At 39.1% G+C, this 72089-nt stretch overlaps 3 protein-coding genes, 1 non-coding gene and 1 pseudogene across 10 annotated transcripts in view; 3 read left to right on the top strand and 2 right to left on the bottom strand.

Moving 5' to 3' along the window:
• The window catches only part of QSER1 (glutamine and serine rich 1), a 75830-nt gene extending 52153 nt beyond the window's left edge, over positions 1-23677 (bottom strand). For 2 of the 4 annotated variants that reach the window (XM_061201550.1, XM_061201551.1), the window contains exon 1: positions 23131-23677. In XM_061201550.1, coding sequence (XP_061057533.1) covers positions 23131-23318 — 188 coding nt within the window. In that variant the 5' untranslated portion in view covers positions 23319-23677. Of the gene's footprint in view, positions 1-21264; positions 21296-23130 lie in introns of those variants that run through there. The other 2 variants (XM_061201554.1, XM_061201552.1) reach the window with 2 other exon arrangements.
• LOC133099066 (large ribosomal subunit protein eL20-like) lies at positions 1150-1668 on the top strand (annotated as a pseudogene).
• A 3829-nt stretch (positions 23678-27506) lies between the features above and the next one.
• Positions 27507-27713, top strand: LOC133099510 (copper transport protein ATOX1-like). The gene has a single exon (XM_061203217.1). The coding sequence runs from the start codon at positions 27507-27509 to the stop codon at positions 27711-27713; it is 207 nt and encodes a 68-aa protein (XP_061059200.1).
• A 13945-nt stretch (positions 27714-41658) lies between these two features.
• Positions 41659-56195, bottom strand: PRRG4 (proline rich and Gla domain 4). Of its 4 annotated transcripts, none has more exons than XM_061203214.1 (6): positions 56043-56195; positions 55269-55381; positions 49800-49963; positions 48357-48405; positions 47220-47352; positions 41659-43094 (listed from the first exon to the last, which is right to left on the bottom strand). In XM_061203214.1, the coding sequence occupies exons 2-6, from the start codon at positions 55369-55371 to the stop codon at positions 42860-42862; spliced, it is 684 nt and encodes a 227-aa protein (XP_061059197.1). In that variant the 5' UTR covers positions 55372-55381; positions 56043-56195; the 3' UTR covers positions 41659-42859. The 4 variants fall into 4 exon arrangements, with proteins under 4 accessions (XP_061059197.1, XP_061059196.1, XP_061059198.1 ...); XM_061203213.1 differs by having other exon boundaries at positions 56077-56195; XM_061203215.1 differs by lacking the exon at positions 56043-56195 and adding an exon at positions 55775-56027.
• A 2344-nt stretch (positions 56196-58539) lies between these two features.
• TRNAW-CCA (transfer RNA tryptophan (anticodon CCA)) lies at positions 58540-58612 on the top strand. Its single transcript has one exon. It is a non-coding gene; the product is annotated as a tRNA-Trp (tRNA).
• Positions 58613-72089: the final 13477 nt, after the last annotated feature.

Here is a 72089-nt window from a genome sequence, read left to right as displayed (position 1 = left end):
AGAGAATCGCATGTGGAAATACGGTCAACAAGGTTTTTTTCGCTTAACTTGTGTGGAACCCAAACATCAAAGCGATTAACGTAACCAAGCTGGTGCAAATGATTTTCAACGCTTGATTTGGATATTTTGAGTATGTCGGCTACCTCCCGTGCGGTATAACGTTGATTGTTCTCAGTTAATGTCCCGATTTGATGGCTATCAACTTCAACTGGTCTACCCGACCGTGAAGCATTGTCCAGCGAGAAATCTCCAGCATGAAACATCACAAACCACTTCTGACACATTCAATCAGTCACAGCACCTTCTCCATACACCGCACAAATCTTTTTTTGCATTTCAGTTGCGTTTTTACCTTTCTTGAAATAATAAAGCATAATATGCCGAAAATGTTGCCTTTTTTCTTCCATCTTCAATATTAAAATGGCTACACAAAAATTCACCAATTTTGATTTTTTTTTTTAAATGCATGCTGATATGACAGCTGTCACAATACAATCGAACAAAATTGTTTCAAATGAAGTTGAAGACAACTAAGCGCTACTAGAGCCGTCTTACGGAAAACACCAAACGAACTTTTTGGGCAACCCAATAGTATCTGGCACGTTGTAGATACTCATAAATAATTACAATCTATGTTCAGTTTCAGAAGAGAAATCACCTTTAAGTTACAGCTCAATCACCTCTCAAGCAAATATGTACTGAGTACCTAACCTGATTGCCAGACATCCTGATAAGAATTGGAAAATAAAAAAATGAAGGATCAAGCTAGTAGGTCAGCCCTTTCTAGAAAACTGAATACGTGTAGACTGCTATCAATTTTAGGCATTGCACGAGAGTTTTCAATATAAAGTAGAGATCTAACTGGGCCACTATTCAATGGATTTAATTATTGAAGCCCAAATTAAGAACGTTCTACACCATACGTCATAGAGGGAGCAATACAGATAAATACCGTCTCAATAATTATATAAAAATAAATTGGCTTTTCTTAAAAAAACAACTTATATATAAAGCACAATGGGATAAAGATTATACGTGATATAAAAATTGGCTTTGAGTGAAACAGTAGTTCAATGAATTTTTAAAAACCAGTTAAAATTCCATGCTTCCCGCCTTTTCGAGGGTGGCGGCGAGTGCAAATGGAGCGCCATGAAGGCCTCGGGCACGCTTCGAGAGTACAAGGTGGTGGGGTGCTGCCTGCCAAACGGCCCACACCGCCCCTCTGTCCCATGCAAATCTTTGCACCTAATCATGCTGCCAAGTCCCACTTCTGGTACTTTGTGTCTCAGCTGAAGAAGATGAAGAAGTCTTCAGGGGAAACTGTCTACTGTGGACAGGTGTTCAAGAAATCTCCCAAGGCTGAAGAACTTCCGCGTCTGGCTGCACTATGACTCCTGCAGAGGCCCCCACAACATGTACCGGCAGTACCGGGACCTGACCACAGCCGGCACCACCACCCAGTGCTACCGAGACATGGGCACCCGGCGCCTTGCCCAGGCCCACTGGATCCAGATCATGGAGGTAGAGGAGATCGCAGCCAACAAGTGCCGCCGAGCAGCAGCCGAGCAGTTCCACGACTCCAAGATCAAGTTCCCGCTGCCCCACCGGGTCCTCTGTCACCAGCACAAGCCACACTTCACCACCAAGAGGCACTACACCTTCATTTAAATGCAGGCCCTCCCCATCCCCAGGTCTGCCCAAATAAAGCTCATTGGGAAAACCAGAAGAAAAAAAAAAAATTCCATGCTTCCCTCAAAAAATTAAACATAGTCACCATATGGCCCAGGAGTCCCATTTCTAGGTATATATACTCAAGAGAACTGGAAGTACATATATGTTCACACAAAAACTCGTACATAAGTGTTCACAGCAGCATTAATCATGACAGTCAAAAGGCAAAAACAATCCAAATGTCCAACAATAAATGGGTAAGTGTGATACAGCCATACAATGGAATATTACTCAGCCATAAAAAGAAATGACACACAAATACATGCTACAACATGGATGAACCTTGAAAATACTATGCTAAGTGAAAGAAGCCAAATACAAAAGTCCACATATAGTATGATTCCATTTCTATGAAATGTACTAAATGAGCAAATCCCTGGAGACACAAAGTAGATACTGTGGTTGCCAGGGTTTAGGGAGAGGGGAGAATAGGAAGAGACTGCTTATGAGCATGTGTTTCCTTATGGGGTGATGGAAAATGTTCTAGAACTAGATAGTGGTGATGGTTACACAGTCTCATGTAACTACTACTGAACTGTACATTTTAAAATAGTGAATTATGGGAATTCCCTGGTGGTCCAGTGGTTAGGACTCCGTGTTCTCACTGCCGAGGGCCCAGGTTCGATCCCTGGTCGGGGAACTAAAATCCCATAAGCCATGCGGCACGGCCAAAAACAAAAGTCTTTATTCGCAAACAACATAATTTTAAAAAATAAAAATAAAATAAAATAGTGAATTATATGATTTGTGAACTATAGCTCAATAAAAGTTACAATCATCCAAACTTAGTGATTATGGGTAATTTTTCATGAAGTGTGCAACATCATCAAACAAGAAGGTGGTTATAGATAGGCTTGCTGTCATGCATGTATTTAATCTCCCTCCTGTCGTTGGCCCATCTCCATATACCATATAATAAGGATTTTTTTTGTTGTTAATCTGTATATAATATTTTTAAGGCTTTAAAACAAGTTTCAAAAATATATTTTTTTTATGGTTTTAAAATAAGTTTCAAAATAATCTGATGGTCACTGGCTTGCTGAAGTTGTTTATTTTTTTCAAACAAAAGCCAGATTAAGAAAATAAAAATTTATCCTGGAAAAAAAAAAAGGCCTCAAAACATGGTCTTTGTTTCTAATTCCTATACCTAAATATGAGCTCCTTTGAATAAATGTACATTTATTTAATATAATAGTACCTACCATAGTATAGCCCTTTCTAGCCCCCAAGGCCTGGATGGGTGGTAGGGTGAGAGAGAGGACTTTTACTACCCCTACACACTCCAAGCACTACAGGAGCTAAGGTCTAGGGAAGAGGAAGGAGCCAAGGGTTAACAGTCACAGTTGTGTCGATCTTCAGATTCCCAACCAAGCACAAAACTTCCATCTTCCATCCCCTCCCTATACTTTCAAAGTGGGGTACAGACTCAATCTTGAGGATAAGAAGGGTCAGAATTTTGCAGGGGGATGTAGCATTTTCCCTCAGTTGCTGTTACTTAAATTCCAGATTTAAAAACTGACGTTTTCCTCAAAATTACAACAAACCAAAAGAGATTATTCAGTTACCATTCTCTACCTTGTTTACTGTAAGTATGACATTCTTTCCGTAAGCTTCTTTCCTAATTTTAATCTAATTTGTTTAACAAAGAAAATTAAGTTTTAAGGCAGATGAGAAAGCTGTGACAAAAATCTCATCTAAAATGGCAAATTTGTGCAGTGAAGATGGCATATGATCATAAGAAAAAATGCTTTGAGTGTATTACTGAGAATAAGCTGTCTTATGGTTTATATCCAGATATTAATAACATGTACAGATCTTCTCCTTGGGTAGCATACTCTTATTTCCATAATACTTAAGAAATAAAACACATTCCAAGTTTTAAAATCAATCAGCAAAAATTCCATGAAATATGTTAAATCCCAGGTAAACAAGCCAGTACTTGCACACAAGTAATAAGTTACCCAAGACTGAATGAATGATTTTGCCTTAAGTAGTCATATTATTTTCTTCTCTGTTAAAGAACTTGGTCACTGAAAAAATATATATTCTATAATAAAAACAGAATTTTCTTTAAATTTCGAAAATATTGTTTTAGTCTTAGGGTATTATCAACTTTTCAGAGTTGAGAAAGATAACCCTGGATTGGAAGTTAGGAGGCCCAGATTCCAGTCCTGATTCTGCAAATTACGTACTTCAAGACTTTCAGCAAAGCACGGGGAGTCCTAGTTTTCCTCTTTATGAAGTCTAATGTTCTGCATATTTCTACTATTCTGAGTTAAGCTAAATATTTTTACTTCATCTATCACACAGTATTCTTCAGTATAAAATCTGTCTTCAAAATGAGTACAGTGATACACCAAGTTCACTGAATTAACTTTGCATGTAGAACTCTGTCTAGCATGTCTGTCCTACGCATACCTAAATGTCAAGTAATATAAATCTTTATTTTATTTTAGCTAATTGTAGTCTGAGGATTAAAAACAAAAAATACCCCTGAAGCATAAGAAGAATCAGCCCTTATTAAGGAATTATTTATTGTGAGTTTGAAAAAATAAACTAATGAATCATGAAACAACTATGTAACAGCTGTAAAAAAAAAAAAAAAAAAAAAACACAAGCTTTGCAAATAAGCCACAGGATTCAAATCCAGCTCTGTACTTTACAAATTCTGCAACTTGAAGCTAACCACATAGTCTCTCTATGTCTCAGTTTCCTCAACTGTAAAATATGGTGAATAGTAACATGCACATTCATAAAGTGAGAGTAAACAATAAGGCATATATATATATATAGCATTTAGCGCAGTACTATGTTTGGCACATAATGTTCAATCAGTGCTACTATTACTGCACCTAAAGGTGAGGTCTGAATTTATACAGCTGACATTTACTGACTGCCAAGCATTATGCTAGGCACTAGAAGGCACAGAAATAAAAAGGCATAAGTAAATAAACAAACATTACATAGTATAAGAGGCTTACCTCTAGGAAATGCAGCTGAGTACTGAAAGAAAGAGGAGAAAGTATTCAAGGAAAGAAAAAGAAATTATTTCAGGAAGAGATAATACCATATGTGAAGACCTAGAAATGTAAATAAGATGGTACATTAGTAGACCTTTCAGTAATTCTGGTACATTAGTAGACCTTTCAGTAATTCTGTATGGGTGTACTAGGGATAGGGCTATGAGTCAGACAGGACCCAGATTATAGAAAATTATATGCCAAAATCACATTTATATTCAAGGGAATCAAGAGCCTCTAAAGAGTTTTAATCAGTGTTAAATGATTAAATTTGTATTTTAAAAGCATGGTTTTTAACCAGAGGTGCTCATCAGCGTCATCTGGTGGGTTTTTTCAAACTATACACTCCCAGTTCTCACTTTCAGAAGTTCTTTGCTAGTAATTCTAAGATGGGACCCTGTAAGTCACTTTGAAAAAGCTCTTAAAGCAATTCTGCCATATACCAAGAGGCGAGAATCACTCTTAGAAGGATAATCTGATAAGCACTGTGAAGAAGAGCAAGCCTAAAAGTTGGAAGGCCAAGATCCTACTGCAGAAATCCAGGTAAAAAATTATAAGGACCGAACAGTGGCAATAGTTAGATATTTGAGACCTCTTAAAAGGTGTTCATAAGAGATAAAGTGGGAAATACTCAAAAGAGGGCTAGTGAACATTCCCACTTAGAGCTGGAAATTAAAAGTTGGGTATCATTACCAGTTGGGTTATTTGTGAAGTCATGAAATGGATGGAATTGCCAGAAGAGTGTCCTCCCTGAGAAATGGGGCTGAGGGCAGAAGCGATTGAGACATTACTTTTGGAAGACACAGCAATCAGCGAAAATCTCCATGGAAAGGGGATATTAAGCTAACCCTGTGCCAAACCACAAGAAGAGGAGAGGAAAGAGTTATGCATGGCCTGAGGTTGGAAAGCCTGCTACATAGAGCAGCTGAAAGAAGACTAATATGCTTCAAGTGTACCGAGGGAAGGGGAGAATGGCAGGAGACCCATTCACCTGTAAAGTAGTAGGCAAGGGGTAAACATGAAAAACCTATGGGAGTACAGTAAGGAATCTGGATTCTATTCCATGCGCAATGGAAAACAACTGAAGGATTTTTAAGCAAGGGAGTGACTAAATACATTTTTAAAAGGTGACTCTAGTTGCTATGTGCTACAAAACTTACCCTCAGTTCCCAAACTAAAATTGAAAGCAAAGGGAATCTTAAACTCAAATAGGCCTTTCACTGTCATAACAGCCCTTTCATACAAGCATTACTATGTAAGTAGCTCCAAGTTTCACTAAAAATTGCTTTAAAAGCAAGTGTTAAGGGATGTAGAGCTTAATGAACTTGGCTACCAACTGCTGAGTAATTCCACTGTGATGTCCTGTAGTCTAAAAAACAGTGAAAATAATAAAGTTGTCGATGGTAAAAGATACCTCCCTTCTCTTGAACCTGACTGCAGAATATCATGTGAGAAGAGACAACTCTGTGTTAAAAACAGTGAACCTTTCAGGAGATTAACGGCTATAGTAAAAAAAAAAAAAAAAAAAAAAAAAAGGCTATAATCACAAGTGTTGACAAGGATGTGGAGAAACTAGAATCCTCATACACTGCTGGTGGGAATGTAAAATAAAATGATACAGTCACTTTAGAAAAGTCTGGCAGTTCCTCAAAATGTTAAACACCATTATCATATGACCCAACAATTCTACTCCTAGGTAACGTGCACAAGAAAAGTGAAACATGTTTTCATTTAAATACTTTTATGAAAATGTTCACAGCAGCATTATTCACAAGAGCCAAACGGTGAAAACAACCCAAATGTCCATCAACTAGTGAACAGATAAACAAATGAGCTATATCTAAACAATGGAATATTATTCCATTATAAGTATTTATAAGTACTGATACATGCTACAACATGGATAAATCTCAAAAACGTTATGCTTAGGCAAGGAAGCCAAACACATTTTTTGATTCCATTTATATTAAATGTCCAGGAAAGGCAAATCTATAGAGACAGAAAATGGATTAATGGTTGCCTAGGGAGAATGGGGAGTGAGGTTTCTTTTGGGAGTAATGAAAATGTTTGAAGATTAGACTGTGGTGACACTGTGGTGACATAAACATACTAAAAATTATTGATTTGTACACTTAATACGGGAGAATTTTATGGTATGTAAATTAAATCTCAATAAAGCTGTTAATTAAAGAAAAGTGCTGGAGGAGTCAAATGGCCTGGAATCACTATCTCTAATGGGACCTCAGCAACTTACAGCTTCTTTGGGCCTTCATTTTTTTTTTTTAAAGACTACCTCACAGCACAGGTAACTTCTATATACTGCATCACCTTGGCGCTTCAGGGGCCATTAGGGGTAGGTTCTGCAGGAGATCAGAAGGCAGAAGAGAGGAGCCTGAGTATTATTTGTCCATTCCCTCCCTGTATCACAGCCATGGTTCCAGCCATGCTGCATCTCTACACAACTACAGTTCCTTCTGGGCTCCAATAACTGGTGCCCAGAAGTGGCCCTTCACAGGCCCAAAAGTGGCTTCACACTGCTGCTACTCACTCAGTGTCTCAATATCCCTTTTTGGTTCCCTTAACTCTGCTCCCAACCATAATACTGAGCCCTTCACCAAAGTAACCGCAAATGGATCATCTAAGAGAAATTATGTTTCATGCAGGCCCCCAACTGACAATCGGTATAAAGGAGGTACAATTGGTATTTTGTACCAACAAGTTACTGTTAAATCAAGTATGATTTCTTGAGATAAGTAAATGTATTTTAATTTTATATACATCATTAATGATCTTTATAAAAAAAATCCTACTTCATTTTGTGTAAACGACACATTTAAGTTTATTAAACAGAAGGTGTTTTTGTTTTCACTAACAAGGTGAAATGAGTAGTATGGTATTTCCTGCCTAGTGGAGCAGTAGAACATATTAAAAAACCAATCTACCAGTTCCAAACATTATCCACAACAAAGAGAGAGAGATTTTGGCATTTGTAACAGATGCCCAAGAAAGACAATGCCAAAGTCAAGGCTACTCAGAGTTTCCGTCTGTTGTTCTGTCGGAAAATAAATGAAATGTGTTGGTGATGTGGCATATGCTTGGCTATATGCATGATAACAAGAGTCTCCAAGACCTGGATTGGACACAATTCCAAAGTTCCATCTCATCTTCCTTTTGTATTTCTGTCATCACCTGTATTACTGACCTTTCCATTGAACAAAGAAAACATTTCAGGTCCAATTTTTCCCAACCCCACTATTTTTCTAAAACACTTTTCTTTTAAAAGAAATATGTCTGTCAAAGCAAATTATTTTGTGATTTGAACTGCTGCAGTAATGTATTAACTATCTGTAATGTCCAGACATTAACATTCATTTAACAGGTAGACAAAAATAGTCACGTGGGCCCTGGATGATTCTCTCTCATTTCAGGCTATGAAGGGATTATTGAAAATGAATTAATACATAGCTGGTTACTTCTTACAATACACAATAGAGTCCATATGTCCATGATTCAAATGTATAGGTGCTATGAAATATTTTAGTTTAGTTTCTTCAATGCATCTTATTGTTTGTGGCTTAGTCTTTCCCTTACCAAATTAAATTTCTTCCTTGTTTGAGAAACTAGTAGAGCTGAATTTTTAGTCATCACAATTTTGTTCACTAATATTAACATGGTCTAGGATTTCTGGCATTAAGGAAGTCTTTCTAAAGATATACACTTATCACAATAATTCACACTTGTCAATAGTTTTGTAGACAAACATTTATACATCTTTGGTTTAATATAAGAACTTAATAAATAACATTTTAGAGGAAGGAAAAAGATTTTCAGGAGAATCAAAATCCAAAGCTTAATATTCATTTTGATACTCACTGTACTATTTCTTCTTTCCCTATACATTTTTTAAAATTAATTTTTATTGGAGTATGGTTGCTTTACAATGTTGTGTTAGCCTCCACTGCACAACAAAATGAATCAGCCATACACATATAGATATCCCCTCCCTTTTGGACTTCCCTCCCATTTACGTTACCACAGTGCACTAGGTGAGTTCCCTGTGCTATACAGCATGTTCCCATCAGTTGTCCATTTTATACATAGTATCAATAATGTGTATGTGTCAATCCCAGTCTCCCAATTCCTCCCACCCCACCCTTTTCCCCCTTGGTATCCATACATTTGTTCTCTACATCTGTGTCTCTATTTCTGCTTTGCAACTAAGATCATCTATACCATTTTTCTAGATTCCAAATAATATGCGTTATTATATGATATTTGCTTTTCTCTTTCTAACTTTACTCTGTATGACACTCTCTAGGTCCATCCACGTCTCTACAAATGACCCAATTTCATTCCTCTTTATGGCTGAGTAATATTCCATTATATATCCCCTATAAACTTTAAAAAAAATTTTTTTGTTGGAGTATAGTTGATTTACAATGTTGTGTTAGTTTCAGGTGTTCCCTATAAATTTTAATAAAAATTAATCAGAAATTTTCCAGATGCTCAAAAGGCTTTCCTAAGGAAATTTCCAGAAATCTATAAGCCCATTAACCAAAGACTTATAATAAAACCACTAGTATTTTATACAATTGTAATTGTATTATATTATTCATACTATTTTAAGATTGACTTCAGGGACTTCCCTGGTGGCGCAGTGGTTAAGAATCTGCCTGCCAACGCAGGGAACACGGGTTTGAACCCTGGTCCAGGAAGATCCCACATGCCGCAGAGCAACTAAGCCCGTGCACCACAACTATTGAGCCTGCACTCTAGAGCCGGCGAGCCACAACTACTGAGCCCGTGTGCCACAACTACTGAAGCCCACGTGCGTAGAGCCCATGCTCTGCAACAAGAGAAGCCACTGCAATGAGAAGCCCACGCACCGCAAAGAAGAGTAGCCCCCGCTCGCCGCAACTAGAGAAATCCTGCGCCCAGCAACAAAAACCCAACACAGGCAAAAAATAAAGAAATTTATTTTAAAAAAATTAATTATATATATTTTTTAAAAAAAGACTGACTTCAGATACCAAAGCAGGTAGAATATTTATAGATTGCCTTAAAATATCCTACATGTTGTGGTTATGTTAAAGAAATTTTTAAAGCCTTTATCTTTCGGAGACATACTATGGTTGAAAGAGGCACATACATGGCATGAAATTTGCTTTGAAATAAAACAAAGCAAATACAAAGTAGGGAGACAAAGCTGGTAGGGACATATATGAAACAAGACTGACCATGTGCTGAAACTGTCGAAGCTGGCTAATGGATACATAGGGATTCATTATACCAGTCTCTCTAAATGTGTTTGTTTTGAAATTTCCCATAATAAAAATGTTGCTGTTGTTTGTAGTAGAGAAAATCAACTTCTAAGTGGCTAATTCGTGTTCTAGATTTGTTGTTGGTCCACAACAAAGGTTAATGCAGAGGAAGAAATTATAATGAACATTAGAGAAAAGGTATGTATTTTGAAACAACAGTTAAAGAAGATTTCATAAAATGTTATTCAAGTGCCATAATTTACAAGCTGAAGTACCTTAAAATTTCTTAATAAACATGTCCGTTAAGCGTGAATAACAGAGATACTCATTCCAAAGTATATTTTAGGAGGAGGATGCTAAAATGTCCATAAAAAGGTGCACAATACATAAATGTTAATTAGCTGGTATACTATGTTAGCTGTTAATAGCAAGTTTGGAACCATCATCTTCTATGCCATATTAAAATACGGGAAGTTAAAGAGGATCATATTCAGCCCAAACTTGCTCTTGTTAAAAATGAAAAAATACAAAGATATTAACTAACAGCAAAAGACCATCTCTAGTTTTTGTTTTTTGAATAGCCACAGTTCTACTTAAATCCCATCCTTCCAAATGGTTCACTTTTATTTTGGCACTATACCACTAGACCTTTTGTGGCTCTGGCCAAATCAAACTCTGACTTCAATAGTTTACTGTTTAAGTGGGGATAGTATCAGCTGTTTTTCATTTTTGCAGTTTGCTCAATATGAGATATGTTTTAAAATGTTAAGCCATCTAATTTAAGCAGATCCAAGCAAAAGTACTTTAGCTTATCCACATTTTTGTGTTTGCCAAGCTTCATTGGGTCAGACAAATCTGGTCTCAAGTTATTTAAATAAGATCAGTGATCACACAGTAATGAGAATGATGGCATTAAATCATATGAAAATTTCCTTATTTTATGTTTAGTTATATCCCATAAATGCCTACAGGCTTACCAACATAGGTTAGGCTACATGGTCAGGATCCCTAAAGAACCTTAAACTTATGGAGGGCAAATTTAAACTCTGAAATATTAGATAATAAGTCAAAGCAGAATATACTCTAGTATTAAATATATTCTTTATTAAAATCAATATCTATTGAAGACTATTATGTGACATATATTGGGGAGGGGGAAGGTGGGAGGGGAGGACTAAGCAGCTCAAGTTAGATTGTTAAGAAACATCCAAGGGTTAATGGACAGGGACCGACAATAAACAAGAATAAAGAAATATTTACTATCAAGGACTGATAAGTGCTATGAAGAAACTTAAAGCATAGTACTAGGCAACACAATGATAAAGCAGGGTATTGATGGGGGCAGGGGTACTAAGGAGAGGCCTCTCTAACAATGTGACATTTTGAACTGAACGCAGTGAGGTAGAAAGCCATGTAGATAATCAGAGGGAAGAGTGGTCCTAGTAGAGGAAATAGCTCAAAGACCCCGAGATAAGAGCATTCCCGCTGCTGTTCAAGAAACAATGGAAAAATGGCATGTTTCACTCAGAGATAAAAGAGACAGAGGGCAAGGGAGAATCTGTGGTCATGATTCTAGAAAAAAATGAAAGAAAAATGAGTGGATATGCTAAAACCAGGTCCATGTCCTCCCATTTACCTCTTCACATTATATAATATCTTCACACATTTTCTAACACAGCTGGCACAATGATTAACAAATACTTACTACTGATCAAAAAGAAAAACTGATTGCAAAAAGGCCCAGGCTGGAAAAGGCCTAGCTAGATTGGCCCAAGTGAAAATTCAGAAACTGTGTGTTGGCAGCAGCCCGGTAACAAGTTATCTAGCAGGTTCCTAAAATTTAAAACCGCAGTAGCAGCAACAAAGCATAAACAGTTAACAAAGAAATAAGATTTTTTGTAAGCAAGTTTAGCAAAAGAGCAGGCAATATGTTTTTAAACAAAACCTGCAGTCTCATTTGAATCACTGGGAAAAAAAAATACTCTTATTGAAGATTACCACCATCAAATCTTTGTTCAAATATCACTATTTCAATTAGCCTGCTATTTAAATCTACAATGCCTCCCCCATCCACCTTCCATTCTTCGTAACCCTGAGTTTTCTCATATCACCTACCAACATACTAGATAATTCACAAAGTTATGTTTATTATTTATCATCTGTCTCACTCCACATACCCAGTTTAAATTCCACCAGGGCAGGGATTTTGGTTTTGTTCGCTGATGTATTCCAAGCTCCCAAAGCAGTGTTTAATATATGAGAGGTGCTCAGTAAACATCTCTAAAACTCCCATACCTTATGGCAACCATTCAAACTGGTGTAAGCCCATGTTCCCAAGTTTTCTCCAAAAACTTTTGGTCAAAGTATGCTCTGGGAAAACAATTCTAATTTTTAAAGTAACTGAGAAAGTACAACCTTCCAGCACAAACATTAACACCCAAGAGACCCAACATCTTTTTTCCCCCCAACACCCTTCTGAAAAGTCTCCCATCACGAATGCCTTTGACTTTTTTCATCTGCCAATTCTACTTCATTCTAAATCCCCACAGCCAAAAGTTTTCCCCGAGAGCCAGGACACCTTGACTAACAGTCTCTGAAGTCACACTTCATGGGTTCAAATCCTGCCTCTGCCACTGACTAGCAGTGACCTTGAACACGTAACAGCTCTCTGTTTCAGTTTCCTTGTCTGTGAACTGGCTAACAACACTACCCATCTCACAGAGTTGTGAGAATTAAGTGAGATAACGCATATAATATTAGACCAGTGCCTGGCACACGGCAGGCATTCAGGATCTGCTAGTTATCACTAACAGCTAAGGCTCCGGTCTCAGTCCTCTACCCTTCCTTCCCAGAAACCTTAACCTCTGAGATTCCACTGTTGTCTCTATACAAATGTCTATTCAGACTCCCTAAATTCGCCTTTCTGGTTTTGTCGGCTGAGGACAAATATTTCAAAGAATATACAAGTGTTATAAAAGAAAACTTGGTGGGGCTACTTAGATTTGGCAGTAAGGAAAGACCTTTATGAAGAGATGATTTTTAAGCAGAGATAATAATGGCAAAAAGAGGGTGATAAGATGACAAACAGCATCAGCATCACCTAAGAACTAGTTAGAAATGCAAATTATTGGGCTCTGCCTCAGACCTACTAATTCAGAAACTCTGGAGTCAGACCCAGCAACCTGTGTTTCAACAAGCCTGCTGGGTGATTCTGAAGGACTCTTAAATTTGACAACCACTGATCTAGGGTTAGATTGGGTCAGAGAAGGGAATTACCAGACTTGCTTTAGCCTTAGGACATCTGCACGTGCTCTTTCCTCACATTTCAGGGAAATGCTACTTCTTCAAGCAGGAAATTTTCTTGTTTGTGTACTTTCTGACTCCCACTCCCCGCAAGAAAGTAAACTCCACAACAACAGATGTTGTCTATCTTAATTACCATCGAATCCCCAATGCCTAGAAGAGGTACATGGAATATCTGTTGACCAAAATGAATGAACATGTTAGGTATTTTTCTTCACTGCATCATTCTCCAGTCACCAGAAAAAGGTCAACACTATTTCCCTTTTTCTTACTTTTTAACATGTACCCTTGTCAACAATCTCAGGCAATTTGATCTTTAATGTCTCTCACATCCATTCCTTCCTTTCTATATACCACCAGTCTCCTATCCCCTCTGTGATGATTAATTTTACGTGTCACCTTGATTGGCCATGGGAAGCCCAGATTAACCACTGTTTCCGGGTGTGTCTGTGAGAGTGTTTCTGGATGAGTTAGCATTTGAATCAGTGAAGTCAGTAAAATAGACTGCCCTCCCCAGTGTGGGCCAGCATCATCCAATCCATGGAGGGGCTGGAGGAATCTGTCCTCTTTTGCCTGTCTCTCAGTTTGAGCTGGGACACCTCATCTCATTTTCTCCCGCCCCTGGACTAGGATTTACATCATGAGCTCCCCTGGTTCTCAAGTCTTAGAACTCAGACTGAATTACACCACAGGCTTCCCTGGTTTCAAGGCTGCAGAGAGCAGACATATTTATATTATATATCCCCTATTGGTTGTGCTTCTCTGGAGAACCCTGATACCACCTCCCTCCTGTCTGGTCTGATGAATTGCCTCTCATTTGGTGTCCTGTTTTCTACCTCTGCCAATTTTAATCCATTCTGTACTTGACTGCCAAATTAATCTTATTAAAACACTTTTCTTGCTAATATCATCATCGTTGTCATCATCATCATCATCATTCTTCTCAAAAACCTGAATTTCAAAGCTCCCTACTGGGGCTTCCCTGGTGGCGCAGTGGTTGAGAGTCCGCCTGCCGGTGCAGGGGACACGGGTTCGAGCCCTGGTCCGGGAGGATCCCACATGCCGCGGAGCAATTAAGCCCGTGCACCACAACTGCTGAGCCTGCGCTCTGGAGCCCGCGAGCCACAACTACTGAGCCCGGGCGCCTAGAGGCCATGCTCCGCAACAAGAGAAGGCACCGCAATGAGAAGCCCATGCACAGCAAAGAAGACCCAATGCAGCCAAAAATACAATAAATAAATTTAAAAAAAAAAAAAAGCTCCCTACTGGGCTGTAGAGACTGAACTCCATGGCCTGTCATCAAAAGCCCTCCAGGGGCTTCCCTGGTGGTGCAGTGGTTAAGAATCCGCCTGCCAATGCAGGGGACATGGGTTCAAGCCCTGGTCCGGGAAGATCCCACATGCTGTGGAGCAACTAAGCCCATGCACCACAGCTACTGACCCTGCGCTCTAGAGCCTGCGAGCCACAACTACTGAAGCCGGCGAGCCTAGAGCCCGTGCTCTGCAACAAGAGAAGCTACCCAATGAGAAGCTTACACACCGCAACGAAGAGTAGCCCCTGCTCGCCGCAACTAGAGAAAGCCTGCGCTCAGCAACAAAGATTCAATGCAGCCAAAAATAAATAAATTAAATAAATTTTTTAAAAAAGCCCTCCAAAATCTAGTACTGGTACACTGTGCAAGAGTATTACTCTGGTGACCTCCCCAATGAAAAACACCTTTGTGTAGTCTCCCTCCCATAACTCTTCACCAGGCCCAGGACTGCTTTGACCAGCAGACTGCGACAGAAGTGATGCTGTGCCAGTTCAAGCACCAGCCCTAACTAGTCCAGCAGATTCCACTTCCTCCCTCTTTGGAACACCTGCTGTTGGAAGCTCCCTCTTTCTGCGAATACTTTATTCCATTTACTCAACGTTAACAGTAATTCAGATCAGTTTGTATGCAATACACCTGAAAAATGCTTCCTTGATCCCCTTGAACTCGATTATAATTTTTCCTTCGAAGCCCCCATTTTCATACTTCTTAAAAAGAAACAAATAGGGTTTCCCTGGTGGCACGGTGGTTGAGAATCTGCCTGCTAATGCAGGGGACACGGGTTCGAGCCCTGGTCTGGGAAGATCCCACATGCCGCGGAGCAACTAGGCCCGTGAGCCACAACTACTGAGCCTGCGCGTCTGGAGCCTGTGCTCCGCAACAAGAGAGGCCACGATAGTAAGAGGCCCGCGCACCGCGATGAAGAGTGGCCCCCGCTTGCCGCAACTAGAGAAAGCCCTCGCACAGAAACGAAGACCCAACACAGCCAAAAATAAAAATAAATAAATAAATTAAAAACAAACAAACAAATATTCTGCCTAGTACTATAGTTATTTCATTCATTCACTGAATGTTTAACGGGCACTTACAACGTGCCAGACATTGTTCTAAGTGCTGACAATATCACTAATATTCTATTTTTTAAAATTAATTAATTATTTATTTAAATTTTTGGCTGTGTTGGGTCTTCATTGCTGCGCGCCGGCTTTCTCTAGTTGCAACGAGCGGGGGCTACTCTTAATTGCGGTGCGCGGGCTTCTCATTGCAGTGGCTTCTCTTGTTGCGGAGCATGGGCTCTAGGTGCGCAGGCTTCAGTAGTTGTGGCACACGGGCTCAGTAGTTGTGGCTTGTGGGCTCTAGAGCGCAGGCTCAGTAGTTGTGGCGCGAGGGCTCAGCTGCTCCGCGGCATGTGGGATCTTCTGGGACCAGGGCTCGAAACCGTGTCCCCTGCATTGGCAGGTGGATTCTTAACCACTGCACCACCAGGGAAGTCCCAATACTGCTAATATTCTATACGCTATTCTATATGCTAGACACCATTCTAAACACTTTTCTGTGTTCTCATTTAATCTTCAAAAAAGCTTCCTCCTTTCACACAGGGAACTTCAGGCACAAGGAAATTAAGAAACTTGTTTAAGATCATACTGCAAGTGTTGGAGTCAAAATATAAACCCCCCCAAATTCTGACTTCAGAGCTTATGCTATCAACCATTTCTCTAAACTGCCTTCTACAGATATGAACAAGACAGCTTCCTGTTCTCATGGAACATGCATTCTACTAGTGGTGGTTAGTGGTATGGGGAAAGGGTAGTGATAAATGATACATATAAATCTATAAAATTACTTCAGAGAGTGATAATGCTATGAAGAAAATAAAACTCTGTGCTGTAATACAGTGACGAGAAGTTACTCTAGATAGGGCAGGCAGAGAAGGCCTTGCTGAGGAGGTAACATGTGGGAGAAGATCTAAATGTCCAGAAGAAGCAGCAAAGACCTGTAAAGGAAGTTCAGATAAAAAGAACAACTAGTGCAAAATTCCTAAGACACAAATAATCTTAACATGTTTCAGGAACAGAAATAAGGCTCATGTGGCTAAAGGATGGTGGTGGGAGTGGAATGATGAGGTTGGAGAATTAGCCAAGGCCTTGTAGGCCACGATAAGGACTTTGTATTTTCCTCTGAGTAACGCTAGGAGGTTTTAAGGAGGGTAATGACATTACCTGATTTATATTTTGAAATGTTAACTCTGGCTGTTGCATGTTTAATAAACTCTAGAAAGGCTAAAGTAGAAACAAGGAAAGCAAGAAACAAGGAGGCAACTGCAATTGTCCATGTGGGAAATTATATATATGGAGATCAAACCAACAGGATTTACTGAGGGAGTGGATATGAGAGGAAAGAAATGAATCATAGATGGCTCCAAACTCTTAGGCATGAGCTACAAAGTAAACGGTAGTATTATTTACTGAGGTAGGGAAGATTAAAGGAGGACTTGGTTGGGGGGTTAGGGTGGTAATCATGTTTTGGACATATTATGTTTGAAATACTTATTCAATATCCAAATGGAGATGACAGGAAGATACCTAGATATGAATCTAGAGATATAAATTTGAAAATCTTTTAATATATATGGCAACTCACCGAGGGTGAGTTGAAAGAGAAGAAAAAGGATGGAGCTCCAAGTGTCACTTGTTGAAGGGCACTCCAACATTTAGAAGCCAAGTAGAGAGGCAGCAAGTATATCATCCTGTCACCCTTCTGGATTACAAGTTTTGTTGTTGTTGTTTTTTTAATTGAAGTATAGTTGATGTACAATATTGTATTACACCTATATGTTACAGGTGTATAATATAGTGATTCACAATTTTTAAAGGTTACACTCCATCTATTGGATCACAAGTTCTTTCAGAGGCAGGACAGTGTCTCCTTCATCTTTATGGTACCCTGGAGAACTTAGCTTAGTAACAGAAACTCAGAGATGCTCAGTACATTCTAATGAGTGAATGAATGTTTGCCATTTGATTTCTCAAGCTTTCACTGAAGAAATATAATACTTGATAAAGGCAACAGTGCCTTGCATATAGTGGACACTCAAATATTTATTTAATGAATGAAAGAAAAATCCTGTACTGTGTTTTGCTATACACATTTTAGTACTCAAATTGTCCCAGAGAGCATGGCAAGGAAAGGTAGCAAGCAAGCAGCAGCCTACATCTCCATACTTCCAACCAATGACAGTCACAAATGCCCTAAACCCTTCATCCTGGTCCCTACTACAGGGTAGCGGGGGAAGATGGGGAATGGTACTAGAGACTGCAGCAAGGAAAAGAAGGGCTTTCAATTTCCACACTAAAGCAGAGTTCTGGCTTTCATGTCATAAGTATGTATTAAGCACCTATTATGTGCCAGACACTAGAGTAAGTACCAGGTATACAGCAGCAGGCAAAACAGATAGTGTCCTTCAAAGAACTTCCATTCTAAAGAGGAAGGTATCTATTACATAAATAGCATACAGGTATGTAGTTATATTTCTAAGAATTTTGTGGAAGCACAGTAAACATATACCATTACTCAAAATAACAAGGGGCCGAGGGTGGAAGGCAGGAGGTTTCTAACATGAAATACCTTAAGAAGTCAGGTTGGGAGGTAGGGAAGGGGTGAGAATTAGTTAGGTGGAGGTAACAGCATGTATCAGGGTTTTAAGGTAGAAAGGAATTTAGGATGATTCAAGGAATTTTAGACTGGCCAGTAAATGCAGGGCCATACACAGCACATTCCAGATTTTTTAAAACTTGACCTTAAGGTGTAGGAGTAGCAATGGAAAGGTTTCAAGCAAAGAAGCAACACTATCAAACTGGTAGATTTGTGTTTTTAAAAATCACTCTGAATGCTACGAAGAGAATGAATTGAAGGGGGGGGGAGGAAGAGGGAGGGACTGGGAATTTGGGGTTGGTAGATGCAAAATATTACATTTAGAATGGATAAACAATAAGGTCCTAGTGTAAAGCACAGGGAACTATATCCAATCCATATTTTAAAAAAGAATATATATATATATATGTGTAGAACTGAGTGACTTTGCTGTACAGCAGAGATTGCCACAACTTTGTAAATCAACTCGACTTCAATCAAAAAATAAAGAATAAAAAAATAAAACAATGAATTGAAGGAAGGAAAGAAAAGGTTTAAGATTACTTAGTTATCCAAGTGAAAAATAATGGCTTGGATCTGGGTGGAGCAGTAGAAACAGACAGTAGACAATTTCAAGATATATTTAAGAGATAAAAAAAAAAAATAGCAAGGCTTGGTGACTGAGCACACACAACTCTCAGGTTCTGGCCTGAGCAGCTAGGTGGACAGAGGTGTGACTTACTGAGAAAGGATTCACTAGACAAGCAGAGGTGGGGTGGATGCGGAAAGCATGAGTTCATCACTAATGATTCTCGCTATACACCCAAGTAAAAGCTCAAAGAGGTAGATGGATATGCGATTAGGTGCTCAGAAGAGGTCTGGGCTTTAGACACATATATGGGCATCTCCAGAGATGGTATTTAAAGTAACGGGCATGGATGTGATATCCTCAGGAGAAAGCACAGAATGGACAAGAAATCCTATCAATCCCAAGCCCCAAGGAAACAACATGTGAAGATTAGAAGAGTAAGAACTAGTGAAGAACAGGAAAAAGCAGTGGGCCAGAAAGGAGGAAAACCAGAATATACAGTGCTATGGAAGTGAAAGGAAGCATGTTTCAATTAGGAAAACAAACGGACAATGGTGATAAAGAACACTGAAATAAGGATATTAATGACGGTTAGGTTTCCAGGCCAGTTACAAAAGGTCATTAACACATTACATAGGTAGATTACAGCATCAGACTATCTTACCATGATGTAGTGCAGTACAGTAATGAAACATGCAGGCTTTAGATCCACAATGCCCAGGTTTAAATCCCAGCTCCACTACTTACTTGCTATGTGGGTCTAAGTTTATTAATGTCACTATGCCTCAGTTTCCAATTCTTAAAAGAGAAGGTAAAAATAATACCTACCTCAAAAGACTATTGTGAGGATTAAATAAACTAGTGTGGGTGTTTATCACTTAAAACAGTAGCTAGCACAAATAAGTTGTCAGTAAATGATAGCTACTATTACTTACAACATTGTTTTTATGGGAAAATACTTTCTGAACAACAGAAGTTTATAACCTTTCACTAATTTGGGATTGTCTCTACTCCTTATAAATTGTGATCTTACAGGTCTCATTACAAAAGCCTTGAGGGAAACGTTAGATTTAAAACTTACTCAAAAAGTCCTCAATATAGTAGCTGACCATTTTTAGAGAAGCTAATCATTGTTTTCTTTTACGGAAGGGTACCTCTCACACTCACTGCACATTCATACTATAATCAGAAGGAACTTATATATTAGGAAATTCTAAAAATTGGTGGCCAAAAAAAAAAGGCTGTTTCAAGTCAAAAAGGCAAAAAACAAATATAATTCTATTTTAAAACAAAATATTTCCATTTAGTCACTTTCTGGTGTGATTAAACACAACATCTATCATCACCATGATGAAACAGTCTGTCTCTTCCTGTTCTGTACAAGATATAAATGTCAGGGAGAGAAAAGGCGCAGGTCTGTAGCTTCCTGATGATAATCTTATTTCCAAAAGCATGGAAAGGTATTTATAGTATCCAAACTAGCGCCACAAAGAGTATTTCCAACCACATGGTGATAGGCAAAGGTATGCTCATTTGGTCCCTGAAACTGAGAAGATCCCAAATAAATGGAGATTTATCAATATATGACCAGGTCCTATCTCTGAACTTCCCATATACGTACCAAGCACTATTTTAGAAACACACAGAAATCTCTCTATACACTCTATTTAAGGTATCAATAAAATGCTTGAGTTTTCCCATTAGCACTTTATTTTTCAATTGTTAAAACAATGGAAATACCTAATATCTTATGGAGCTGTTATACCAAAAAATTGTTTACTATGCTGTTTCCTATCAACTGATGAAAATGTTTCATTTCAGGACCAAGTAAAGACATAAGGTAGGATGTAAGATCCCATGTCAGTAACAACTGAATGTCATTACCATCTGTTAGCTTCTGAATATGTTACTGGAAACAAGGTGACAGGCTAACTCCTTACGGATAAGTTTCCATACTACATCATCACAACTAGTATTCATTTCCACCTTCAAGAAAAACTGCCAAAAGGGGGAACAAAAATATTCAACTGATACACGAATTATGAAACAGCTTTTTAAAATGTTACAAAAATATGAATAGGCTCCTGAAAGCACAGAATACTTAAAGGGCATATTTCAGATTCAGTATTTTTTATAGAACTGAAATGAGAGAGCACATCACAGTTTGAGGAATAAAATGAGGTACAATTAAGAAGTGTGTGTAGCCCTGTACAGATGGCCTGATCCTAACACAAGATGTTAACAAAGCAAGTTGATGGGGGAGGGGGAAAGCCTGCATTTTCTATGCTATAATTTAGCTAACTCCACCCCCAAAATATATTTTAAGAGGGGAGGGGCTTAGCATTTAAGAATCAGTAATTTCCAATAAACAGAAAATAAATCCCTTTTAGATTATGTGTTCCAAATAAATCTACTTACTGTTTTCAAATGTGTTTGGGAAGTCATTCTTTGTTACTTTGATAAATAACATTTGGAAAATATGACAAGTAGATTTTAGTTTCTTGACTCAGAAGTATTCTGCTAAAAGAAATAACAGAAATAACTAGATAGCATTTGTTTCATGTACCTAATAAAACAGTTGTCATTTAAAACATAAAATATGCTGCACAAATACCTATCACTGCTGTTCCCTGAAGAGAAAGTAATTTTAATTTGTAAATTATGGTATTTGATGAAAGATATTTGAAAAATGATAGTCAAATTACCACCAAAAAAAACCCACAAAAAAACAAAAAAAGGGAAAAGTGCCATACATTTTTCATAAAACTCCTTAAAATGTCTTAACTGTATATAATACAAAGTTATGACTATTTCTGAAAAGTCTCAGCATTTAATTATTTAGCTCCAAATTGGCACATCACATTATTATTTTTTTAACCCCATCTCTTTTAAACAAAGGACCTAAAATTTTCTAAGAAAGCGTACTTCCCTTTTCTTGAACAAATTTTTTCTCATTCTCTCACAATCACCCCAAGGTACTATCTAAGACAAAGACCAGCTACTCTTCGCACATATTTTCCAAATCATGAACGTGGAACTTTTATGAAAACAAAGAAGATAACCTAGAATACTGTAATATATAAAGTAAAAAAAAAAAAAAGTTCACTTCTGTTGTGACAATAATAAAGAAATCTGATGAGATCATAAAACCACGAAGCTTCCTGTTGGTAGCTGAGGATGAAGTCATTAGCAACCCAGGATTCCCTGGTCCTTGTAATCAGAAGCTGCACCTACCAGATTCTTCATTGTTCGGCAGAGGTGTCTTTAAAACACCCCGCTCCCGAATGGTCCAAACCAAACCACGCCTTCCAGTTATCATTCAAATGGACCGTTTCACGTTTCACAGTGTGGCACTACTACACATTTCCCGCGAGCTTAAATATCTAGTAAGAGTCAACATTTTAGATTCCCTTGGTCATGCTGGAGCAAAGATGAACTCTTGAACCCCACGCTACATAATGAACCGGGGCTTCAGAAACCGAGATGGAGAAGCATGCTTCTGTTCTTCAACCTTTATGGCCTTCACCGACCGCCCCTCACCTCCAATTTCTTCCCAACTTTAGTCACCCCAAGGCAAAGAGAGATTCCATACTTCCTGCTGTTGTTAAAAGAGGAGGACACCCAAGAGTAACTTTGAACGCGTATACGAGAAATAGCTTCATCTTGGCCACCACTGAAAACATATGTCACCCAACCACGGCGCAGCGTTCGCGCCCCAACGGGCCCCCTGCTAGGGCCCACGCCCCCCGGGTTCTCCCGCAGCACAGCCCTCCCGGGTCCCCCAATGTCAGGGACGCGGCCCCGCGCCTCTTCCTCTCCCGCCTCCCCCACCCTCACACTCAACGCCGGGGCCCCCAAGACCACATTGTCGGTTCCAATACAATGGAATGTCACTGCCCCGAACCCCTCGGCGCCCCCCTCGTACCCCCGGAACCAGTCCCGAGTCTCCCTGATCGCCGAGTTCAGCCACGAACCCAAACTTCACCATGTGAGAGCCCGGACCCGGGAGGTGAGGGGGACCCACGACTCCCGCCCAACCCTCCCGTTTACCCACGGTCCCCGACCAGCCCTGGCTGCGAGTCCCGCACTGGGCGCCCGCACCCACCCCGAGACCACCCCACAGGAGTCATCAGCCGTCTCTCCCGGCCAGGGCTAGGGCGAGGAGACGAGCGGAGGGCTCCCAGCCGGCCCGGACCCCTGGGCGGGGCTGCACAGGGGCGAAGGCCCCAAACGCATCCCTGGCCTTTCCTGGCTCACCACGACCCCGCCGCCCACCCTCCCTACCTGGCCTTGAGGCTGGGGCTGCTGCCGCTGCTGCAGCTGCTGCTGGAGGCGGCGGCGGCGGCCGCGGCTCGGGGTTCGTAGGCCCAGGCGGGGGCGGGGGGTTGTGCGGTGGCGTTGGCGGGGGCGGCGGGGGGTGCGGGCGGCGGCGGCGGGTCGGCGAAGCCGGAGGTCGCGTAGTTCCTGTCCATCGTGGGGGTTGCGTAGGGAGGGCGGGCAGCAGCGGGGGCTCCTCTAGGGCCCAGCGAGAGGGGGGCGGGAGGGGCGGGAGGGGGCGGGGGGAGGAAGAGGAGGAGGAGGAGGAGGCGGCGGCGGCGGAGGGAGCTGGCCCCTTCACATGGCCCCGGCGGGCGGACGGGCGAAGGGCGCACTGGCCGGTCTGTGTCGGGGGAACCCGGGCCGCGGTGCGCGGCGAGGCCCCAGCTGGGCGTCAGGGAAGCCGCGGCATCTGCGGCCGGGACTCACGGCAGCGGCGGCGGCGACGGTCGCTGCGCCCCATGTTGGTGGATTTCCCAGGATGCACCTCCCGCCCCCCTCCGCCCCGCGGCCTCGCCCCGCCTCCCCTCGGCGCCCCGCGCCCGCGGCTCGCGGGCCAGGCGGGCAGCCCGTGAGGCCTCCGCCGCCACCGCCGCCTCTGGAAGGCCAGCCGGGGCGGAGAAGGCTTGAGGCCTGTCCGGCCCAGCCGGCTCCGGGAACGCGGAGGGGCGCCTGCCAGCCCTAGCCCAACGGGCGGCGGACTTCCCGCCCTCGTCTGCTCCAAGGGGAGCTGTCCGCGCTCGCCGCGCCCCGCGTGGGAAGGGGCCGCGCCTGCCGTTAGTCCTCGCGAGGGAGGGGAAGTTGAACGGAAACCCAGCGCAGGGTGCTGCAGAGGGGGAGGCTTGTCAGCGCTTTGCCTGCAGTTCGTTATTTGACCCTTCTAGTTATTTTGAGCGACTCAAATACTCAGTTCCCACATCGCGATTCCTTTCTCTGCGCCTCGTCCCAAACCAGAAACAGCTGAGCGGGCTGTTTTACAGTTCCGTTTACTCCCTTCCTGCCCAAAGCTTGGTGGGCTAGAGGACCCTTTTCCTGCTGTTAGGGGAGATTTACATTCAAAGAGATTCCAATTCAAACGTATTATTTGCCAATCCTCGTTGAAGGACTTTTCCCAGGGGCTCTTATTAACTGTCCCCACCCCCTCCTTGGGGATTTTTCTCATTCTGGGTTTCAGAATCGTCTGTCCCAAGATAAATACTGCCTCTTCATTGATTAATGCAGCTACCATCTGGATGACTTTAATTACCATAAATTTAAACTCACTGTGCACACGTTGTGTTGGACTTTTTGTTTGAGACTTGGAACTTCAGCAGGACTCTACCCAGACATTTCCGGTCAGACCTCCAAGCTGTTTGGTGGGGAGTAAATTAAAGATTATTTGCGGTTCTTCTAGTGTGTGTCAGAGCTGTGTTTCTTTAGTAACTCACGAGTAGTAAAACTTAGGGATCATAGAAATCATCATTTGGTCCTTAAGGCATAAAGTAAAAGTTCAAAAAAACCGTAAAGTTTATTGACCACCACCCTTAAAAAATCAATACAGGTTTAACACCTATTTATGTGCTTAGCAGAGAAATCTATCCCTCAAGATAAGCCTGACATAAAGGTTAAGCAAATCAGACAGGCATAGTAGAAGTAATAAATTTGATACATTATCTCACCATTTAAAAAGCAGTTTAAACTTCGGTAATACCTGGTATTGGATCTGCTATTCCTTCTGAGATTAATTTTGTTCTGGGAGATTCTGTTTTTCTCCTGGCGCCTACATCCTTTTGTTCCTATTCATTCCTTTTTGTAAGTCTTTCGGCACCTGTGATGCTTGGAGTCTGGTCCGGGGTGGGGAAGCAAGGAAGTGAGTAGTCGTTATTTACAAATGAATTCAAATGTGTGGACACAAGTGACTTTGCCAATTTTATGTTAATCCCAGTATGCATTTACTGAGGGTATCTTTGAAAAGTGGTTTTCTTTGGGGAAGGAATTTGCCAAATAATATGAGATCCTGCAGAGAAGTAACATAAATCTTCCTTACAACATTTACTTTTCTTATTGCAGACTGGAGATCTGTAATCTAAATAAAACAAAAAAATTTTTTTCACTACTAACTATTCATTTATAAGTATTTTTGTGAGCACTAAAGTTTTGTCTGTATGGAAGGTGTAGGAAGTGGAGTGGCATGCTATAAATGTTTTATGGCACTTAGTTTGATACCCACAACTGGTACTCAGAATGAGTTATGCAGGCAATACCGAACAAGTGGCAATAAAACCTTTATAGTCCCTCACACCATTATGTAGTTTATGTCACATAAATCAGAGAAAAGATATTAAGGGGAAATTTTAGTATTTTATTTATTTATTTATTTAACAGTAAATTTTATTTTTATTTTTTTATTGGGGTATAGTTTTACAATGTTGCGTTAGTTTCTACTGTACAGCGAAGTAGTGAGTATTTTATAAATAATATTACTCTGTCACCATATATGATGTTCCTTTGCCCATTAAGTGAAATTTCCCTAGTTTACCCTAAGTCAATGCAAGTATATTTCCAATGTTACAACATGTCTACAAAATAACATCATAAAATCTTTTTGGTAAAATTGATGGCATTATCTGAAGAATGTTTCTTCCCTACTGAAAATATACTCCCAACACTGCAAACTTTTCATGTTCTCTTTCAAATAATCCCCAACCACGCTGTTTAAGTCTGATCTAGACCGCCTCAAAAGTCTACAGTGAGCTTTGTTGTTCTTGTTTTAAGTAAAAATGTTCATTCCAGTCTTTGCCTGTGGAACTTAAGATCCAGGTCAACTGTTATGTCTTCCATGACATTTCCCCAACTTTCCAAGGCAAAACCAATTGCTTCCTTTTCAATTGCTCTATGGTGCTTATTATATTTATTATATTTAACACCATCTTGTTGCATTGCAATTCATTGTGTATTTGCCCCTTTCCCTCACAGATCATGAGTTCCTTAAAGGCAGGAGTTGTGTTTAATTCATCCTTGTATCCTCAGTACTTACCACTACTCCTGACATTATATTAGGCTCTAAATACATATTTATTGAATGAATAAATACAAATACTATTTTTTAAATACCCATTCAGAAATTCCATTTAATCATTTACATACTCCTTTCTAGAAACAAACAAACAAAGATAATTTGGTTGCAAGATGAATTGGGACCCTCCACTTAAAAGAGTCTTTCCTCCTCCCCCACTCTCATCTTCACTTCCTTCTGAGTTTATTGACTAGAAGTTAGTGATGCCTTAGAAAATGTCCATGAACACTCTCCCCGCATTTCCCAACCTTCCTTCCATCCCATTAGAAAATCACTGAGTATTTCAACTGGTAGGAAGCTTGGAGTAGTTCATCACCCTCATTCTGTTGTTGATGAAACTGAAGCCCAGGGTTCAGCTTGTTTTAAGGTGATAGAGGCAATCAGTTGGGGGAGGGAGTAATGGAGCTCTATCTATCTCCACTGAGGCAGCCTTGTTTATTAGCTTGTGGGGAAATGCAGAGTTTAGGGTTAACTGATGAGAAATGTAGTCAGTAACTCTATATATTCCAATGTTACAAATAGACCAACCATTAATTAGAAAGATACAAGAAGGTCAAGTTTTGTGGGAAGTGGGTTGATTAAGGGAGGGGGCCTTAATTTTCCATTTTTCCTTTCTCTTCTGGCATTGGGAGGGGGAACTATAAGCCCTGTCTTTGCCAGGGGAGAACTCATTTCAGTCTCTTAGGTCAACATCAGAAATTAAATTAAAACATCAGAAATTAAATTAAAACATCAGAAATGAAGTAAGTCCCACTATCATTTTCTCTGAGGCTTGACCATACCAATCATATTTGGCTGCTCTCTCTGTTGCCTATCATACCCTCCAGGGTGACAGCAATGGAGTCAGAAGAGCTGCATTTAAGCCTGCTTCTTTGGAAGCCACAGGTGTCACTGAAAGACAGTGATGAGTCACATTCCTCCCAGTGAGGAGAACTTCAAGAAACATACTTGATCATCAATTTTGTATGTAGAGGAAGGGTCTAACTACAGATATGGATGATCTCTTGAACTCTGGTGACTGGCTTAGCTGATAGGGGTCTGGAAGAAGCCAGGTTGAATGACCAGAGACCAAGAGGTCTGGGGATAAAGCACAGTTTAAGTATGAGCTGGAAAGACAGGGGTGTGGCCTGATCATGAAGTCTATCATTGAGTGATATCTTGTATCTCCCTGAATAGATTACAGGAAATTTACACTTGTTTCTGTGGATGATAGCTCTTCTCATCAGAATAACCAATATGCAGAGCGGGGGGAGGCGTCACCAACGCCACTGCCATCACTTCCTCAGTCATGCCAAAGCACGAGTTCTCTGTGGACATGACCTGTGAAGGCTGCTCTAATGCAGTCACTCAGGTTCTCAATGAGCTGGGAGGAGTTCAGTTTGACATTGACCTGCCCAACAAGAAGGTCTGCATCAACTCTGAGCACAGCGTGGACACTCTGCTGGAGACCCTGGGGAAAACAGGAAAGGCTGTTTCCTACCGTGGCTACAAGTAGTGAGGGCCTGGGCCTCCAGGCTGCACGATGGACCAACGTAGACACAACTCTGATCCTCTCCTGCCTTCCAGACAGATCTAAGACCTGGCAATCCTGCTCAGTGATGGGAGTTCCTGCAGAGACCTTCACTTGCCCTGCTCCTCTGTAGCTTCCCTGCAATAAAGTCCAGCTGCTTTTGCTGGGGGAGGTGGGTGGGCAAGAATAACCAATATGTATCGAATACATATGTGCTAGGTCCTGTGCTATGGGCTTTGCATGGTTTATCTCATTTAATCTTCAAAATATCCTTACAATGTGGGTGTTGGTCACTATTATTTCCATTTTATAGGAAATTGAGGCTTAATGACATTAACTGCCCAAATCATATAAACTAATATAAATTGTTAAGAGTGCAAGTGGAGCTTCAAACCAGCTATGTTTGACTCCAGAACCCAATAGGCTTGTTTAAAGTGCTACTGCCAGGTATCTCCACTAAAGAGTTGCTATGTTTTCTTTTATAATTAATGAATGTTTTGTGGGTACTTTAAGACTGTAAACTCCTGAAGCATCATTCCTTCACCACTGGTTTTAGTACCTGTATTAGTTTCCTGTGGCTGCAGCAACAAATTATCACAAACTGGGTGGCTTAAAACCATAGAAATTTATTGTCTCAAAATTCTGGAGGACAGAAGCCCAAAATCAAGATGTCTGCAGGGCTCTGTGTGCTCCCTCTGGAGGCTCTAGGGGAGAATTCTTCCTTGCCTCTTCCAGCTTTTGGCGGCATTCCTTGGATCGGCTACCTCACTCCAGTTTCTGCCTCTGTCTTCACATTGCCTTCTCCTCCAGGTATCTTTCTCATCTGTCCTTTATAAGAACACTTGTCACTGGATTTAGAGTCCCCCCGGGTAATCCAGGATGATCTCATCTCAAGATCCTTAACTTAATGACATCTGCAAAGACCCTTTTTCCAAATAAGGTCTTATTCACATGTTCTATGGATTAGGAGATGGACACGGCTTTTGGGGAACCACAAATCAGCTCACTACAGCATATCCACTGATGATTCTTGATGAAATCAATTATTATTATGGTTGCCAAATTGTAATTTTTGTAACTCCATCCTTTCTTCTATAATAATTAGTTATCATTCTTCTACAAGAAGGAACTTTTCTTTATCTCCTATTTATCTACCTATCTATCTATTTATTTCAGTATAGATTCATGAATTTTTTTATTCAATGGATTTGTGCAGTATAGAAATAACTTAGCAGGTTCAGGTTGTCCAAACCCTGTGTATTCCAGAGAAAGGTTTGGCCCTTGCCAGGCTCCAGGGCCATAACTTCTAAGCACTTGGAATATCCTGCCTATTAAGAGTGGTTTTGTTTACCTGAGGCCTTGGACCACACTAGATAGCTATGCTAACAATGTGATTTATGGTGGGGGCTTTGGACCACACAGCATCAGCTTGACCGCTGGAGGGGTTAGAGAATTAAGGTCAGCCACCAGGGAGTCAGCCATGCCTATGTGATCAACCTCCCAAAAAAAAAAAAAAACCCTGGACACCAAGGCTCAGGTGAGCTTCCCTGGTTGGCAACACATCATGTGATGAATGTCCACAGGACTCCACTGGGAGAACACAACTTCAAGCTGCACCTGGTCTCCCTTAGACTCTACACTCTGTGCCTTTTTCCATTATTGATTTTAATCTGTATCCTTTCATTGCAACAAACTGTAACCATCAGTATAACAACTTGACTGCCTTGTGAGTTCTTACAGCAAATCATTGAATACAGGGTGGTCTTGGGAGTCCTTGAACACAGGATTATAGTCTGTTACCACATTTATTTATTTTGATGTTCAAATAGTGCCATATTTGGCCCAATACCCAAACAATTACTTTAGTATACTTCCTCACAATAAGGAGCCATGTGAATCTCTTAAACAGGGAGTAAATGATCAAAGCTATGGACAACATTCCCTTGCCCTTCCTAAAGTCCCACCCCATTCCACATCTTCAGCCTGGATGGAACATCAGTGTATCAACATGAGAAGTACAGTGCCTTCATAGGTTTACACACGTACATACCACCACCACCACCAACAACAACAACAAAAAGAAAATAAAACAATATTCCACTACTTTGGACAGTCCTATTATACTCCTGTTCTGGTTGTTTGCAAACACAACTTGGGCAAATATCTTCCAGAGGTTTTGCTGCTGGAGGATTGAACCTCAAACCAAGGGTGGTAGAGCATGTGTTCTCAAGCCTCCAGTTTCTCATCTATGGCCTAAGAGTAGGGCACTAAAGCATGCTCTGCCTGAGCAGAAATCCCCCTGCATAGCTGGTTTATATCCTCTCCCTTCTCTTGTTGCTTCTCTGTTCCCTTTATCACAAAGCCCCAGATATGGTGGTGGTAAAGGAAGCTTGTTGGGAGAGATCTAGACTTCACCTAATTGTCGTGCATGTTAATGTTAGTATATGTATATTAACTACTAAGCGTATCATTACCTGGTATCAGATTCAATTTTGTCAAATGGGATTTCTCCGTTACTCAAGATCCAGATATAGTAGGCTCAAACATCATGTGGAAGTCCAAAACCCTCTAACAATTTTCTGCAAAGTCTAGGGAAACTTATAGTCTCTTGCTCAACATGTCTTCAAGTTTCTTCTGCTTCCATGAGTTGTTTCTCTGTTCAAGGGAGAAATTGAAATTCAGTTTCTTTATAGAGTTACGCACACACACACTCTACTCATAGAGAACATTTTTGAAAGTAACAAAGTAAGCACAGACTATTCATTATACTAGTTTTATTATTTTTATGCATACTCATTTTTTTTGCTACTCATGTAACGTGGCTGCTTGCTCACAACGTTAAAAACTCAGAGGAAGCATTGGTCATGACATGTTGTAGCAGACTCCTCTGGCGCCCACATCACATCCCTTGGCTCACCTCTGAGACAGTGCTGACTTACCTTGTGTGCATAGCAGCCTACCCCAAGACCCTGCCATGCATCTTTCTGCATTCTGCTTTCTTGGGCATCACTGGAGCTCCCCAGAATGCAGGGGAGTTTGTATTTCCCCATCAGGAGAAATCCTCAATCAATGGAGAATGGATGTCCAGCCTCCCAGCTTCCAGGTGGGCTGTTATGGGAGGCATTTTTCATCCTTCTCAGAGAGTGGTCCTTATAGAAGTGAGCCCCTGCTGCCGACAACAGCAACTTTGATAATATACCCTTTGGTTTGTTCTCCTGTCCTGCCTTTCTCCCTTCACTGTCATTCTTGCTCCCTCCCAATTAAACTACCTGCGCCCAAATTGTTCTGCTTTTGGGAGAACATGTCTTATACTATTGTTTGATATAACTACTTAATTTTAGTGTTGTGATTTAAATTTGTATGTATGAGCTGTCCCAAGTCTTAGTTATTGAATCTTCTCCTATCAGCTATGGATTGGCTAAGGGGACAAGGCAGAGTGAAGGAAAGAATGTTGCTAAAAGTGCTAGAAGCTACATCTTGAAAACATGTTCAAGAGGTCAGAACTGGGACAATTCCAAAGAAGCTATGGATACAAGGGTGAAACAAGTGGGCTGCGGTCTTTAAAAAAACAAAACAAAACAAAACTGTAGTCCTTCCGAACAAAAGCTTATATGCCCTCCCCCACCCCCCAAATAAAAACTAAAGATATACTCTTTGGAGAGACAGAATAGCATAATGCTTAAGAGCATAGACTCTGGAGCCAGGCTACATTCACTCAAATACTGCTTCTGCTGCTTACTGTGTGAACTTGGGTAGACTACTTACCTTCTCTGTGCCTCAGTCTCCTTTTCTGTAAAATACCTGCCTGTAAAATTATTACTTAGTAATAATACTTGCCTCATAGAGGTATTAAGAGAATTAAATAACAGTATGTGCTTGGAACAGTGCTTGGCACATAGTTTTCAATTTTTTTTTAAACTTTTTATTTTGACATGGAGTAGAATAAAGAACAATACAAAGCATATCCTATATCATTCATTAACATTTCATAAATGCTAACATTTACTACATTTGCTTTCAAACTCTCAGGCACACCATTCTTCTCAACATCATACTGGAGGTTTGGCCAGAGCAATAAGGTGAGGAAAACAGAAAGAAAAAAATAAAACTCTCTTTATTTGTGAATGTCATGTTTATGTCATAGGAAATCCTAAGGAATCTATTTTAAAAAGTAGAACTAATAATTGAATTTAGCAAGATCACAGGGTACAAGGTCAATAAGTAAAAAACAATTGTATTTCTACATAGTAACAATAAACAATTGGAAAATACAATTTCTAAAAATTGAGATATTCACAAATTCTTAATTTCAAAGTATTCAATCCAGTGGCTTTTAGTATATTCATAAGGTTGTACAACCATCGCCACTATCTAATTCTAGAACATTTATAACACCTCAGAAAGAAACCTCATGTCTAATAGCAAACACTTCTCATTCCCTCCTTCCCCTAGCCTTTGACAACCATCAATCTACTTTCTTTATGGATTTGCCTATTCTGGACTTTTCATATAAATGGAATCATACAGTATGTGTGGACTTTTGTGTCTGACTTCTTTCACTTAGCATAATGTTTCCAAGGTTCATCCATGTTGTAGCATCTATCAGTACTTCATTCCTTTTTATAGCTGAATAATATTCCATTATATGGATATACCACATTTTGTGTATTCATTCATAGGTTGGTAGACATTTGGGTTTTCCACTTTTTGGCTATTATGAATAATGCTACTATGAATATTTGTACACAAGTTTGTATGTGAATATGTGTTTTTAATTCTGTTGGGTATACCTAAGAGTTGGAAAATTAAATTTTAAAAATAGCGTTTTGAATAGCATAAAAAGACATGAACTGCTTAAGGATGAATTTAACAAAATATATGCAATCCTTGTATACAGAAATCTATGAACATTGCTGAGAGATATTTTCAATATCTTGAAAAATATATTATGGATTGGAGTACTCATAATTGTTGAGGGTGATTCTCTTCAAATTTTTCTATAAATTTAATGCAACTCTAAATTCCCAAAAGTATTTTGATTTAGAAGTTGACAAGCTAATTCTAAAATATAGATGGAAATGCAAAGTGCTTTGAATAGCCAAAATAATTTGGGGAAAGAATAAAGTTGTAGGACTTACACTACTTCTTTTCAAGACTTACTACAAAGCTTCAGTGAGCAAAACAGTACAGTACTGGCATAAGGATAGACAGAGATGAATGAAACATAAAAGAGGGCCCCAGGTATATCATCAATTGATTTTCAACAAAGATTCCAAGATAATTCAGATAATTAGGTGGGGAAAGGATAGCTTTTTAAACAAATCTTGCTAAAACAATTGCATAGTTGAATGGAGGAAAATGAATCTCAATCCTAACTTCATATATACACAAAAATTAGACTTACATGTTAAAGCTGAAGCTGTCAAATGTCTAGAAGAAAACAGAGGGAAATCTTCACAATCTTGGGGCAATGATTTCTTGACAGGACACACAAAATAATGAACATAAAAGAAAAGCAGATAAATTGGACTCCATCAAAATTTAAAACTTCTGCATTTTGAAAGACACTGCTAAGAAAATGAAAAGGCAAGCTATGACCAGGAGAAAATATTTGCCAAACACATATCTGACAACGGACTTGTATCAAGACTATACAAAGAACACTTGTAACTCAAAAGTAAGAAGAGAAACTAACCAATTAAAAAATGGCCACAGATTTGAATGAACACTTGATAAAAAGAAGATATGCAAATGGATAATAAGCATGTAAAAAGATACAAAAATAAAATTTTTTAGAAAAAGATACTCAATATCATCAGTCATCAGGGAAATGCAAATTAAAACCACAATGAGATACCACTACATTCCACCAGAGTGGATAAAATTAAAAGACTGTAACAGCCAGTGTTGGCAAGGATGTGGGAGCCACTGGAACCTTCATACGTTCCTGTTGGGAATGTGAAATGGTTCAACCACTTTGAAAAATAATTTGGTAGTTTCTTATAAAGTTAAACATACACCCATCTATTACCAGCAGTACTACTCTGAGGCACTTACCCAAAAGAACTGAAATTATATGTCCACACAAAGACTTGTAGATGAATGTTCATAGTAGCTTTATTCACAAATACTTACCAACAGGTGAATAAACAAATTGTGATATACCAATACGATGAAATACTATTCAGCAATAAATAGGAATAAACTACTGGTATATGCAACAACATTCTGCTGAGTAAAAGAAACCAGACACTAAAGAATATATGTCATATTATTTGATTTAGTATATAAAATTCTAGTATAGGCAAAATTAATCTATAGTGACAGAAAATAGGTTGGTGGTAGCCTGAGGCTGCAGAGTCAGGGAATTGATAGTAAAGGGGCAGATGGGAACTTTCTTCAGTTGGGATGATTGCTACTTGGGTGTCTACATTTGTTAAAACTCGTGGAACTGCTCGGCGAAGATGGCTCCATTTTATGGCATGTAAGTTATACACGAATGAAGTTGTTATATGTGTAAAACTAAAATCAGAGAATACAAAAGTGCTCTTGGAAATTAAAAACATGACAATCTAAAAATTTTTAATTTAATAGAGTTAGAAGTTAAAGTATAAGAACTTATGCAGAAAGAAGAATGGCTGGAGAAAGAAATTGGAAATAGTGGATCAATCCAGAAAGTCCAATATTCAACCATTAGGAATCATACAAAAAGTAGAGAAAACTGAGGAGAAGAAAGTGGCAAAAAATTATACAAGAAAGTTTTCTAGAATTACGGGGCACAGATCTTCACATTAAAAGGAGGCACTGGTTGCCATGAACAATAAATGAAAACCAAGGCCCAGAATTGTGAATTTGAGATCACCAGGGATAAGAAAATTTGCAAGTTACCAGAGGATGGAAACTAGACCTCAGGAGACAAGAACAAAAACAGGGAGACCAGTGTTATGAGTGAATTGTGTCCTCCTAAAATTTTAGATGTCGAAATCCTAACCCTTAGTATCTCAGAAGTGACTGAATTTGGAAATAGGGTCTTTAAAGAGGTAATTAAGTTAAAATGAAGTCTTTAGGATGGGCCCTAATCCAATATGACTGGTATCCTTACAAGAAGAGGAGATTAAGACAGACGCAGGGAGAGAAGACAGTGCAAAAACAGAGAGAAGATGGTTAATCCACAAGCCAGCTAGAGAGGCCTCAGAAGAAATCAACCCTGCCGACACTTTAATCTCAGACTTCTAGCCTCCAGAATTGTAAGAAAATAAATTTCCATCATTTAAGAAAAAAAAAAACAAACTTTCAGAGGGAAATAAATATGTCAAGGAATGGAATCAGAACACTGTTAGAGTTCTTAATGGTGATTAGATGCTAGAAGATGTTAGAGCAATATCCACATTATGCCAAGTAAAATGATTTTTTAACCTAGAACACTACACTTAGCTAAATTATAAATCAAATGTGAGAGTAAAGAAAACATTCAAGGGCATGCAAGGATGAGGGATTTGATCCACTCTTTTCAACTACTTTTCCTTTGGGCGTGCCTTAGCCGGCTAAGGAATAGGACCAATTTCTCAAATTGTTCTCCATATTATAATCTCTGATATAACTACTTTAATCTGTTTAATGCTGTTTAATGCTAGGAACTGCTGGAAAATGAACAAGAATGAAATGAAATGAAAATGGTAAATAATGAGACATTACAAAGTTTTCAAAAGCTGTAATAATACTACTATTAGGTGTTAACTCACGTTTACATAAAACTTTACAATTGAAAGACTTTTAACATGGTCAGAAGAAATGAAAGATCCTGTAGAGCAGCGGTCCCCAACCTTTTTGGCACCAGGGACCGGTGGTTTCGTGGAAGACAATTCTTCCTCGGATGGTGGTGGTTGGGGGGGGGATGGTTCAGGCAGTAAAGCAAGCGATGGGGAGCGACGGGGAGCAGTAGATGAAACTTCAATCACTCGCCCGCCGCTCACCTTCTGCTGAGCGGCCCGTTCCTAACAGGTTCGTGTTCTGGTCCGCTGCCCAGGGGTTGGGGACCCCTGCTGTAAAGTAAGCGTTTGGCCTAGGGACTGGCACATGATAGATCCTTATGGTGGACACACCCTAAGGTGATCCCCAATGATCTCTCACCTCTTGTATTCAAAGCTTTGTAGAATCTCCTTCCTTAAGTGCAGGTGGAAACTGCGACTTTGTTCTAACCAACAGAGTATAGCAAAGATAATGGGATGTCTCCCTTGTGATTATGTTACATTATATAAGGCTTTATTTTGCTAGCAGACACACTCTAGCAATCTATCTCTTGGCTTGATGAAATAAGCAGCAGTATAGAGGAATCCCATGTGGCCGGGAACTGCGGGTGGCTTCTAGGAACTGCAAGTGGCTTCTGGAGCTAAGGTTGGCCTCTAGCCTCCAGCCCATAAAGGCCTTCAATTCTACAGATGCAAGGAGATGAATTTTGCCAACAACCTGACTGAGCCTTAAAGTGGATTTTTCCACGATACAGCCTGCAGATGAGAACACAGCCTGGCCAATACCTTGAGTGCAGCCTTGTCAGATCCTGAGAAGAGGACTTGCTAAGTGGTGCCTGGACTCTTGACTCATAGAAACTGTGGGAAAATAAATGTGTGTTTGTTTGAAGCCGTTAGATTTGTGGTAATTTTTTATGCAGCGAAAGAAAACTACTACAGTGCTCAACAAATGTTAATTGATTTGAAATGTAAATGAGGTTAGGTCTACTGTCTAATCACCTTCTTTCTGACCATCCTCTTGGTTCTGCATTGTTTAACCCCTGCCCCACATCATCTGGTTTGTGACAAGAGATTCTGATTGATCTTGCTGCCCGCCTTGGGATGATTCTTGATGTCTGAAGTAGAGAGCTGCTAGTTTTTCTGCCCAATATCCACTTGCCCCTGATTTAGTAATAGCATCATCTTCTTTTAGGGAACTGTCTCTCTCCAACTTCCAATCATGGTATGCTATCCTCTGGATACAGGGTGGGCACATGAACCACGCCTGCCCACTCATTGGCCCAGCTAAGGTCATGTGACCCAAGCATGGCCAGTTAGAATCTTGGTGGTAACCTGTGGGCTTTGGATGGGAGAAAATTGCTTCTCTGCAGTCACTAAGCAGGTATAATGTAAGCCTGTGGCTGTGCCTTCCCCTGAAAATGGAGAAAGCCCGTGGGCAGCAGGACAGTGTTAACACAAAGAAGCAAATTTTAGAACTTGAGATATTAAGTCCCTGAGGACTGTTCCAACTGTAGACTTCCCAGTTTTGTAGACCAGTTTGAATTGTTTTTGTGACTTTCAACTAGAGTTCCGACTTATATAGCGTCTTTTAGACTCTGCCTCCTAATCTATTTACCAGTGCCCCTGACATCATTTCTTCTGGTCCCCGAGTGAGAAAAATACGCTGAGTCAGCAATGGACTTGACACTCCTGCATTAACTTTGTAAGGACATTTCTAATCACCCTCACCTTCCAAATCTCTGTGGTTTTAGCCCTCAAAATTCTCCTTCTTAAGCATATTTAATAAGCTGTTGTTAGGACAGGTTCTATCTTTAGATGAAATGTGGCTATTCCACCTAGCTTTTTAGAGTTTGTGTCTGTGTTTCATTATCTTGTCACAGCAATCAAAATCTAGGAGATATATACATGTATTTTATAACATTTTATTTAGAGATTCATATATTGGTTTTTTTTTTTTGGCTGCACTGGGTCTTCATTGCTGCGTGCAGGCTTTCTCTAGTTGCGGCGAGCGGGGTCTACTCTTTGTTGTGGTGCGCGGGCTCTTCACTGTGGTGGCTTCTCTTTGCTGTGGAACACGGGCTCTAAGCACGTGGGCTTCAGTAGTTGTGGCACACAGGCGCCGTAGTTGTGGCTCGTGGGCTCTAGAGCACAGGCTCAGTAGTTGTGGCACATGGGTTTAGTTGCTCCACGGCATGTGGGATCTTCCCAGACCATGGCTCGAACCCATGTCCCCTGCATTGGCAGGCAGATTCTTAACCACTGTGCCACCAGGGAAGTCCGAATATATATTTTTGAATTTCTTGAAATTTTACTTATAGACTTCACCTAGTTAAATATTACATAAAAATAATAACTAAAACAATACACTCTTTTTTCCTACTCTTCAACAGAATATAAGCAAGTATTTAAAAAAAAAACTTTCAGTTGGTCCTAAGAAAACTTTTCGTCTTAAAAGTAATTTTTTTTATTAATAAACTTTACTTTTTAGAGCAGTTCAGAGCAAAATTGAGTGGGAAGTATAGAGAGTTCACATATACCCCATCCCCACACATGAACAACCTCTCCCACTATCAGTATCCCACATCATAGTGGTACATTCATTATAATTGATAAACCTACATTGACACATCATTATCACCTAAAGTCCATTATGGTTCCCTCTTCATGTTGTACATTCTACGGGTTTGGACAAATGTATAATGACATGCATCCACCATTACAGTATCATACAGAGTAGTTTCACTGTCCTAAAAATCCTCTGTTCTCTACCTATTCATCCTCCACACCCACCCCCTCACCCAATCCCTGACAACCACTGATCTTTTTATATCTCTATAGTTTTGCCAATTCTAGAATGTCATATAGTTGGAATCATACAGTTTGTCGCCTTTTGAGATTGGCTTTTTTCTCTTAATAACATTCATCTAAGTTTCCACTATGGTCTTTTCATGTCTTGATAGCTCATTTCTTTTTAGCAATGAATAATATTCCATTATCTGAATGTACCACAGTTTATTCACCTACTGAAGGACAACTTGGTTGCTTTCAAGTTCTGACAATTATAAGTAAGGCTGTTATAAACATCCATATGCAGGTTTCTGTGTGGACATAAGTTTTCAACCCATTTGGGTCAGTACCAGGGAGCATCATTGCTGGATCAAATGGTAAAAGTATGTTTAGTTTTATAAGAAACTGCCAAACTGTCTTCCAAAGTGGCTGTACCATTTTGCATTCCAACCAGCAGTGAATGAGAGTTCATTTTGCTCCACATCCTCACCAACATTTAATGTTGTCAGTTCTGGATTTTGGCCATTTTAATAGGTGTGTATCTCTTTGTTGTTTTGATTTGCAATTCTCTAATGACACTCTGTTGGACATGTTTTCATATGCTTACTTGTCACCTAAATATCTTTTTTGGTGAGGTATTTGTTCAAGTCTTCTGCCCATTTTTTAAATCGGGTTGTTGGTTTTCTTATTGTTGAATTTTGAGACTTCTTTGTATAATTTGGATAACAGTCCTTTTATCAGATATGTCTTTTGCAAATGTTTTCTCCTAGTCACTACCTTGTCTTCTCATTTCCTTGATTAAAGTAATTTTAAGGAGTATAAGTATTAACATTTATGGGTTATTCAATTGGATAAAAAAATTTAAGGTGGTCTAAATGTTGAACATGAAGTTATGTTTAATAATAATCAGAGTTTATTTATGTGTATGATACATAGTATTACTTAATGTGTTTCTCTTAAGTTGGAGGTACTATTACTCCTATAATTTAGTATAACATTACTATATTTTTTTGATTTTTAATTTATGTATAGATATAGGTCACAGAAGTAAATTCAGTTTTAAGGAGTAATATATTATAAATTTGCCTCAAACAATATATTAAATATTAAAACTGTGTTAAGGAATATTGCACTTTCACAACTGCAACTAAACTGTTTAAATAGAAAGCTAGCACCACTGGGTGAAAGATACATACAGCAATACCATGCTGTAAACATTGTTTTGAAAACATGCAACATGTTGTTCACATTTAACTCATATAATTGTATGCCACTATATGAAGAAGAATGTTTAATTGAAACAAGCAACAAAAATTTACTTAGCGTAAAGTTTATTCACATGTATAAAAAGTGTCTGTGATAACAAATCCGTTAAAACCAAAATATAATCAAACCTGTAGGAAAAATATGCATTCAAAAATGGGTTGCTTTTTCCAGATAATGAAAATGCTGATAAATTTGTACTGAATTGCCTTAAACTCTTGAACTGTTAGGGAAACATTTGTAAACAACAAAAAAATGTTGAAGGAAACACACAATACAGAAGATTGAAGGCATCATTATATGTCATATGTGTTCCAAAATGCTACACAGGCAGGATCTACAAAAGAATCTAGTTTTTTAAAAAATTACAGAAATTCTAGACACTCTTCTAGTAGTATAAATGTCACATACAACATTTCAAATCAAACTGGTAACTAATTTATTTCACATTCAGTTAGAACAAAAGCAAAATGAATAATATGAAATTAAGCTTTTAAACAGCACTAACAAACTTTTTCTCACTAAAACATTCTCTTGCACATATAGGAAAAGTACACACATACATAACTTCTCGGAGAAATAGGAAAAAATGATTAGAATTTTACAGGCAAACGGGAAACCAGACACAGAGGACGCTGTTGCTCTAGTTTTTAATTGTTCTGAGAATTTTCACCCAGCTCTGTATAATCACTCAGAGGGCACAATATTAACAGATGCAAAACTTTGACACAGTCATAATTTGTGCTCTCTTTGATTTTTTTCATCTTGAAAAAAGAATATTCTGTGTAGAATTATCTAGCCTACTGAAGGCATAACCCTATTAATGTGTATTTGTCTTTTTCTAGGCTTATTCCCTTTTCATACCCATATTACATTCATTTCCTGATTGTGAGAGAGGGGAAAACTGATCTACCTAACTAGAAAGCTTTGTGTCAAAAACAGATTTAATGGTTAACACTAATCAGTTACCCAGGGAGGAAGCACAAACAAAACAAATTAATCAAACCAGAAAACCCACCACCAAAAGTATACAAGGAATAGAAAAGCGTGAATGGGACAGAAATATGTGTCAATAATTTTATATTGATATTTTCCTTTTAATTATTATAAGTATTTGTTGATTATGGTTCTATCACATTTTCTTTTTTATATTTAAAGTATTATGAGCTCAACATTGGATGCTCTACAAATACCAGTTATTTCATAATCTTAATGATAAATTCTAGATTTGTTCAAGTCAGAGCAACAGTTTCACACTTAACGATGGCACATGACAAATCTAGGCTACTGCTGGGGTGACGGGGTTGTCACAGGCTCTGAAGCTAGATTTGCAGTTAGATTCTTGTGAGTCAATGGGAGTAAACAAGTTCATGGAATATTTCAAATTGTGATTCAATAAAAGATACATCGTATCTTGTATTTTTATTCATCCTAAGAAACACATGTGTGAGAATACATATACAGATATGTAATATATGCACCTATATACATTTATGTATATATGACAAATGTTTATACATTTCTCATACAGACTTAGAATTGTCTCTATTTTATAATTTCATAATTTGAGACAGTGTAATTCTATAGGTATGAGATGGGCCTAGAAAAGTGTGCTTGCTCATTCTAAACCTAGCTCTCACCAACATGTTAGATTTTGGTCAAGCTATCCTTCTATGCCTTAGTGTGATTGCTAAAGTGAGTAGAGTTTGCCTCCGACCTTTAAAGAGGATTAAAATAAGGGCAAAGTGCAAAGTTACATGAGGAAAAGTGCTTATGTAAGCCAAGGTATGACAAATAGTAAAATTTTTATAGGTAATGTAGGTGGCTTTAAAAAGACTTCTTCCTAATTATATCTAAATGTTGCCAGATGATTTCTTTGTAACACGCAACAAAAGAGACTCTGAAAATATAAAAGGTAAAGTCTTCAGCAGTCTATAATGATTAAGATCTTTCTTTTATCTGCATTAAGATCATGCTGTCTTAAAAGAGAGACATACACTCAAATACACAGTATAATATGATTTATATTTTCTAAACATTTAATTTGGAAGGAATTATCAAATGCATGTGAGTTTTAATCTCACCTCTGTAAAAATTACAAAACAAAATACAATTTTATAAATGGTCTTAAATAGGAAAAAAGCAATGCCTAGCAAAAAACATAAAGAACAGAATTTTCTATTTCTCAAGGAGTATGTTTTTTTTTGAGCTCCTGCAAAGAGGAAACAAATTCACATATACGTACACACCCACTCAAATAAATTTGTGCACAAACATTCATTCCAGTAGTTTATAGCTTATACTCTACTATGTTCTTAAGGGAAGACTGGTCATATATACAATTAGAAGAAAATACAAAATATAGGTCAAAATGATTACCTGTGGTGTTCTGTGTCTAGACATTAAGAGATACAGGGGGTTGCTGGTAACTTTAATCAATATTATTTTGATAGCAGAAAAGTAAGTTACTTCTTCCAGGTTCTCAAACTATTATTTATAAAATTCAACAAATTTTCCAGATTAATAGTTATAGTCAGATACAGATAATGTAGCAATGAAAATGGGTGTGTCTACTCATCATTAATATGTACAACTTATCAAGTTCTAGTCACTCCTAGATTTGAGGCCTGTATCTTTATTTGGTGGTATAACAACCCTTACAAATCCGTAACATTGCAACCCTGTTCCCTCTGAAGAACTAACTCTCTAGCAAGTGTTTGTTTTGTTTTTTTTTAAAAGAAAACTATTGACCCCACTCCCCATAATAAAACATGACTGATAGCAAGAGTTCACAATAAAAACGTGCAAAATATGGTGAATGCTATGCAATAATTTAAAATAAAAAAACAAGTGATTATATAAAGGCCACCAATTTATATTTAAATGCAAAATTCTGTGAAGTATTTCCAACCAAAAGAAATCCTAAAAAAAGAGTAGGTCAACTATTATGACTTGGGATAATCTAACAATTAGAAATTCTTACCTTTTTAGTATTCAATACAAGAAATCTACAAACTTTTTCTGTACAAAGGATACAGATAGTTCCCCAGTTGTAGCTGTGACATCCGTAACAGATTTTTTGAACCATTAAAAGGAACAAAAAAGTGTTCTCTTCTTAACTGCAAAGATACAAAGTTCCTTATCCAGCTGATTATGATCAAGTTCAGGTCCAGGATGCTGACAGATCTCCAGTGGCATAGTACACGTGCTTATTCCTCCTTTACTCTCTGCAGTTTGTCATAAAGGGCTGAATTGACATGTCTTTTTGGTTCAGGGAAAACAAACCATTTAAATAATGTGAATGTCCTATATCACCAAGACAACAAGGTGGGCTTAGTGAGATGGGAGTGACATAGATTTTTTAAATACCCTAAACCCTTTTGCTGGCCCAGGATATGGTGGTGGCGGCGAAACATTGTGTTTTCTGGTCAGTGCCATTGCCTGTTCATAAGAAGGTAATCCTGTGTCCTCCACTGAAGGTGGCAATGGAGACAAGACAGCCTCCTCAGGTCTTCTGAAAATGATGGAGGGAGTGTGTCTGCCCCTTCTTGCGTAGGTGGCTGAAGAACTAAACAGAGACAGCATTGAGGTCTAGGAAAGGCAGCATTTTTAGGTTAAGATGGTAATATTTAAAAATCCAACCATTTTGATAAAGGTGAACCCAATTTATTTTTATTGTTTTAATTTTTTTGGCCATGCTGCGTGGCTTGTGGGATCTCAGTTCCCCAACCAGGAACTGAACCCGGTCCATGGCAGTGAAAGCACTGAATCCTAACCACCAGACCACCAGGGAAGTCCCTGAACCTGACTTATTAATATAACAACAGTTTTATTTTACCCATAAACTCTGAAAGAATCTTGATATAATGGAAAGATCAAGAACTTTGAAGTCAGTCACGGGTAAGAAACAGGATCTTGTCATTTCATAGCTATGTGACCAGAGGCAAGGTAACCTAACTCAGCTTTCCTCCTCTATAAAAGGGGGATAATAGCTACCTCAACAGAGATGTTTTGTGTGGATTGAGAAAGATGTCTTATGTAAAGCATCTAAGCAATGTCTGGAACACTGTAACAAGGACTCAAAACACGTGAATTCCCTTTTTCTCCTGCTCCTGAATTAAAATTTTCTCAAAGTATGGTGTGAAACCAAATCCAGGCTTTGTTGAAAGGCAGCATAACTCCAAGCCTAGGAAATTGATGCCACAGAGATAGTCACAACAGCGATGCCCATCTCTCTCTCCTCTGTTCCCTACTGAATCCCTGCTGCCTGGGCCATCCCTCCTAAACAGGACTTCTATCATATCATTCTTCTCCGCAAAGTCTAACCTGCAGCCTACTTTCCACTGAATCAAGTTCTAACTCCTGTGCCTCCCTTTTCAAAGCCTCCCTTATTCTGGCCTCACTTTATTTTATAGCTCTCTGCTCTTGCCAAGGTAGCCTCTTTACTCTCCTCTGTATGTGCAATGAATTCTCTGGTCTATCTCTGTGGTTTCACCTGTATTGTTCCCTTTCTCAGATTATTATCTTTTCCCCATTGATCTCCATTGATTTAAGTCCAACAATTACAAAAAATTTTTTTAATTAAAAAAAAAATATGGCCTAGTTCAATATGGCCACTGTTTTCACAAAACTCTGTCACCGGGCTTCCCTGGTGGCGCAGTGGTTGAGAATCTGCCTGCCAATGCAGGGGACACGGGTTCGAGCCCTGGTCTGGGAAGATCCCACATGCCACGGAGCAACTAGGCCCGTGAGCCACAGCTACTGAGCCTGTGCGTCTGGAGCCTGTGCTCCGCAACAAGAGAGGCCGCGATAGTGAGAGGCCCGCGCACCGCGATGAAGAGTGGCCCCCGCTCGCCACAACTAGAGAAAGCCCACGCACAGAAACGAAGACCCAACACAGCCATAAATAAATAAATAAATAAAATAAAATAAAATAAGAAAACAAAAAACAAAAACTCTGTCACCTACACCACCAGCCAATGAAATTTGAAATGCAACACAGGTCTGGTGTTTTGAAACTACATTTTCCCTTCTCACTTGTGAATTACAAATTAAAATTTAGACATTAGTAAATTGATCTGTTTAGACTGTGAAGTTGGCTGCCTATGAAGCATCTATGCATAAATTAACCTCTTATAGTTATGACTAATAAGATAATTAAAATGTATAGGTAATCCCCAACCTCTAGTCAATATTTACAGTATTCTTCCCAATAAGAGACAGCTTAGCAGACCCAAAATACTGCAAACTTTTGCAAACTAAATCAATCAATTTGCCCCTTAGAATGCCTTTTCCTTTGGAGGTTATAATGAGATCTGGAATTGGACGGAAGGAGAGAGGAAAATTGCAGAGAGAAGAAAAGAAAAAAATCTGTGTAAATCTAGGAACTGGATAATCAGCCCTTCAATAGTTGAGAGGTGACTGATAGCCTCAGAAGTTTACTTAGAGGAGTCAACACAATTCCTCCTCTGTCAGAAATCTGGAATGTATTCATGGTAGGCTTGTCACTTGCCACATTCATTAGCCTGTGATGAAAAGTTCTACTTGTTTGTTTATAGGAAACAGGAGAGACAGATGTTTTATTTGAAGAAATGAATTTTTCCATGTTGACCTTCAAAATTTAAGTTACAGGAACAGTATAATTATATTAAAGTCATTAAGTGTTTCCACAGTGATTTCTTACATGATTGAAATCAGAAAATATGCACCAGGAACATCTCAAATAAGCTGACAGCATTATATTATGCCTATTTTCCTCCATAAAATATAGGGACTAAGAAATGAAAAGATCTTGTTTCCCATTTCTTGGCATGTTTTTACAGAGGAATGAGACAAACTATTCTAACAATGATCTTATTTTTTACTCTTTTCTTTTTCAAATATTCCTCACCCTTCCCCCACTTCCAGACTTGCAAAATGTAGAAAGAGAACACATAACTCTGCCGCAAGAATTTCTTGGGACAATTGATGAACGGTACTTTACTAAGTATTTAAAAGTTAATCTTAACACAAGTGAATGTCTGGTTAACCTAGTTTGAAATGTCCCCAATAAAGGGTTTCTGTGAGAATCAAAGTGAGACAGTAGATGTAAAACTGACCTGTAAACAGTACAGCAATATACTGTAATAACATTAAGTATAACTTTTAAAATAAGAGATATCCAGGTTTTCAAAATTTTATAATAACATACATAGAAAATATGCATAATAATGGCACCTCTTTATTCCCTGTGTCTTTGAATTCTGCTTCTAACCTCATGCAGGAAAGAAGCTAGAAGGTTTCAGAGAAAAAAGGCATAAGGTAAGAAGGTGTAGTGGTGCAGAAAAGTAGAAAAATGAAGAAAAACCGGAAAGAAGAGAGAAGACAATGTCGAGCATGAGGACACTGAACAATGGCTGTGCTCACAGACCTTGAAGGAAATTATTAAATGTGAGGGCATACAGGGACTTTTTGGGGAAAGTACTATAAATGGGGTGGAAAAGAAGGAAAGATAAAAAGGCAAGGAGAGTCTTTAAAGACATATTTTCCGATTTCTTCATTAACCTGTGAGTTTCCAGGTATGCTACAGCTTGTGGAGAAAGACATACTGAATAAAATCTTAGTCAAAAGCCCTAGAAAACAGGAAGAACTTGCTCATTTCCTGTCTGTTAAGTAAGGGAAACCTCTCAGCTTAAAACATAGTGGCTTAAGAAAAATTGCACAAAATTTTCCTTATCTTCTCTCACTTTTCAAAATTGTATAGGATTTACGGAAGTCTCAGACAATCTCCTTAGTCCCTGCCCATGAACACATTAATGTCTCAGGGAGTTGCTCAGGAATTCCAGCTTGGGGATAGAATTACACTATACTTTGCCCCTGTCCTCTGCCCCCTTTGCTGGCATGTCCTCCTCTGCACCCTTACTGTGGGCATCCTTTAAGACTCCGTCACTTGCCTTCTGTCCTTTCATCACACTCAGAGAACTTGCCTACTCTCATGGCTTCAGCTTTTATCCTCCAATGGATTTATCTTAATTCCGTATCTGTTACCCTAAACTCTTACCTTAACAATAAAGAAAAAGTTTTTATTATGGTAAAATACGTATAACATAAAATTTGTCATTATAACCATTTTCAAGTGTACAATTCAATGGTATTAATTATATTCACAATGTTGTACAACCATCACCACTATCTATTTCCATAATCATTTCATCACCTGGTTACCATCATTAGCTTCTTCATAGAATTTGAAAGTGTACATAGGGATATATAAGCATTAATTTCGATAGCCTGTTTCGCATGTGGTACTTTTTGTTGAATAAGGTTAGTTCTACACTTTCTCATCTATACTTACAGATAATAGAGAAGATAATAACTTTTTATTCTAATAAGGATGCTGAGATTCTATTATGCAAACAATTATGGCCTTTATGAAGCTTTACTAATGTGCTGGAACTCAGTTAATAGTAATGTACCAATGTTGGTTTGTTAGTTTTACAAATGTACTATGGTAACATAAGATGTTAGCAACGAGGGAGCTGGGTGAAGGATATAAGGGAACTCTCTGTGCTATCTTTGTAACTTTCCTGTATATCTAAAATTATTCCAAAATCAAAAGTGTACTTTTTAAAAAAGGCAGCCATTTTTTTAGCCATTTAAAAATGACAGTATAGAACGTATAATAGTGAATTAAATATTTTTATTTGGTACTTACCCTGGATGTCGTTGCCTGTTACACTTAGTGATACAAAGATAGTAACCAAGTAATCCAAAAATAACCAAAAATACTCCGGCAGCAATTAGTCCAGTCAGAAGGCCCATAACATCGATTTTCTCTCTGTTATCATCTTAAGATAAATCATTAAAATAACATGAATATAACAACTGAAAAGCACCACCTATGATTTCAATAAATTCAACACTGGGTGTAAGCATGCTATTAAGCATCTAATAATTAATATTGATTACTTTTAAAAGTCTGTGCTAGAGACACGACCAGAAAAAATTTAGATACACTTCCTAAAAGCCCTAGTTCTGACTTCATTTATTTTTAATTTTTTTAAGTTTTTGACCACACTGTGCAGCATGCAGGATCCCCAACCAGGGATCAAACATGCGTCCTCTGCATTGGAAGCGTGGAGTCTTAACCACTGGACCACCAGGGAAGTCCCTAGCTTCATTTATTTTAAATGTTATATTAAATGGATGAAAGTCAAGACTAAGTGGGATAAACATGTTCTTTGTTCAACTATACACATTTTGGTATTAACTACTAAGATAAATGTAGTAAGCAATTCCGGTGTAGCTATGTAATACAGTCTCCCTATAGCTGGGGCCTGACCTAGGGGGAATGTAAAAAGAGCTGGCAAACACAAACAAAACAAAACAAAACAAACCTGACTAAAAAGCAGCTAGAGATGATAAATGTAGATAAAATAAAGGCTCTCCCCTCTCTAGGAGTTACTTAATTCTACCTAACAATCCTAATTTACCTAGTAGCATAAGTATTCCATTCACTTGTAATGGTAAAAAAGAAAAAAAAAAGTTTACTATTTGAAACTAATAGAGTCCTACTTTTATTCTGTGCAAGTCTTGACTTAGCTGAACTGTTTAAAATAGCATTAAGCCTATTATCTCATTTCCCTACTATCTCACCAAACTTGATTTTCAGTGTGTAAATAGATGAATGTGGCCTTCTCTGTCTTAGATAGCCCAGTGTATAACTGAGAAATCTTCCTTGGCTTTACAAGGTATGTATGTTGTGCAACAACCAAATTCAAACAATGAAACTAAAAATGTACTATGATAGAGGGTGGGAAAAAACATGAAAATTGATCAATTCTTGTCTTACCTGATTTTGTGGTTGGTCCTTTAATTGAATATTCTTGCCAAAATGTCATCTAAGAGAAAGGTAAAATTTCCAAGTTTATTTAATTTCTTTATTGTCATTTCATTTGGTCTCAATGACCTAGACTAGGGGTGGTGAACGCTTGGCATGTGCCACAGGTAGGATACCAGTTCATTCATGCTGGAGGGCGTGGCTCACTCTAATAAAGTACTGCCACCCACCACTGTTTCTTCCAACTCTGGAATTGGTCAGGGGATTACTGCCAGTGCTAGCTCTCTACTACTGTGCGCTGATAGTCTCCCTTCACCTGCCCAGAGCCCTCGCTCAGGCATCAGGGGACACTATCGCATTAGAGAGTCGATGAAAGTAGCAGAGGTGGAAGTTGAAGCAGGGGACTCATTATCATGTTTGAAAAGGAGTCTGATTTTTTTCTACATTAGGTGAGCCCTCAGTTTCCTAGGAGATTTTATTGAAAGTTATTTATTGATTTGGAAAGACATCCCTGAGACTGTTTAAGTTGTGTTACTTGAGAGAATGGAAGCCATTTTTAAGGAACTGTGATAAAATTAGAAAACGGGTTTGTGAAAAACAATAGAATTTCGACAGGCACAACTACAACGCAGAGTAGACTTCCTTTCCCTTCTCTAATAGATGCAGCAGATAACAGCAGGGAATGGAATCTGGGCAAAGTTTTGGAAGAAAAAAGAACTAAGTTTCAGTAACACCTGCATTTAAAGGATACCTAAAGAGGTTCTTATTGACCAAAGAGTAAAATGGGATTCTTGAGGAAGGGGAAAAGGAGCTGGGGTTATTTAATCTACAAAAGTGAAAAATCTGGGTCACTTGTCATTCTTAAAGAATATGCCAGATTATAACAGGGACAGTGCTGGCTGTTTGTTTTGTACCTTTTCAGGATTAACAGATAGGATTTAATTATATTTTAAGGGAGAACTTCTAAAAGTTTACTGCCAAGCAATAAAATCCTGATTGCAGGGACTATATATCTTATCTTCAGTCTCTAGCAGAGCACTTGGCACATAGTAGGTCGTCAATAAGTACTTGAAATATAAATACAGTAATCAAAAATGGTTAAGTCCTAATAGAAAAAAATTGCTCTGAGTCTTGAATGATTGAAGCCTGAGTCAGAGAACTAACTCAAACAATATCCTGAAGTTTAATTCGCTCTGCTTCATGATTGTCTTTGAATATCATAATGTTAAACATAGAAAATCACAACATAATTGATAATTTGCTAATTACTATAAGCCCAGTTAAGTATAAAGCCAAGTCTAAATGGGCTAATTACAATATAAGAAAGTAGAAAGAGATAACAGGTATACAATCTGAATTTTATTTAAGGCACATAATCTCTACTGACTGAAAGTGCCACTTTCTTAAGTACAATTTAATAGATGTCTAGCCAATTAACATCATCAACCAAATTACCGTTTTATCTTCATCCACAAAAATTTCTCTGGCTTCCTCATAATTACAAAGTTCTTCTCTGCATTCTCTTTCTAGGTCACTGGGAGTGAAGAGCTCCAAATCAAATCGATTATATAGGAGGTGTCTACGTATGAACAAGTTTGCTTCTTCTTTTGATGTAAAGACTAGCAAAGAAATAGAAAGATTTCCAACACTGATAAAAAATAAGGCAGAAAATTCCTGTTTTAATTATGGTAAAAGCATATAGTTCTTTTGATGTGGTTAAATTATACCAAACTTTGTGTGGTTTTAAAATCTGACAAAAAGAAATATCATCAGTAAAAATAATTCCTGCTAAATATGAAATACAGATATTAACAAAATTCCAGAACATACTTGATTAGATTATGTCCAAAATTATCAGCATAAATAAAAATTATTTGAGTATCACTTTTCCCTCTAGACAATTATTTTTCCAATAAATGACAGGCCAGACTATTCTATTTCTAAAGCGTTGGTTTCCTATTATCTTGACTGAGAAAAATTAGTCTGGTGTAATGGACAGAGTACTGGACTAAGAGTTAGAAGACAGAGACTCTTCTTTTTGATTTGGCTTAGCTATCAGCTATATCCTGGGATAAGTCACTTATATCTCTGGGTTGCCATTTCCTGAAACACTTTTTGTTTTTTTTTTGGCTGCACCGTGTGGCATGCGGGATCTTAATTCCCTGACCAGGGATCGAACCCATGCCCCCTGCACTGGGAGCATGGAGTCTTAACCACTGGACCTCCAGGGAAGTCCCTGGGTTGCCATTTCCTCATTTGGAAAATGGGAATATGAACTAAATAATAACTAAGATCTCTTTATGTTTTAAAATTATAAATTCATACATTTATATTAAAATTGTTCTATCAGGTTTATACCAAGAATTTTTAAACTTCTAAGCTAATAAAATCATAAGTTAATTATAAGATTAATTAAAAGCCATTCAGTCCCTCCCAAAGGACTAGCTCCCTCCACTCAGCCCCTAAACATGTGTCTACAAAGCTTTATAAGACTCTGTCTACATGCGCATGTAGGGAAGGTAAATGGTAAACACCATAGCTAAGCACAGGTTGACACAAAACCAAAGTATCCTACCAAGGCAGTATTTTCAAAACCTGAAAACTTCAAACTCGTTCTGGTGTCACACAAAGCTGAAGTGATCTTGCTCCAGATCATATTACTGAGACTGGAATTCAGAACTCTCTGAGAACTACCCCAAATGCTTATAAGAATTTAATAAAAGTGTTGGTATTTCTCACTGCTAACCATTACTAAAGGAAGAATATATTAAAGTGGGCAACTGAAAGATGGATCAAGACTGACGACAGGGACTTCCCTGGTGGCGCAGTGGTTAAGAATCCGCCTGCCAGTGCAGGGGACATGGGTTTGATCCCTGGTCCGGGAAGATCCCACGTGCCGCAGAGCAACTAAGCCTGTGCCACAACTACAGAGCCTGTGTTCTAGAGCCCACACACCACAACTACTGAAGCCCACGCGCCTAGAGCCCAGGCTGTGCAACAAGAGAAACCACTGCAATGAGAATCCTGCACACCGCAATGAAGAGTAGCCCCCGCTCACCACAACTAGAGAAAGCCCGCGTGCAGCCAAAAATAAGACCCAATGCAGCCAAAAAAAATGACTGACGACAGTGCATGGTCTGGAAGACTAATACTGATTTGAGAGTGACCTCAGGTTGGCCATTTATTCTTAGCCTTTGAGAACAGTCACACCTTGGCCAAGATATTTTCCCTACTAATCAATCACTTTTCCAAGCAGGTCTGAATCTTAACAGAGCTGGATTTGTCCAATACAGTAGCCACTAGCCACATATGGCTATTGAGCACTTGAAATGTGGCTAGTGTGAATTGAGATGTGCTGTAAGTGTAAATACACAGGGGACTTCAAAGACATGGTTTAAAAAAATATGACATATCTCAATGTTTTCTATTGCTTATATTTGGAAATACTGGGTTAAATATTTTGGATATATTAGGTTAAATTAACTACATTATTAAAATTAATTTCACCTTTTTTTTTTACTTTTTAAAATATGGCTCTAGAAAATTTTTAATTTTTTATGTGGTTCATATTTTATTTCTATTGGCCAGTGCTATTCTAGTGTATTCATTTCTATGTTAGAAATAACACATATGAGCTATTTGAACCAAGGGGGAAGCTAGAATAGGATCATTGGTGATAGTTGTTTTGAGAAATATTCTAAAAGGTAGACCAGTGTGATAAAATATTTTTGTTCTTTCTTCTTCTTTGTCTTCTTGTAGATTTTACACTACCACCTAATGGAGACAGAATGAAAAATTTTCCAAGTCTCCATCATCTCTCATTGGGATTCTTGCAATGGCCCTCTAAGGCAGGGGCCCCCAACTCCCGGGCCACGGACCACTATCGGTCTGAGGCCTCTTAGGATCTGGGCGGCACAGCAGGAGGTGAGCGGCGGGCCAGCGAGTGAAGCTTCATCTGCCGCTCTGCTCCCCATCGCTCCCCATCACTGGCATTACTGCTTGAACCATCCCCCGGCAACATCCGTGGAAAAATTGTCTTCCACGAAACCGGTCGCTGGTGCCAAAAAGGTTGGGGACCACTGCTCTAAGGGCTCTCCTTGTCCCCTACAGCTACACCGGTTTCCAACGTGCCTGGTTCTCTCCTGCCTTTGAACTTGCTGTTTCCTCTAAATAGAACTTTCTTCTTTCACTCTGCTCTCTCACTTTCTTCAGGATTTTGTTCAATGTTACCTTGAACCCCATCCCCACTCACCCACCTCTGGCAATCCCCATCTCCTACTATACTTTGTTTTTCTTCATAGCACTTATCACCATCTGGTGTTCTGTATGCTTTACTTACTTACTTGTTACCACTCTGTTCCGCTGGCTAGAAGGAAAATTCCATTAAAGCAGGGATGTTGACACATAGAGGTGCCCAAAAAATTACTTACAAAAATAAATGAATGAACTTGACTTTCCTATAGTGGGAAGGAACTCTTGGACCTAAATTCTACCAGTTGAAGCAATTCAGAGGTATAGTCCGTTACTCAGCTTGGCATAGGTTTAAAATATTAAACCAGTGATGAAGTAACTCTGAGCCTGCCTAACTTAGCTATATTGTACTTACTACATGAAATCTAATTTCAGAATGGAGAATTAGAAATCTGCCTCGGTATTGCTACTTCTCAGATACGCCCAGATCTTTACATTTTATTGGCTAGAAAAGCAGTGCCAAATTTCTCATTGTCGGTCTCCTATTCAAGTCAGTTATCTGAGTTATAAAATGCCCCCGCCCTCCAAATGGGACTTTCAACTTAAAAGGAAAATAAAAAAGCGAGTCATAAATATTTTTATTGTTCCTGAAATGATATTTATGCCAACGAAAGTCTTCACTGATGTATAAAACATGCCCTCCAGGAAGGGCTGCTGTTTACCACTTCCCTGAGTGTGAAAGTTCTGAATCAGTCCGTGGTTGACCTTAGACTTTCAGTGCCTTATCAAACATCTTCCTGCCTCCCTTATGATCTTAGGAGAAATACTGTCCTTTGTTATTTGGGTTCTAAGTAGCCCTGGATTTGCTTTTAATTGAAAGAGGCAAACTTCCTTGCCCCTGGAGCATCCCGAACTTCCAGCGAGAGTTCCTATTTTCCCTCTGGCCATTGCTGGAGGATGTACTGGCCTTTGCACTTTTGCATCTGCCTCCTCAGATTGTCTTTCCATCTCTATGTCTCCTGTCTTAGACCATCCTAGGAAGTTGCCTGTGCATTCTCCCATTTTAAGCCCACCAACTGAGATATTCCGTTTTCCTCCTCTCCCCTGTCTCCCCATGCTTTCTAAATAAATTCTTTTTAGGTCATTTCAACCCCACCTTTGGGCTTTATCAGAATGCAGCTGAAGGTCCTCTATTTCCCTAATTATTTTTCATATCTACATTTATTATATCTCATTTGCAGATAGAGAGCACTGGCTTCTGTGCCATACAACTCTCCGGAGACAGAGTTACTGCTAACTTACTCTTTCCTCTGCTCTTGAAACTCTGTTTTTACTTCTGTCATAGAGTTTATGGAGATTATCAGTTTACACCCTGCCTCTCCCACTAGATGAAGTAGTCCTCCCGGTCAGGATTACAGTCTTTCATTTCTACATCTCCAGTGCCTAGCAGAGGGCTTGGCACATAGTATATGTTAATAAAGAGGTTATAACTGAACAAATCAGCTTTTTAAATATACAGGATTCTTCATTTACATTTCCCACAGATATCTCCAGCCTTCTGCACTCAAGTATGATCTCTAAATCCCTTCCATAGTTTGTGATGTCCTTGAGACTGTCTTTTATGCTGTATCGTGTGAATGAATGAATACACTCACAAGCATTCTGGAGATCAGCATCTGGTCCTGCTGAGTATGGATCATCCACCTTATATATGAGTGGACTTACATATATGGTGCAACTTGGGAGGCACCAAGAAGGATTTCCTTCCAAATGTCCCCCATCCCACTGGCTAGCCTATCCAATTGCCTAGAATTCTGCCGTCAGTGTTTGATTCCTTCAGGTTAAGATATTGCCCTATCTTAACACACACACACACACACACACACCCCCTCCTAGAAGGTTTGAGACACTAAGCTGTATTAATCATTAATAAGTCATCCAGGAGAATTAGTGTAACGGATCCTTCCCAAAAGAAAACGAGAGTAGGATCTGATGAGAATGAATAAGGGACAGGAATGTGTGGAGAGGTAGATCCAAAGCACTGGCACTGAGTAGGGAAGTACAATGACTAGGCAGGGAGAAATGAAAGCCAATTTTTTTTTCTTTTCTGTTTTTTCTGGTTAGGCTTTCAAAATATGGGCAGGAATCAGTCTAAGACCTGGAGTCCACAAGGTATGGAATTCTAGGTTAGCAAGCCCCAAACCTAATCTTCTCACACCTTCTGACTTTACCCAGATAACCAGGCATTTAAAAGTAAAAAAGGACCTCAGAGATCATTCCACTCCCCACCCCCCCCATCATTTTACAAGCTGAAAGGGGTTAAGTAACTTGCCCAGAGTCTCCTAACACATCCGGACTAGATCCTGGTCTCCCTGTCCATCTTTCCAGGAAGAACTGGAAGAATTATGCTCATTATAATTACCACATAGCTTCATCTAGAAAAACGGCACTCACTGATTTTCAGAAGTTGAAATAGGTTTTCCATTCAGTTAACCACCAACCTGGTCTTAAATATATACTTACCAAAAGTAACTCACAGAAACGAATGTGTATAAATTGCACTTAACATAACAAACCACAACATTACCAAATAAACCACAAATTAAAGGACATTTTAGTGCTTCTATGATTGATGGGGGCATGTAATTTCAAAGACTGCACTTTCTGGTTTGAGCTCTGTAATCCGACTCGGGCTTCCAGGAGGGTTTTCTTGGAGCCGGAAGCCAGGCTTACCTTCTTCTCCTGCATGCCTAGACTCCTCTGGACCTCTTGTGCCATGAGGAAACGCGAAGGTAACTATGCGCAGTTGGCTGAGTAGCACCAGGAGTGTAAACATAGTCTGGCAACTGTCAAACAAACCGAAACAAACAAAATAACCAACCAACCAACAAAAAACACGTCAAAAAAGCCCCCGGCTCAGCACTTTGAGTTCCTGTGGGAACTGAGTCACCTACCTGTTGTGCTCAAAGCCACCGCGCGACTGCGCCCCGCGCGCGGTTTCGGTCGCCGGCGTCCGACCCACACCCGGAAAGCGGCCCCGAGAGCGTGCCCGGGGACAAATGCCGCCTCCGCCCTACCCCTCGCCTCCCCACCCCACCCTCCGGACTCTGCCCACGGCAGAGCGGGCACCTATCGCCGCGGCCGCCCTCTGCTTTCCGATGGAATCGAACCCGGTCCGCCGAGGTGGCCCCCTTCGAGTCACCCATTCCCCGTCGGGGCCGAGCCGCCGGGCCCCGCACCTGCAGCTCCGGGCGCATGTTCCAGCAGCTCCCGGGCCGGAGCCCCGTGCTTGGGTAGTCCCTACGGCCGCCAGACCCTCCGTCTCGGCGCCCCCAAAACCCTCGCCTTGCTCTCCGCAGGGCCGGAGTGGCCCGCACGCTCGAGGAAGCGCCTGGGGTCCGCGGAGCGCCGCCCTGGCCGGCACGGGGACGCGCGGCGCAGGCCCAGCCTTGATCCCGGGAGGCCGCGGAGCTGTGGGAAAAGGAGGAAGCAGCTCCTTGGAAGTACCTGGCCGCACTCCTCCTCCCGGGGGCCGGCTCACCTGCGGCGGGCGGGCAGTTGGCAGGCGTCTCCGGGGAGCCGCCCCTCGCTGTCGCCGTCGCCGTCGCCGCCGCCGCTTCTGCCCTGAGCCCTGGGCGAGCCCGGCCGCCCGCAGCCAGTTCTGGCCCCGCCTTGGCGCGCCCGGGGCAGGTTTGGGACTAGTTTCTAGATCTCGCGTCCTCCGCCGACTCAGGGGAGCGCGTTCGGCTCCCAGTAGCTAAGCAGAGGGCCCCACGGAGCGTCCGGGGCTTTTCGCTTTGGGCTCCACTAGGCTAGGGGCTCTGTCTTGAGACCTTAGGTCTCAAAGGGTGGTCCGCGAAGGAGAACAAAACATTCATCGGAGAAGTACTGTGAAATGGGAAGTGACCTTAAAAATTAATCGATTACGTTGGTTCTCAAATCGTGGTCCCCCAGGTCTGGGTCATCTCCAAGATCCTTTCAAGGGGTCTCCGAGGTCAAAATGATTTCCTTATGGTACAAAGACATGATTTGCCTTTTTCACTTTCATTCTCTCATGAATATACAGCGGAAATTTCCAGAGGCTGTTTGACGTGTAATGATGTTATCACTCAGCTAACAGGGCGCCTGCATGTGTATTGTGTTTTCCAGTATTTTCTATGGTAGTAGGTTTAAGTATCAATATGTACATTTTTATAGAGATTCAAAGAGATTAATAAAATTTGCTTGTTCTTAGTGCTTTCTGTACTGTTATTCGCTATCTTTAGTCATGCCTGGCAGGATAGCTGTGACATCATTTTTTCAAACAAGTAGTCATCTGAAATCTTGAGCTTTTCTTTGAGCCTAGGCAGGAACACAACAAAAACTAAGTACACTTTGTTGTCTTGATTTGAAATAATATTTTGAAAATTTCTCAGTTTAACAGGTAATATGATAAATACCATTAGATAGAATTCACATAAGTAAAAGCTCTTTGGGGTCCACCACCTATAATGACTTAGAGCATTTGGCAGTATGAACACAAACTTCAACCACTATGGAGCTGCAAGATATTTTGAGATTAGGTAGCAAAGAGAGAAGAGAGAGAGTCAGTAACAACATTGTTCAAGATTGTCAATTTCTTCTGTTATTTATTTGCTGTATTCATCTTCTTATTTTGTATCATTTGCTTTTTTAACGTCACAGTATTCTTAATGCTTTTCTCCCAAAACACTTTAAATGCTTTTATTCTGGCCATCTGTAGAATTGGGCCAGATATTATGAATCTCATTTTACAAAGGATACTGAAGCATGAAGAAGTAAAGGATCTTGGAGAGTCACTGGTCAAGTAGTAGCCCAGCTCTTGACTCTTTCCAGTGCTTTTTTGAGTTATTACCAAGCAGTGGAGGGCAGGAGAGAAAGAATTATTTAATTTCAAAAGAAAGAAAAAAAAAATCAGAGCAATGAGATTAATGGACTTGGATTAGTATGATAATGCATCTCTGAGTTTGAGCACATACCCACCCACCTACCTGTGTGAACTCAAGAATGAAATGGAAACTCGCTCTATTGTGTGGGCATGAGGATTGACTCAAAGACTGTGACAGGAAATGTTAAGGTTGCAGCCACGAAGCTCGGCGATGTTACGGTCACATCCACATCCTTAAAGGCACAGCGATAACTGTGTCATCAGACTACTCAGAACAGAAGATGCTACTTTACTGAACTTATGTTTCTGTGACATTTTAGCCTTGACATTTCAACATTGGTTGTTTGCTGTTTTAATTTATCCCCGTAAAATCAGTAGGTGGAAAATGAAAGACTCCTACTGTTCAAGGCTGATTATATATCTCTGTGCAAGTATTTTCAGATTCAACAAATAGGCAGAGGGGTTAAAGATTTTATTTTAAACATTTGCTTAAAGCCCTCTAAAGGAACTTTTGACTAGAGCTCACATTTAATTCTATCATTTAAGAACAATGATTGTTAATAACAAAATAAAATAAAAAACAGTGTGAGAGGTTATCTGGTTTCCTGGTCACCTGATTTTATGTCATGCTGTGGTTAGTAACGAGAACTACATGTCATGTTAAAAAAAATAGTAATCCTTAGAGTAATACTTAGAGTGCTTACAGGGCACATAGGAACCTGAATCAGTGTGGTTCTGAGCTGCCCTCTGGGGCCTGTGACAAGGACCTGTGTCATAGCTGGTCACAAAACTCTCACTGTTCAGACCTTGGCATTTTTACAGCTATGATTAGTTCTTTCACTCATTGGACTCATTTTATCATCATAATCTTACTCTGTGATTGCCGCACAATTTTTTTTGGCCTCTTTTTTGTAAACCCAAGTTCAGGTAATAATGTGCTAAGTAAACAGTTGTTGTTGTTGTTGTTTTTCATACACAAGTTTATTTGGCATCAATTGCAAAACCATACTTTCATGCACAATGTTTGAAAAGAGAGTTTAGGCAAATCATGCATTTTTAGCTACACAACTGACAGTGTTTAAGAATCATTCAGGGACTTCCCTGGTGGTCCAGTGGTTAAGACTCTGCCCTCCAAATGCAGGGAGCCCAGGTTCGATCCCTGGTCGGGGAACTAGATCTTGCACGCCGAAACTAAGAGCCCGTGTGCCACAACGAAGACCCATTATGGCCAAATATATAAATAAATATTTTTAAAAAAGAGAATCATTCATTTATTCTGCATCAAAGAAGGGTAATAACGGAGTGCTGATGTTGCTGGTACTGATTAAAGACATATATTATATGGAAGACCTGTTAGGAAATCTACAACCTAGGATCCTATTTATCCTTCTTTGGTGAAGGATTCTCCTTTGTTATTTTATGTACCACCCTGGTTTGAAGCTCTCAAAATGAGAGTTCTCAATGACTGAGTTTTGACATATGAAATGTGGGTTTTAAAGCACTGTTTATTTTACTGATGCACACTAATGGCTCTAGTAGAGTTTATGGGTCTCTTTTACCCACCCTCAACACTGCCACTCTGACAGCAACTTGAGAGCCAGGAACAAAGTTCACCAATTTTTGTACCTTGTCGGGCACATGGCAGGATTTCCTGACCGCTAAGTGAATGAAAGAAGGAGTAAGTTCTAGTCCTAAGTCCGTTTCTCTCTAGCTTTGAACAAATCACTTCTCATCACTCTCTCTGCCTCTTCTGAGACATTGAGGGTTTGGTGTGAATGAACTCTAAGACTCCTTCTTATGCTAAAATTGTATGGGTCTTTGACCATTCTTAATCATGAAAGTATAAAGAGGGCTCTATTTAAGTAATTTTCTAATTTATTCTTTCCTGTCTGGATAGTTTTGGATTATTTGCTTTTATATAATTTATGTTATTTCAAATGAAGTCATTATATCAAAATATAAAATTTGGAATTTATCTATACACACAAATTACCTATTTTATTATTTGTTCACCCTTAATTGTACAAAATGGGAAGTTAATATAATTTTCTACATGGCAAAAGAGATAGTAAAACATTTAAAAATTTACTCTCTTTGGCTTCTCTGATAACTTGATTTACACTTTTCGTTCTTGTGTTATCAGGAGACATTGCTGCAGAATCTTTTTCCTATTATCAGGACTCCTATTTTATTTCTTTCCAACTTTGCTTTTTCTTGGATTTATATTGAATTTATATCTATTTTTTTTGTATTTCTACTACCATTTTCCCTGTTTTGGCTCTCCAACTGCCTCAATATTTTTTTCATTTTCTCTTTTATCCTCAGAATTTAGAATTTTAAAATATGGGGCACATTGATCTGTCTTTCTTCTCTAAGGAGAATAATGTTTTCTCTTTCTTTTGAGGTACACGTTGTGCCTACCATGAGATTATCTATATAGTGTTGGACACAATATACATTGGATGAATTAAATTATTTCGAATTTATTGGGCTTCCCTGGTGGCGCAGTGGTTAAGAATCCACCTGCCAATGCAGGGGACACAGGTTCGAGCCCTGGGCCAGGAAGGTCCCACATGCCATGGAGAAACTAAGCCAGTACACCACAACTACTGAGCCTGCGCTCTAGAGCCCGCAAACCACAACTACTTAAGCCCATGTGCCACAACTACTGAAGCCCGCGTGCCTAGAGCCCATGCTCTGCAACAAGAGAAGCCACTGCAATGAGAAGCCCGCGCACCACAAAACGAAGAGTAGCCCCTGCTCACCGCAACTAGAGAAAGCCCACACACAGAAACGAAGACCCAATGTAGCCAAAGATAAAGAAGGAAAGAAAGAAAGAAAGAATTTATTAGTTTTCAACAAACAAACTAACAAACAAACAGAAACCTAAGCTCATAGATACAGGGAACAGATTGGTGGTTGCCAGAGGTAGCAGGTGGGGAGTAGGTGAAACGGGTGAAGGGGGTCAAAAGGCACAAACTTCCAGTTCTAAAATAAATAAGTCATGGGGATGTAATGTACAGCATGGTGACTATAGTTAATAATATTGTATTGCAAATTTGAAAATTGCTGAGCAGATCTTAAAAGTCCTCATCATAAGGAAAAAAATTTTTTCTGTAAATATGTATGGCGATGGATGTTAACTAGACTTATCATGGTAATCATTTCACAACAGTATATACAAATATTGAATCATTATGTTGTATACCTGAAACTAATTGTTGTATGTCAACTATATTTCAATTTAAAAAATTAAAAAATAATTTATTAGTTTTTATTGCCATATTTTTTTAAAGAAATTTATTTATTTTTGGCTGGGTTGGGTCTTCGTTGCTGTGCGTGGGCTTTCTCTAGTTGCAACGAGCGGGGGCTACTCTTCGTTTCGGTGCTCGGGCTTCTCATGGTGGTGGCTTCTCTTGTTGCAGAGCATAGGCTCTAGGCACGTGGGCTTCAGTAGTTGCGGCACACAGGCTCTAGAGCGCAGGCTCACTAGTTGTGGCACATGGGCTTAGTTTCTCTGCGGCATCTTCCTGGACCAGGGCTTGAACCCATGTCCCCTGCAGATTCTTAACCACTGTGCCACCAGGGAAGCCCTCCATATGTTTTTATTGTTCTATTCTATTTTTGTTTACACGTTCCCTTTTTCCCGTTTCCCAATCCTATTTTTTTCTTTTTCCTTCTATTCCCTCTTATTTCTTCTAAGTTGCTATTTTGGAAAATTTGGTTTTTTCTCATGATTTTCAACTCTGTCTTCTTTCCCTCTCTAAGGAATTTCTGTAATTTTCTTAGGTTGAACTACATGAAATTGCCATTGTTGTAAGTTAAAAAAATGCTTGACTATCAGCAATTTCATGTGGTTCAACCTAATAGTTTTCCTCAGTGCTTAGCACAGCGCTTGGCAGATGCTCAATTAATATTTGTTGAATGAATTAATAAATAAATTCTTTTCGCTGGTTTCTCTGAGGGCCTGGATAACATTAAGCAGAGAACTCTTTGCCAGTTGTGGACTCAGAAATTTTTAATCATCAATAATCTTACTGATTTGCTCATTACCTGGTCTTATTAGTTCTTTTCATTAATGTACTCAAGGTAAACCTGAGGATATGCTTATGCACAAGCATGTGGTTACCCACATCAGGGTTATTATATACATATTTGCATGAATGTTAGTAAACGTAAATTTCTGGAGCATGTGTCTTTTTTTTTTTTTTTAAATAAATTTATTTATTTATTTATTTATTTTTGGCTGTGTTGGGTCTTCGTTTCTGTGTGAGGGCTTTCTCTAGTTGTGGCAAGCGGGGGCCACTCTTCATCACGGTGCGCGGGCCTCTCGCTATCGCGGCCTCTCCCGTTGCGGAGCACAGGCTCCAGACGCGCAGGCTCAGTAATTGTGGCTCACGGGCCTAGTTGCTCCGCGGCATGTGGGATCTTCCCGGACCGGGGCACGAACCCGTGTCCCCTGCATTGGCAAGCAGATTTTCAACCGCTGCGCCACCAGGGAAGCCCTGGAGCATGTGTCTTTTTGTGAGCTTTTGTGGACATCTATATGATTAGCATCTCAAAAAGCTGAAATCTGTTAAAAGAGAAGTAGCAGAAATAGAAAGGAAGGCTAGATTTCTTAAAATACTATTTCAGCCTCATTAACGGTAACATGAAATATCTGTTATTCCCAAAACATTCACCTCTGATATTCCGCTACCCTCAGTGAGCCTTTGAGAATTTATGCACACTGAAAGAACAGCTGAGCCTTGAAGAGGAGACATTAAATGAGGAAATTTTTAGGTTTCCTGAGTTGCTGATGACTAGAATTGCTGACCTTGTTCATGAAGATATTTAGTTCAAGATGCTTTTAATACTTTAACATGTTAACTCATAAGCCCATCTTTTCTGACAACTAAGATCTTTGTTTCATGCACTGACGAACAGGTGCAGATATTTTAAGAAATTTATCTAAGGAAATTTAGCAAGTGAATCAGGGGGAGCATTGAAACTAGGGTTTGTGGTTTCTACCCAATAGGATTTCCACTTCACCCCGTTGTCATTAGACTTACTTAATCATTCAGTAATTTCGTTTATGATTCATGCCCTATGAATCATGAAGAGTTTCTTTTGTTTTCTTTTAGTCACGAAAAGGTGAAATTCAAGATCTGTCTCTGACATGTGGCATCAACTTCTCATGCAATGAACCCCATACTTTTTCTTTCTTTTTTAAGAAAGCAATATGTACGCTTTGTAAAACATCCAAATAATATAAAAGTTAATTAGTAAAAAGACAACTGCTCCAAAAGAAAACTGTTAAAGTAGGTTTCAACACAGCCCAATCCTTTTTTAGTGAACTCTGAAGAACTGTTTAAATGCTATGTCATAGGAAATTTTTTTTATGTTAAGTGATGACTCCTTGGGCACATTTAATACTGCAAACATTTTCTTTGCACAGACTCTTTTATAATGTGTAATGTTTTAAAAATGTGTTTTTAAGAGTTGTCTCTCTCACATCTTATTCCAAAATAAACTCCAGATGGCTTTAAGAATAAAATGAAAAAAAATGACCCCATAAAAGAATTGGAAGAAAATACAGGTGGAGAATATCTTCTCCTAGAGTGAAGAACTCTCTAATAATAAAAGCAAAGGAAAAATGATAAAGGAAAAGATTGATATATTTGACCTCATAAAAATTAAACATTTTTAGACGTTATAAGACACCATTAAAGTTAAAAAGCAAATGACAAACTGGGAAAAATATTTGAAACATACATGACAGACAAGGAGTTAAGATCTTTACCCTTTAAAGTACTGTAACAAATCAACAAGAAAAAAGATCTGGCTTCCCTGGTGGTGCAATGGTTAAGAATCTGCCTGCCAATGCAAGGGACACAGGTTCGAGCCCTGGTCCGGGAAGATCGCACATGCCGCAGAGCAATTAAGCCCGTGCGCCACAACTACCGAGCCTGAGCTCTACAGCCCGCAAGCCACAACTACTGAAGCCTGCACGCCTAGAGTCCGTGCTCTGCAACAAGAGAAGCCACTGCAATGAGAAGCCTGCGCACCGCAATGAAGAGTAGCCCCCGTTCGCCACAACTAGAGAACACCCGCACACAGCAACGAAGACCCAATGCAGCCAAAAATAGATAAATAAAAATAAATAAATTTATATTTAAAAAAAAGATCACCTTAAAACAGAGACGACAGGGCTTCCCTGGCGGTCCAGTGGTTAAGACTTCACCTTCCAATGCAGGAGGTGTTGGTTCGATTCCTGGTTGGGGATCTAAGATCCCACATACATGCTTCATGGCCAAAAAACCAAAAAACAAAACAAAACAAAACAAAACAAAAGCACCATAAAACAGAAGCAGTATTGTAACAAATTCAAAAAAGACTTGAAAAAAAACTTTAAAAATACACATGACACATGAGTAGACAACTCACAGAAGAAGAAATATGAATAGCCAATAAATAAACCTTAGAAAATGTTCAGTTTCACTAATAATTGAAGAGATGAAAAGTAAATGAGATTCCTTTTTTGTTAGTTACATCCTGTACTGAGAAGGGTGTGGTAAAAAGGACATTCTTTGTTCACTACTGAAATAACCATTTTAGAAGGCAATTTAGCAATTCACTTCAATTAATGTGGAGATTCTGCTCTTAAACATCATGAGAGATTATTGCCTTGTCCATTTTCATCAACCTAACTATTGCATTTTTGTACTGATGGTTTGTAAAGATAATATCTCATGGGTTATCTATCTAATTGTAGATCTAATGTCTCCTCAGTTATTTCTATATTTTACCTATTTATCATTTTCTAGGTATACCACTAACAATCTCAATAAAGTTCTAGTTTATTCATAAAAGTTTAAAAAAATTAACAAGTTGACTTCAACAAAGTGAACTGGTTTCTCCTGCCTCCATTACTTTTCAAAAATTTAAGAAATACTTTTATTATTTTCTGTTACAAAAGCAATATTTATGTTTATTGTAGAAAAATTTAGGGGATAAGGACAAGGGAGAAAGTTGCCTCATTCCACCTCCAAGTGTACCACTTGGAGGACATAATTCTTAGACCTTTTTCTAGCCATAAATATATGTATGTAGTATACATATTGTCAAATTAACCTCCAGAAAGCTTATAAATGTATATGCCCACCTACATGCAGTGGGAAATGACAAGCAAGATCATAATTTTCCCTTGTCAACAGTGGATAGTAATGTTTTTTTTTTTTAATTAATTATTTATTTATTTATTTTTATTTATGGCTGTGTTGGGTCTTTGTTTCTGTGCGAGGGCTTTCTCTAGTTGCGGCAGGTGGGGGCCACTCTTCATCGCGGTGCGCGGGCCTCTCACTATCACGGCCTCTCTTGTTGCGGAGCACAGGCTTCAGACGCGCAGGCTCAGTAGTTGTGGCTCACGGGCCTAGTTGCTCCGCGGCATGTGGGATCTTCCCAGACCAGGGCTCGAACCCATGTCCCCTGCATTGGCAGGCAGATTCTCAACCACTGCGCCACCAGGGAAGCCCGATATTAATGTTTTTAAAAATGATTTTTAAATGGTTTAAAAATAGCCTTTTTGTTTTAATTAGTTGTGTTTTTTTTTTTAACATACTCAGTGAATATTTATAGATCTTCTTTTTTTGAGTTCCCTATTAATATTTTTTGCTGGATTGTATTTTAGCCAAGTGTAATCCTAAGATTGTTGGAACTGTTTTGTTTTAGTTGGGCCCAGTCGATTCTTGGAATTTCTACAGATCAATAAATTACCTTTTATCTATGATTTGTTCTACATGCAAATTGTAATCACTGTAATTTATAGAAGTTGCTCAAATCATTTCACCTTTGCATTTAAGGTCATATTAAATCTCTCTCCCTTAAAAAAAACCACACTTCCTTAATGATGTCTCTTTAGGCACTCTAGGGGATACAAAGATGAATAGTAATATAAATAACATTTTTTAAAATTGAGATAATAGTCACGTAATATAAAATTTATCATTTTAACCATGTTAAAATGCACAATTCAGTGGGTTTTAGTATATTCACAATATTGTACAACCATCACCACTAACGAATTCTAGAACATTTTCATCACTCAAAAAAGAAGCCTCATAGTACAGGGAGATCAGCTCTGTGCTTTGTGACCATCTAGAGGGGTGGGATAGGGAGGGTGGGAGGGAGGGAGATGCAAGAGGGAAGAGATATGGGAACATATGTATTTGTATAACTGATTCACTTTGTTATAAAGCAGAAACTAACACACCATTGTAAAGCAATTATACTCCAATAAAGATGTTAAAAAAAAAAAAAAGAAGCCTCATACCCCTTAATCAATCACTCTCCACTCCCCCTCATCCTCACCCCTGGCAACCACTAATCTGCTTCTGTCTCTATGCATTTGCTTATTCTGAATATTTCATATAATGGTCTTTTGTGACTGACTTCTTTCACTTAGCATGTTTTCAAGGTTCATGCATGTTGTAGTATGCATCAGCACCTCATTCAATTTTATGGCTGAATAATATTCCATTGTGTGGATATACCACATTTTATTTATTTATCAGTTGATGGACATTTGGGCTGCTTCTATTTTTTGACTCATAAATAATGCTGCTATGAACATTCATGTACTGTATACGTTTTTGTGTGAACATATGTGAACAAAATTCTCTTGGATTTAAACCTAGAATTGGAATTGCTAAGTCATATGGTAACACTACGTTTAAATTTTTGAGAGATACATAACATTTCTGAAGACTTAATATGTGTGTGACACTTAGTAAGCACTTGACTTGCATTTTCTCATTGAATCCTCACAACTTTCTGTGGTTGGTCCAATTATTATGTCCATTTTACAGAAGAGAGCAACTCATAGATGTTAAAAAACTTGCTCAAATACCCACAGCTAGTTGGGACAGATCCAGGATTTGAACTATGGCAGTCTGGTTACAGAATCTGAACTCTTTACTACTTATTGCCTTGACACATATGGTTCGAATGGGCAGAAGATAGCTCACAATAATGAAACAAGGTGAAATGAAGTAAGAAGTATAAGTCCCATGTAATGTGTTAAGAGGATTATAGAGGTGCAGAGTAGATTCAGGAAAGGCTTTCTAAAGGGAATATTTGAAGGGAAACTTAATTTATGGGAACAAGTTCAAGAAGAGGAGCTGGGGTGAAAGCCAACTAGGTGAAAGGACTATTACAGGCACGGCAAGTTAGTTTTACATCAAGTGCCAATTCCAGCTCATTGGTAGTGACTGTCTATAGCACTGTGTGGAGATACTGTATGCCAGCTCAGTGGGAAAGAGTATGATGAGTAATTAGCAAAATCTGCCATGGGTGAGGGAGGGGAGATTTGAAGACCTCGTGATACGAATTTTCATCGCTGGACTATTACGCTATGGAGATGAGAAATTATGGGTCATGTTCTGGAAAACAATGACTATATGATTTTGACTGGATCATAGGGTATGTGTAAGAAAGTGGAGGCCAAAATAAGATTGGAAATATGTGATGAGGCCATATTGCACAGTGTTTTAGATGACAGGCTGATGAGTTTGTACTTAATTCAGTAGACAGTGAGAGTCACTGAAGATTTTCAAACAGGGGAATATTGGCATAGGAATCCTACTATAAGAAGATTAATCTGGTGGCATACAGAATGCATTGACATGGAAAAAGGTTAGAAACAAGGAGGCCAGTTAGGGTAATGCTAAAAAATTTAGTAGATGGTGATAAAGTCATGTTAAAACAAGGAACTACCATTTTTTTCCCCATTAATTCCTTAAAGATTAAAATGTAGGTGTGAGGAAATGAACACTCTAATACTCTGCTGGTGATACATTGGTTCAACTTTTCTGGAGGACATTTTGGCAATGTGTATAAAAAGCCTTAATAATGGTTTATTCTTTTTAATTCAGTATCTGTAAATTTATGCCAAGGGAGTAATTCTGAACATATGCAGAGATGTAGCTCCAAAGGTGTTCATTGCATTGCCATTTTAGAAAACAAATGTAGCCCAGTTACTGGCTGGGCAGTTTCTCTTGTCACCAGCCCATCTGAGTCAGGACTTGGCATTTAATTCACCGTGGAGAACACACTGCATGAAAAGCATTTAGTTAGCAATGTTGAGTTTACTGAAGATTATGTAGGGGAGATGGAAAAAAGGCTTTAAAAAAAATTGAAAAACATTCAGTAGGGGGCTTCCCTGGTGGCACGGTGGTTAAGAATCTGCCTGCCAATGCAGGGGACATGGGTTCGATCCCTGGTCCGGGAAGATCCCACATGCCGCAGAGCAGCTAAGCCCGTGCGCCACAACTACTGAGCCTGCGCTCTAGAGCCTGCAAGCCACAACTACTGAGCCTGAGTGCCACAACTACTGAACCCTGCGTACCTATAGCCCGTGCTCCACAACAAGAGCCACCGCAATGAGAAGACCGTGCACTGCAACTAAGAGCAGCCCCCGCTCGTCGCAACTAGAGAAAGCCCACGCGCAGCAATGAAGACCCAATGCAGCCAAAAATAAATAAATTAAATAAATAAATTTTTAAAAAATTCAGTAAACTTGATAAATATTCCTTAGACATTTCTGCTTCCTCCACAGTGCTGAGCAGGGATCCTCATCTCTCTGCCCCTTCCCTACACAGAACTTAACCCTGCTGCCCCTCCTCTCTTTTACTGTTCCAAATTACTTTTTCTGCTTGATTTTGGGAATCAAAGTCTATTCCAAGTGGGCCTCTTTTTTTAAAAGCTGGTATCTATTAGAAACAAAAAGTGTCATAAATATTTATGGAGGATATAAAAATTACTTATGAATTACACAAAACATTGGGAAACATATGTTAAAAAAATAGGAGGGATTTGTTGAATAAATTATGGCACAGCTTGTTACTACCTAACACTTATTGAGTGATCGTTCTTTGGAAACATTTTCTCCCTAGGTGTATCCATTTCCACGGTTTTAAACATTACTTATGTGCTGACAACTCCCAGTTTTATACCTCTAGCACAAATCTTTCCTCTGTGTTCCAGACACATATTATCTTACTCCAGACTAATATATGTGTACTTGGTATCTCTACTTGATGTCTCATAGACGGCTCAGAGTTGCTATGTTAAACCTGTTCCTCCCTGATCCTGGTCTTCCTAAACTTGGAAAATGGCTGTGCCATCTGAAAAGTTACTAAAGTTGGAAGCTTAGTAGGCAATCTTGATTCTTAATTCCTTCCTTCTTTCCTACCCCATATCCAATTTATTTGCAAGTCCATTGAGTACTGCCTCCAAAAGAATGCCATCGATCTCTTTTTATATCCACTGCTACGCCCACACCAGAAGTTTCCATGTAGAGAGTACATGATATGTAAAGGCACAGAGACCTAAGAGGACTGGATTGTCTGAGGAAACTACAGGTACATTAGGGTAGTAGGTCCATGTGGTTTTAAAGAGATGCTGGAAAGGATGTCCTTGCAGAAGTGGGAGAGGATGGGATTCAGAGCAAAGGCAGCAAGCAGGTTTGGGTGAGGACCTAAGCAGGGACCTGGAGGAAACACTCAGGCCATCTCTTTTTAGAAATATTAGTAAAGAAAAAAATCATACCAACAAGGCAACATAAGTCACAGTCTTTTTTTTTTTTTTAAACAGGTACAATGTTTGTTATTAGAGACATAGCACAACAAGTGGGAGAGCACACAGAGAAACAGGTTTTTTTCTTTTTTAATAAATTTATTTATTTATTTATTTATTTTAGGCTGCGTTGGGTCTTCGTTGCTGCGTGTAGGCTTTCTCCAGTTGCAGTGAGCAGGGGCTACTCTTCGTTGCGGTGCACGGGCTTCTCATCGCGGTGGTCTCTCCTGCTGTGGAGCACAGGCTCTAGGCACACGGGCTTCAGTAGTTGGGGCTCGCAGGCTCTAGAGCGCAGGCTCAGTAGTTGTGGAGCACGGGCTTAGTTGCTCTGCGGCATGTGGGATCTTCCCGCACCAGGGCTCAAACCTGTGTCCCCTGCATTGGCAGGTGGATTCTTAACCACTGCACCACCAGGGAAGCCCCAGTCACAGTCTTTTAATAAGCAAAGAGATGTTACAAAACTGTTGCCATCCCATCTGGAAGGATAGGTTTTGCTAAATGTACAATATCAAAGGTGTTACTATTAAAAGCAGTTATTAGAAAAGGAAAAATAATACAAACATAAATGTTCTCTCTTAGTCATGAGTGAATTTGTTTAATCTCAAAGTCAGAAGTAGTTTTATATTGGCAGATTTTGACTTTGGAGGAAGGCCCAATACATACTTGCTTTCTTTTCTCTCTCTCTCTTTCTTTATATTAAAAAATTTGAAATAAAGATGTAATTCATATACTATAAAATTCACCTTTTTAACATGTATGATTCAATGTTTTTAGTATCTTCACAAGGTCGTGAAACTGTCACAACTAATTCCTGAACATTTTTATCACCTCCAAAATAAACCCCATACCCACTAGCACTGACTCCCGATTCTCCCTCTTTATAGCCCTTGGCAATTACTAATCTACTTTCTGTCCCTATGGATTGGCCTATTCAGGATAGCTAATGTACACAAAATCATACCATATGTAGCCCTCTGTGATTGGCTTCTTTCACTTAGCATCATGCTTTCAAAGTCCATCCATGTTGTAGCATGTATCAGTACTTCATCCCTTTATATGGCCAAATAATATTCTATCATGTGGATATACCACATTTTATCTATCCATTTATCACTTGATGGGCATTTGGGTTGTTTCCACTTTTTGACTATGATGAATAATGTTACAATGAACATTTGTTTACAAGTTTTTGTGTGAATGTATGTTTTCACTTCTCTTGGGTACATATTTAGAACTGGACTTGCTGGGTCATATGGTAACTCAGTGTTTAACTTTTTTGTGGGACTGCCAAACTGCTTTCCAAAGTGGCCCACCATTTTACATTCCCCCTAACAACAGATTACAGTTTTTCCACATTTTTTTTGCCAGCACTTGTCATTTTCTGTTTTTTTGTTGTTTTTTTTATTACAGCCATCTTAGTGCTTTCCTTTCCTTTCCTGTCTCTGAAGTCCTATCTCATTTGCTGGCTGAAACCTGATATTTCACTTATCATTCTTCATTTTAAATCATCTGAGGATGATTGAAATTGGCAGTCTACACAGTGTTTTAAAAATCAAGAAATTTCTGGAAAGTCTAGAATATTTGGAAGTTCTGGTAATACTGGGCAACAATTAGCTGGAGCTGAGTAGAGACTCTCCAGTCTTCATCATCTTCTACTGTCTTATACTTAGGTCGCTTTCCACGTTGTTCGTTTTTACTTGTCTCCATAGATAATTGAGCTTTCAGGTCCTGGTTAAAGCCATTTGGCATAACTTAATTGTGAATACTGACTCTCAGAGCAAAATATAATGTCCTCCACATAGAAATAGAGGCGGTACATAAACTTCATGGGGAAAATTATAAAACTTTACTGAAAGAAATCAAGGAAGACCTAAATAAATGAAGAGAAGTAACATGTTCAAGGATAGAAAGATTTAATTCTCCCTAATATAATCTAATTCAGTGCAATATGATAAAAATTCTGACAGGCTTCTTTGTGGAAACTTGACAAAATAATTCTAAAATTGATTTGGAAAAGCAAAAGGCAAAGAAAAACCAAAACACTCCTGAAGAAGAATATGGTGGTGGGAGAATTGCCCTACCAGATTAACACATGACTTAGTATGTGAAGAAATCTGGCATTACAAATCATAAGGATAAAAGGACTCTTCAATAAAGGGTGCTGAAACAATTTGTTATCCATGTGGCAAAAAAATTCAGTCCTCATATGATATATGAAAATAAATTTTAGGCTGTTTAAAGACCTACATGTAAAAAGCAAAAGTTTAAAATATTTAAGAACAAATATCGAAGAATATACAATATCAAGGAAGGAAAGGATTTCTTAAGCAAAACACACAAAAAAGCACATCCTCAGAGAAGAATATAGATAAATGAAATAAAATAATTTTCAGCAAAAAGACATAATGAAAAAATGTGACAGGACAATTTACAAACAAGATGAAATATTTTCAAAACACATAATTGGCAAACAATTGGTATTCAGAATATATTTTTAAAAACCTCTTTCAAGTCAATAAGACAAAGGCAAACAACCCAATAAAAAATGTGCAAAGGAAAAATCAGAATGGCCAGTGAATATATGACATGTTCAATATCATTATTAATCAGAGAGATGTAAAATAAAACTAGTACCTGATTGGAAGAAATAAAAACATCTGACACTTCCAGGTGTTAGAAAGGATATCAATCAATGGAAACTCATAATTACTGCTAGGTAGAGTGAAATTGGTAAAAATAACTCCAGAAAGTAATTTAGCATTTTCTCAAATTTGAAGATGCCCATACCTTACCACTCAGCAATTCCACTGCTGGAATACTCTTGCGTCCATGAAACAGGATAGAGGTACAATAATATTCTTGGCAGTATTGTTTGTAATAAAAAAATTGGGCTGGCCATCAACCAAAGAATGCGTAAATACATTTTGGTGTATTCATCTAATGACAAGCAATACAGCACTGAAAACAAATACTTTAAGACAACGTATAAAAATTTTTAACAAATGAAATGAGTGAAAAAAGAAAGTTATAGGAAC

This window comes from Eubalaena glacialis, chromosome 10 (genome assembly GCF_028564815.1).
Source record: "Eubalaena glacialis isolate mEubGla1 chromosome 10, mEubGla1.1.hap2.+ XY, whole genome shotgun sequence".
Classification (NCBI taxonomy): domain Eukaryota; kingdom Metazoa; phylum Chordata; class Mammalia; order Artiodactyla; family Balaenidae; genus Eubalaena; species Eubalaena glacialis.
This window is presented reverse-complemented; position numbering and strand designations above follow the sequence as displayed.

Coding starts and splice junctions, on each gene's coding strand:
- LOC133099510 (XM_061203217.1), top strand. CDS start 27,507: ATGCCAAAGCACGAGTTCTCTGTGGACATGACCTGTGAAGGCTGCTCT.
- PRRG4 (XM_061203214.1), bottom strand. CDS start 55,371: ATGTTTACACTCCTGGTGCTACTCAGCCAACTGCGCATAGTTACCTTC. Junction 48,406..49,799: donor TTGTGGATGAAGATAAAACG/GTAATTTGGTTG, acceptor CCTTTCTCTTAG/ATGACATTTTGGCAAGAATA. Junction 47,353..48,356: donor AGGACCAACCACAAAATCAG/GTAAGACAAGAA, acceptor ATTTATCTTAAG/ATGATAACAGAGAGAAAATC.